This window comes from Urtica dioica, chromosome 4 (assembly GCF_054948205.1).
Source record: "Urtica dioica subsp. dioica isolate 48M chromosome 4, U.dioica_male_clone48M_v1_H2, whole genome shotgun sequence".
Lineage (NCBI taxonomy): Eukaryota > Viridiplantae > Streptophyta > Magnoliopsida > Rosales > Urticaceae > Urtica > Urtica dioica.
Genome location: NC_142759.1, coordinates 19,318,956 through 19,390,823, shown reverse-complemented (window position 1 = coordinate 19,390,823; position 71,868 = coordinate 19,318,956). Strand labels below are relative to the sequence as shown.

General features: G+C 38.8%; 6 protein-coding genes and 2 pseudogenes across 6 annotated transcripts in view; 3 read left to right on the top strand and 5 right to left on the bottom strand.

Annotated features, from left to right (window-relative positions):
• Positions 1-1,996, bottom strand: part of LOC149401031 (coiled-coil domain-containing protein SCD2-like) — a 4,443-nt gene extending 2,447 nt beyond the window's left edge. Inside the window, exons 1-10 of the mRNA XM_089611881.1 lie at positions 1,526-1,996; positions 1,280-1,446; positions 1,145-1,208; positions 1,025-1,066; positions 877-939; positions 751-800; positions 646-673; positions 496-570; positions 299-409; positions 148-208 (exon numbers count right to left, since the gene is read on the bottom strand). Coding sequence (XP_089468007.1) covers positions 148-208; positions 299-409; positions 496-570; positions 646-673; positions 751-800; positions 877-939; positions 1,025-1,066; positions 1,145-1,208; positions 1,280-1,446; positions 1,526-1,810 — 946 coding nt within the window. The 5' untranslated portion in view covers positions 1,811-1,996. The remainder of the gene's footprint in view (positions 1-147; positions 209-298; positions 410-495; positions 571-645; positions 674-750; positions 801-876; positions 940-1,024; positions 1,067-1,144; positions 1,209-1,279; positions 1,447-1,525) is intronic.
• A 9,491-nt stretch (positions 1,997-11,487) lies between these two features.
• Positions 11,488-13,058, top strand: LOC149401030 (serine/threonine-protein kinase WAG1-like). Its single transcript, XM_089612129.1, has one exon. The coding sequence runs from the start codon at positions 11,656-11,658 to the stop codon at positions 12,877-12,879; it is 1,224 nt and encodes a 407-aa protein (XP_089468255.1). The 5' UTR covers positions 11,488-11,655; the 3' UTR covers positions 12,880-13,058.
• LOC149401029 (kinesin-like protein KIN-14Q) lies at positions 13,004-16,367 on the bottom strand. The gene is made up of 8 exons (XM_089612127.1): positions 15,880-16,367; positions 15,181-15,619; positions 14,604-14,765; positions 14,306-14,521; positions 14,158-14,195; positions 13,904-14,067; positions 13,674-13,799; positions 13,004-13,609 (listed from the first exon to the last, which is right to left on the bottom strand). Exons 1-8 carry the CDS (start codon positions 16,295-16,297, stop codon positions 13,181-13,183), a joined length of 1,992 nt encoding a protein of 663 aa, XP_089468253.1. The 5' UTR covers positions 16,298-16,367; the 3' UTR covers positions 13,004-13,180.
• An 18,762-nt stretch (positions 16,368-35,129) lies between these two features.
• LOC149401028 (S-adenosyl-L-methionine-dependent methyltransferases superfamily protein) lies at positions 35,130-37,203 on the top strand. Its single transcript, XM_089610252.1, has 4 exons — positions 35,130-36,099; positions 36,194-36,359; positions 36,443-36,570; positions 36,649-37,203. The coding sequence occupies exons 1-4, from the start codon at positions 35,188-35,190 to the stop codon at positions 36,835-36,837; spliced, it is 1,395 nt and encodes a 464-aa protein (XP_089466378.1). The 5' UTR covers positions 35,130-35,187; the 3' UTR covers positions 36,838-37,203.
• An 868-nt stretch (positions 37,204-38,071) lies between these two features.
• LOC149401027 (uncharacterized) lies at positions 38,072-40,265 on the bottom strand. Its single transcript, XM_089613411.1, has 7 exons — positions 39,984-40,265; positions 39,783-39,912; positions 39,123-39,703; positions 38,933-39,025; positions 38,667-38,855; positions 38,512-38,583; positions 38,072-38,429 (listed from the first exon to the last, which is right to left on the bottom strand). Exons 1-7 carry the CDS (start codon positions 40,245-40,247, stop codon positions 38,169-38,171), a joined length of 1,590 nt encoding a protein of 529 aa, XP_089469537.1. The 5' UTR covers positions 40,248-40,265; the 3' UTR covers positions 38,072-38,168.
• A 3,972-nt stretch (positions 40,266-44,237) lies between these two features.
• On the top strand, positions 44,238-45,092 carry LOC149401026 (uncharacterized). The gene has a single exon (XM_089610584.1). It carries the CDS (start codon positions 44,238-44,240, stop codon positions 45,090-45,092), a length of 855 nt encoding a protein of 284 aa, XP_089466710.1.
• Positions 45,093-56,703: 11,611 nt separating this feature from the next.
• LOC149401025 (secreted RxLR effector protein 161 pseudogene) lies at positions 56,704-57,486 on the bottom strand (annotated as a pseudogene).
• Positions 57,487-63,250: 5,764 nt separating this feature from the next.
• On the bottom strand, positions 63,251-64,033 carry LOC149401024 (secreted RxLR effector protein 161 pseudogene; annotated as a pseudogene).
• Between the last annotated feature and the right edge of the window lie 7,835 nt (positions 64,034-71,868).

The following is a 71,868-nucleotide window of genomic DNA, read 5'->3' as shown; positions in this document are numbered from 1 at the left end:
CTCCTCGAAAAAACAGTTTCTATTCTAATAAGTCTAAAATATACCTTTTCTTTATGATACAGTACCTCAGATCTTCATTCATATTAACCAGTAAAAGCAGCTGAGTTTATGAATGAAGTTTCAAGAGAAAGTCAAACAATTAATTACCATGCTGGACAGCTAAACCCCAGTATCGAGCAAGCCAACATCTCTTAAGCACAACTTCCTCCTACAGAACAAATACAGTGCCAGACAGTTAAGACACGACACAAAAGAATATGTGCAGGCTCCAAATTCAGGTTGGTCCGAAAATAAAAACCATCTCTTCCTGCGTCAAAATCATCCTTTGGGTCATAGTGCGCAAAGCCTTTGCTTCAGATTCTGCGTCTCGAAGCTGTTCCAACGCTGTTGTAGCTCCACTTTTTAAGTTCTGAGTACCCCACCAAACAGTGAATGATATGGAGTAAAAAGCAGCTGAGTTGTTCGTGAAGGAGATGAGATTGACATATCACATACCTCGAGGTCTGAGCGGAGGGCAAAGATTTCGTCATCTCTCCCGTCCCTGGTTTGCTTTGCTGCATTAAGGGCAGCCTGCAAAACGAACACCAAGTTTAACATAATAGACAACACTATACACAGATAAATTTTAGTCTAGGCCAATTTTACCTCTCTTTGACGCAAAGCTGCTTCCTTCCTGGAGGCAAAGAAATTAAATTATGATAAGGAGAATGAGATGAATGAAGGGAAATATAATGAGTGAGGTGGTTGTACCTGCTTAATAGCTTGGCCTCCAAGGATACACCTTCCCCGAGAGAAGCAACCTGATATGAAAGCAAGGCAGAATTTTGGATGACCATTTCACATAATTGGGTATGAGAGAAGTGAGTGATAGTAGACCTGTTTCTCAAGCTGCCTCGCTCTGGCCTCGGCCTGTTCGCGCTTCTCTTCCGCGTGCCGAAGCTGCAACAACAACACAGTTATTCAAATGCAATCTCTTCTTTTTAACGATACATAAAAGAAAAAAAAAAAAAAAAAGCCAACCTACCTTGTCAAGGATAAGGTCATTCTCGTCGTGTAGCATATCCAGCTGCAACATATTAGAGTAATGTTAGTGCGTGTGTGTGTGCGTGTCTACAATGTATTCACTGTCATCGTCATCAATTACCTCGTCCCTGAGAGCGGAAGCTTCGCGATCCTCCGGAGGAGATTTTGCGATATCAGGAACGAATCTGAGAGACGCACAAAACAATCAATCAAATTCAATCCAGAAGAGCACAGCAATGTGAATGCGGTCAGTCACCTCTTGTTGCGTGAAGTGGAAGGAGGTTCGATTGGCGGAATGGCCACCGGAGTTCGGATGGACGATCTCGGGGGCGGGACCGCCGCCGTACGGACGGAGACGGAGGAAGGTCTGCCGGTGGAAGCGGAGCGGGCGGAGGGGGCGTTCTCTACAAAGTTCCGACCTAACTAATCAAAGGCAATCCAAATTCAGTTTTCTCGTCGACGAGACAAGAGAGAGCATGTGAATATAAGATGAGAATCTAACCGCAGGAGAGGGAGATCTGTTGGTTCTGGAGAAGGAGTTCGGGTACCGGAACGCGACATCGTCTTCTTCGTCGTCTTCGTCGTCGTCGGCGGAGGGAGATTGCGACGCCATCACCTGAGCGAGTCGCTGCGCGGCGGCTTTGGCGGCGGCGTTCTGGGAACGCTTGATGGAGGACATTCCTCCGGCGGCGCCGGGGTGGAGCCGCGCCGGAGAGGATGAACCGGTGCTGCTAGAGTCGCTCCACTGCCGGGAGTAGACGGGGCTCGCCGTTCTCCGGTGATCCATCGGTGGATCTTAATCTCAATCTGAATCTTCGTCTTCTTCTTTCTTCTTCTACTATTGACTTGCCAACCCACACAGCAGAGCAGAGAATGTGAAATTCACTCTTTTCTTACACGTCGTCGTTTTCATAAACTTCGTTCTTCCTTTTTTGTTTGTTTTTTACTAACTACCATATTCTTTTTAACTTTCAATTGCAGATGGTTCAAGATTACACCATTTTTCCCTTTAAAAAAAAAAAATTACGCAATTTTTATTTATTTTTATTATATTATATGATCAAATATGCAACTGATTATTCCAACTCTTTTAAATTTATTTTATTTAACAAGATGATTTAGAGATATTTAGAGCAGTAATCACATCGTCAGTAAAATGATTTTTTTTTTTTCAGCTAAATGATTTTACTTTTTTTTTTTGCCTAAAGTGTGCCACATCATTAATATTATTATTATTTTTATTTCTTAAGTTTAATGTTTTTTTTTTGTTACGTAATGTAGCAAGTTAGCAACATAGAATAAAGTAATAAAAACTCAAACAAAGTCAAATTCATTTCAAAATAAATGAACAGAATATTAAAAAAAAATTACACAAAAGCTACACTAAATTGGGATTAATTTGCTTCAAAACAATAAATTGGGATTAATCGATAACCATAAATAAATAAATAACTTCGCGGCATCACTGTTGACATTATTTCTCCAATACTATTAATGTCAAAGTTAGGTCAACCAATACTAGGGCGGCGAAAAAAACCGGTAAAACCGTAAATTGGATCGAACCGTTGGTTTTTAGATCATTGGTCCAGTTTTAAACGGTTTAAAATTTCACCGGCCCGGTCCAGTCCGGTTTGAACTTTTAAACGGTCCGGTCCGGTCTAAAAAGTCTAAATAGCGGTTTAGACCAAACCGGACCAGTTAATATTTAAATAAATAAATTAATAAAAAAAATATGTCTAAAACGGTCTGATCTAAAACGGTCTAAAAGAAAACCGGACCGGTTATTATTTAAGAAAAATATAAATAAAAAATAGGTTAAAATAAAACGGTCTAATGGTCCAAAACGGTCCGGTCTAAGACAGTTTAAACCAGACCGGACCGTTTTAACCGGTCCGGTTTTTTCTTCTTTGGTCCGGTCCGGTTTAACTTTTTTTAAACCATTTAAACCGGTTCGATTTGATTTTTTGACCGGTTTTAGATCGGACTGGACCGTGCACACCCCTAACCAATGCTATCCAATTTTTGAATAATAAGATATGTATGACGAGTTTTATGCAAACGAAAGAACGGAGGCGGCTTACATCGCATCATCAGTGATGGGTTGCGACAGACATCCTCTTTCGAAGCCTTGGCGTGACAAGGGTCAACGACAATGGGCAACTTCGAGTTCGATGGTACGACGGTGCTGGCATTCGACGTGTCATGTCGTCTTAGGCATTGTTGACAGTGTCATCTTAGATATCATATTTTTCGTGATCGGTGGGTTTTCATCTTTCACATTCTTCATTTTTTTTAGAAGTGACATTATTTGCCAAGATTACATGATATATTAGCAGTGTAAGCGCAAGTGACATTGTTGACCAAGATTACATGATTTAGTGTAGGGGCATTAGCCCTCCATCTGTAAAGGGTCATACATTTCTGTAGCCCATAGAACACGAACCAGTACCTCTCAATCGAGGTATGTGTGAGATTATCACTAGACCAAGCTAGCAACCACCACATTCTTTATTTTTATTTTTACAATTGTCAACATGTGATTTTATTTTTATTTTATTAAGTTTATTGTGTTTATCAACACTTTTATCGTTGTGTATTGTTTGTTTTATTTTAAAGGAATTATTTTTGTACGAACTAGGTATTTCAAACTTAGTGTTTAGCTAAATAGCCAAAGTTACTTAAGTTAGTAAATTTTAGCTACTTATAATGTAAAAGTACTAATATAATCCTTAATTATTTTCATAATAATTAATCTAAGTTTTCAAAATTTCAATCCACATCACTTTCTACATTAATCCACTGTTCAATAATCAGAAGTAGAAGATCTCAACAAATTTAATCATACTTTCAAAAAATTTAATTAACTCTTCCATAAACCAAAAGTAGAAGAAGAAGTCAAAATATTAATCATGCTTTCAAAATTTTTGATCTACTGTTCGATAACAAAAACACTCAAAATCGAAAATGGAAGAAGAAGAATAAGAAGAAAATGTGTGTCTAAATATTTAATCATACTTTCAAAAAATTTAATCCACTGTTCGATAACAAAAACCCTAAAAACCAAAAACGGAAGAAGGAGAAGAAGAAGAAGAAGAAGAAGAAGAAGAAGAAGAAGAAGAAGAAGAAGAAGAAGAAGAAGAAGAAGAAGAAGAAGAAGAGAGTGATGGTAGTGGTGATGATGATCGACGACGACATTGAGCGCGACTACGGCCTTGAGAGGAACAGCCTCCTTGAAGCTCGTCGTCGAGAAGCTCTATGATGGAGGTTTCCCGAGGAATGCCGAGAAGATGATGAAGAGCCTCGCCTCATCTTCTCCGACGTGCAGATCTGCTTCGTTCTCATCCGTAGTTGGTGCACCACCGGACAGTTAGACGAGGCCAAAAAGCGCACTAGAGAGATGCGCTGCAGCGGGTTCGAGATCCGTGCACCGATGTTCAACGCCATGCACGATTGCGTCTGCAAGCTCTGTATCGCCAAAGAGTCGTTACGCATCGATCGTGAGGCCAAATCGGCTCTCCTAGAGATGGACTGCAGAGGAGTCCCGAGAAACATCGAAGCGTTCCGAGATCGCGACAGAGAACGACATAGATAGTTATAGTGATGAAGACGGAGAATGACGTAGACGGAGAACGACATAGATGGAGATGAGAACGGCGAGGACGATGGCGAAATCGAACGGCAGAGATTGAGAGCTTTTTAGGGTTTTTTTTTTAGCTCGAATCGGTGTTTGGGGTTGCGGCTTAATTTTTGGGGTCCGGAGATATTTTTGTGATTCTCATAATTTTGGACTAGTTTACCTAAACTTTGCAAAATTTGGCTATTTTGCTAAACTCAAAGTTTATATAGCTAAATAGCTGCATCGCCGTATTTTAAATGGGAGATAAATTTGTGGTTTATTTTACTATCTCATCCGCAATGGGACTCAAAGTTTATAGACGCATACTAGATAAACGTCTTCTTCATGACAATTCTCCATAAGTAATGTAATATAAATGCTTGGATCTCTGTATTAATCAATACCGACAATATCTATATATGTATATTAACAAATATAGATGCTTTGAGAGAGTCATAAGTAGTTGAACAACTTTTGCGTACCTTTTTTTATTCTTCTTGAAGTATGATGTAGACACCTACAAGGTTACAAATATTTGAATTATAAAGCATGTTAAATCTTGGAACTGTAACATGCAAAACAATAATATTCCCTAAATACGTTCAGATTGTTGGGGAATCAAACGCGTATCAGACACGAACAATCGTTCTGATACCACTCGTTGAAGATGATTCTCCCATATAACCATATTAATGCGGAAAAATAATTAATTACGCTGATCATAAGCTAATTAAATTATGATTATAATTAACAAGATCTAGTTATGTTTAATTAATTTAATTCACGAGAGCATATTTATCAAGCAACCGATTTGAAGAAAAACGAATACTTACATTGATTTTCGGTTCAGCTACAGAACGCTCCTAAACCAATCGCGAACCCCTTACGTTGTCTTGATGAAGGACTCGAGGATGACACCTTAGTCTTCCGAAACGTAATCTCCGAGACGAATAAGAAAGATGATCGTGGGCACAGTCTTTATCTCACTGGATGAGAAACGTGGTGTTTCAAATCTCGCTCTTATTTTACCAAGAATGGAAACGAATTTCAGAGGGGGAGAGGCAGAAAATTTCGCACGGCCAAGAGGGAGAGCCACGAAATTATTAGGTCAAAATCCTTCTTCCTTTTTTTCTTTGTTTTTCTTTTTTATGCCTTCTCATGAGCCCTATTTATAGTAGTAAAATGAGATATTCATGGAACCTTCCAGAATATATTATTTCATTTTATTGTGTTCACACTAGAGGATTTAATCTAGGCCCTTGGATCTCAACAAGTGAAAAATACTTTTTCTCTCATCCATCAGATCAATATCTATGAGATATTATTCTCTGTTTAAATAGAGAATATTTTATTTAATGAGATAATAAATGAGAATATATTATTTCCCTTTAAATATATTCTCATATATTCTCATAAATACTTTCCTTTAAATAAGGAGAGAATAAAAGACAATATCTTATATTATTCTCTCTCCTTTATTTAAACAACTAAAGAGAAAATATTGGTAAATACCAATATCATAAAAGTCGGATTTTAGGCACACGGCCAAGGAAAATTTGCGCAACTCCCATGCCAAAATTCCCAAATCCGATTTTCATATTTTGTGTAACGCCCAATTGCTTAAAACCCAATTAATTATTTATTTACTTGGTCCAACAACAAACAAATAATTAATAATTGATTATTTACTTGATCCAACAATAAATAAACAATTCTACCATAAATATTTATTAAATTCTGTGAATACCCGTTTTCCAGAATTAATGTTGTCAATCACAATTACAGCAAGTGAGATTAATAATGATAAACATTATTATACAAATTTCTTATCCGCCTTTATCAGAGGCGAATCGAGGACTATGGACCTAGTAATAGAAGCTTAACAAATCCGATGAAAAAGACGAAATAGTCATTTCCCTTTTTCCATCGATTCGTCTAATCTTGGTCAAATACTCCACTTTGTAAGCCAAGAATGAACTCTCCTTTAATATTATAATTATATTTACTCATCGTGACGAGTGTCCACTGATATAGTCAGTTCGTGATCAAGATCCTCCAGGTTCAACCTGTGTCAAGAGAAGTCAATTTTTCCGTTATATTTCTCTTTATACATATCAGCCCTAAGCATTGTTGTTTCCCCAGCGAAAGATTCTTTCGAACGTTACTTACTTCGAAAGTGCTAGCAATCTATCGGTTCTGGAATCAACCCTTAGGTGAGTGAACATTAACCTTCTTTCAGGAAGGCTGGATTCCGTATCTGTAAATCACTTCCCACTCGAATCATGCTCTGAGAGACTCCCAAGACATAAGCTGTGATTAGCATAGATAACCTTTTAGCGAATGAGTCAAAGAGCTCAGTAACATGACCCAGTGTCCATGATCACTTCAGGATTCAGATCAAGTCTCACTATGACCATCATAGCGGTCTCGGTTAGTGTGTCGTAACGGTCCTTAAACGACACATCTACAACTAAGACATGTCCAAGTCGTACACTTACCACAAGTGTAGAATGCTTCCACATAGTGATCAGCCTTCACCTATGTGTTCCACATATATGACTTTAGATATAGCTTTCCAGGCGTATATCAGTCATCGACCTCGTTTTAGCTCACCGCCCGAACTCAGGTGCCCAGCACGTGACTCAGTTTAATACAGAGGCTATGGAAGATAGTTGTTATTGATTTTAATTGTTTAGAAATCAACCCACTAATCATATAATGCTAATAAAGTAATCTTGTTATCGAATTTAGTAATCATTATTCATTATCTTCAAGTGGGCAATATTCCCAACACGGATATGCTTAAATGATCTAAAAGTTGTTGATTTATTAGTAAATCGCAAATAAAGATATGCACACTATATACCTGCCTGAAGGACTTTTTCCGACCTATCTCTTTTATCACTGAGTAGGAGAACTGGTTTATATATATATATATATATATATATATATATATATATATATATATATATATATATATATATATTAACACACATCTCCTCTTATGGTCTTTATTTCTATCTATCTTCTATTATTATGATCATTGGCGCCTCTTCGAAATAGCTAGTATCCCTCTTTGCTCGATTAATTGATTCATCAATCCAAGATCTCGATTGATTATGAATATTGTAGGGGTAAAATTCGGCCTCCTCACTAGCTTTCAGTTGGGCCCAAGCCTACTCGAATACCAGGTGACCCTAAGCCCAGCTCATCCAGGCCCAATTCGTCCAAACAACTCCAGCCCCTTTTGACGAGACCAAGTCCTGGACTCCCACGTCGTCAGCCCGAAGGAAGCGGTCTCCATCTGGTCTTCTCGTCTCCACCAGCTCGAGTCAATACACAAAGGACTCCTTGTTGATCTCCAGACCAATCACGTGTCCTTCAAATCGACGGCAGGGATGCAACGATCTCAGCTATAAATAGACATGATTTAGTTGAGAATTATCTATTTGTTACATTTTATTATTGTCGTATCATACAATTTTTGTACTCACTTTATTTGTTGAGCCCGTCGACTGTTTGACCGAGCTCGATAGTTTGTTGTTCACATCCAGTATTTAATAAAGCAATTCGATTTTGTCTCTTTATATTCATGTTCGTTATTGTTTCTTCTTCTTAGTCATCAATTCGGTTTTATTCAGTTCTTATACGATGAATTCTTGAGATTCGCATCATATAAAAAAATCGATACACTAAATATTATATAGTTTTTGTGATTGTTGAGGGAGAAAATCGATACACTAAATATTATATAGTTTTTGTGATTGTTGAGAGACCGAATAAGACATCAAAAAGTATCTCACTCGTACCTCGCTCGATTGTCTGTATCTCGTACCTCGATTGTTTGGCCTATACTAATATAACCTTATTGATTGCCAAGTCAAATAATCTATAGTTCATTTAAACTCCCTACATTAAAATTTTAATATCTCGCCCTATATTATGAAGATGTATGTATGAATTAGACTAATTTTTTTAATATCTGAATAATTGAGTTATAATTTTAATTTCTTTATGCCTAGTTACCTAAAAAGAAAATGATCCTAATATATGCCTGATCACAAATGACAAGTTACAACAAAGTTTATAATTGGTTGAATAAAAACAACCACATATGACATTATACAAATTAGTACCCAGTGGGTCCAAGCATGTGACTGTGTTTAAAGAAGGTGACATGACATGGAAAGGACGTTAAACAAATATAAGGGACTAACCCTTCATTATTACTCTCGGCTTTAGTTTAAACAAATATGGACACAATAATACATTGCATTGTATTCTTATATATAATACTATTATATTGCATATTTATGCGTCCCGGTGTATATATATGCATGCACCTATATCTAAATAATGTGCGTTGAATTTGTAAGTCGTATTTATGAATCTAAGTTTTGAGCGTTCCTTATTATATACAAACAAACTCGTAGCTCATATTGATAAACTCAAGGCTTCAATGACTTAATTGACGTTATGTGCACCAGACGTCAAAATCAACAGATTTTATTGGACACCCCTTGTGCCCTGTCAGTCCCAAGGACAAAGCCCAGTCTTTGAAGGGCCTTCTCATCTGGGCCCAACTTTATTCTATTTGAGGGAGAAATTGCATCAATATTGGAAATTTTTAATCAAAATCAACCAAAAATATAATTAAAAAAATATAATGAAGACAATATTAGCCTATTTTTCTTTTGGTCCACCATTAATGGAATTTTATTTTCTCAAAATAAAAAATGTAATGATGACAAATGTATGTCAACAAATCATGGATTTGTTGACATGGATGTGTCATAAATAATAAATACGGTATTAACAATTCTGATTTTGTTGATATATATGAGGTCTACTGATACATGTGTCTTGACTCTTGATTATGTTTTCAGTGTATTTTGAAAAAAAAAATTAAATTTAACTAATATGCATATCCAAATCCATGTTTTCAATGCAATATTTTTATAACCTTGGCTGGTTTAAATAATTTTAAAATAATTTTTTGTAAACTGTTATTTGAGATTTTTTTTTATAAATGAAACTAGAAACATTAAACAAAGTTATTTAAAATCTAGAAAGTAAATAATCTTTTTTAAGAAAATATGTAAACATAAAAATAATTGTTTCCAATTAAAAAAAATGAATTTTCGTAATAAAGATTTTAGATAAGCTATTCTCCTGATTAGTTTAATAATATAAAACAATGCCATTTCCACATGTTATATATTTTAAAATAGAAAACAAACTATAATATGGAGATCCACTACTACTACTTGAATGCTGAGAAATTAGATTAACTAGTTGCATTACTATATAGTCTTAATGCACTCATAATTATCATGTGGACGACTGTGTAGATCGAATACTTGGTTTAAAATAATTGTTCAAGAGAAAGCATCAAATAATATTTAAACATTTGTTTTTCTAGTTTTGGATCTCAAGTTGTGTTTTATAATAATGTGATTTGTGGTACTTATTCTTCTTTTTGTTTCTTTTTCCTTGGGAAGTTGATCTATATATACATTAACGGCTCAATTTGAGAGAATATCCAAACATCTATAGCTGGCTTTTATAAGCACATAGTACCAACTTAATTCCGTTTATTCGGCTGTATATTATCATTAAATGAATAAATCATAAACACAGAATTTTGGCCTTCACTCTGATGTGGTCAAATAAAAGAGAATTCTCTATACAAAAAAAAAAAAAAAAAAAAAAACATAGCATGAGATGGTTGAGTGAAGAGAGTTGGTGTTGGCAAGGCAACAACCGAACCAAAGCTTGCAATCGCAAGTCCCACTTCATTACTACTAACTAACTTCATCTTCAACTTTGTTCGGTTCGGAAGCTGAAACTAATTATTATTGGGATCCCATTATTATTTCATGAATTATTATTATTTTTGTTGTTGTTGTCCCAATTGAGATAGAATATTAGTTAATTTGTTATCAGAGACGAATTTAAAAGGTCACCATCCTCTCTTCCTATAATCATCTTAATAATGTGATTTGCGAATGATGAATGTGGTGCAGGCGACAATCTTGATCACGTGGCAGACAACTGGTCCCTCAACTTATATTATTTTTTAATGATCAAATAAAACAAATTAGGTTCGTTAATCAACTCATCATTTAAGTTTTAGGCTTTTAGCTAGAATATTAACACTAGATTAATATTATTTTAGGTACCGGGCCCCCGCATTATTCGGTTAATTTGCAAAAAAAGTCAGTGGTTAATAAATGTAGGTAATCTGTAGCATTTAATTTTTTGCCTGACAGCTGAACAGTATTGGGAATAGTTGGGAATAGTTGCAATTTATGATATTCTATTATTATTATAGGAAATATCGTCAGATCGATTCGACGAATTAACGTTGCTTTAGTAGTAGTAGTATATATCTGCGACCAGTATCTGGAATGAAATGTAAAACGTTATTGTTTCTGGTAATATTGACCTGGGATATCAGAACGTAGTATATTTCTCGTATTTGCTTTAGTAATGTAATGACTAGGACCCGAACTAGTGTTGTGTTAACTACACATATTAGGTGCTCTTGTGCGTGATGATAATATATACAATAAAAAGAAAAAAAAACGGATGTGAATCTGATATTTCACCAGGTGACTTTTGCATGCAGGTTTGTCATGGACGATGGTAATTAACAAAAAGAAGAAAAGAAAAGTACGTGTGAAACTAAATAACAATGTTGACATGAAAACGGAAGGAAGGTGTGGTTATTAACTATTAAGGGGAAAAAGTCAATCATAAAAAACATGAAGATTATTACATATAAAATACAAGTGATTGGTGTAGTAGTTATTAGTCCGAGCAAAATATGATATTATAAGTAACGAAGGCAAGTAAAGAAGGAAGAGGAGAGGAGGTGGGGATGAAGTCAACGGCCAAAGAAAAAAAAAAAAAGAAATAAAAGGTCCCACGCAGTGTCTATAGTATATATAGAGGGAGAGACTGGAGTCATATGTTGATCTAGTAAAGGAATAATAAAACTAACTAACAATACGATGTCTGGAAACAAAGTGAAGCAAGAATCAGATGACGTGTGTCTGTGGGACGGCGGCGGCGCAGGCACGGATCTCGACTGGAGCTTCACAAGCAGCAGCGGCGGCGGCGGCACCAGCAGCGCTCGCACGAGCATCACCCGAAGCAGCTTCAGCTTCAACGACCGCCTCTCCTCCGCCTCCTCCGTCGGGCCCCGCAGCCACAGGGGATCCGACCCCCAGTGGTCCGCCATCCGCGCCGCCACCGCCGCCACCGCCGGCGGCGGCCTCCAGCTCCGCCACCTCAAGCTGGTCCGCCACCTCGGCACTGGCAACATGGGCCGCGTCTTCCTCTGCCGCCTCAGAGGCTGCTCCGACGACGACCCCTCGGGGCTCTTCGCGATGAAGGTCGTCGACAACGACATGCTGTCGTTAAAGAAAGCCGCGCAGGCGAGGACGGAGAGCGACATCCTCGCCTCGCTGGACCACCCTTTCCTTCCCACTCTCTACGCTCGAATCGACGCCTCTCACTACACGTGTCTTCTGATTGATTACTGCCCCGCCGGAGACCTCCACGCGCGGCTCCACGCCAGACCCGCCCTCTCTCGCCGCTCCGTCCGCTTCCTCGCCGCGGAGGTCCTCCTCGCGCTTCAGTACCTCCACTCCCTCGGGATCGTGTACCGCGACCTCAAGCCCGAGAACATCCTCCTCCGCGCCGACGGCCACGTCATGCTCTCCGACTTCGACCTCTGCTTCACCGGGCCCCCCGAGACCCCCCACCAGCACCACCGCGGCGACGTCGTGGCCGAGCCCACCTCCGCGTGGTCCCGCTCCTGCGTCGGGACCCACGAGTACCTGGCGCCCGAGGTGGTGGCCGGAGCCGGCCACGGCAGCGCCGTCGACTGGTGGGCCTTCGGCGTGCTCCTCCACGAGCTCCTCCACGGGGCCACCCCCTTCAAGGGCCCCACCAAGGAGGCCACGCTGCGCAACATCGCGTCCCTCAACGCCACTTTCCCTCGAAGAAGCCGCGGCGGCAGAGACGCGGACGACCTCGTGCGCCGCCTTCTCGTGAGGGACCCGGCTCGCCGCCTCGGGGCCGAGCTGGGCGCCGTCGAGATCATGCGCCATCCTTTCTTCCGAGGCGTCAAGTGGGCCCTCGTCAGGAACCGGGCCCCGCCTCGGAACCTCCTCAACGCCAAACCCAAACTGCGCCGCTGGTGGACCAACCCTTTCTCCTCCTCCTCCTAGACACTTTCTTCTTACTCTCCATACTGCTATACATACACATATCATATATATACACAACACACATACATACTTTTTTTTTTTACTGTTTACATACACACGCACATATTGTAATTGCAAGTGGAAGTGATATTGGAATGCCTGCAGTTTTTTTGGTTGTTTTGAGCGTAAAACATATGCAATCCAGCAAGCGTTGAATAAATAACACCGTTTGTTTCAATAGACAAGCGACTTGTCAAATATCGTTTCTGTACAAATAAACAAACAAACAAACAAACGAATGTATGGATTAATTAGGATGGGGCTATGATCTTCCAATGTTCCATCCGCGTTCCTTGTCCTTCTGTGTCGGTCCTTTGGGCTGTGGGCGTGACCGGTACGCAAGCCTCCCGATCGACACTCTCACTCTCTTCTGCAGCTTCGGGGATTTGGATTTGGGTTTCCTCTGCACGGCCGCACAGCGCTTCGCGGCCACCCTCGGGCTGTCGCAAATCGGGAACGGGATGAGAGATTCGCGCCTCGTCGCCGCTTTCCTTGCCGCCACAATGCAAGGCTGGTCTACGTTCTCGGGGATGTTCTCTTTATCGCCCGCTTCGTCTCTGACGATCTTCAGGGCTCCGAGAGGCGCTCGGCCGTTCTGTTCGTCTTTCATTTGCTGCTCCGCGATCTTTGTGTCCACGTGTTGTCGTGCCAGCTTTCTCTCCACCATAAGCTGCGATTCCAGCTCTTTCACCTGCGTTTCCCGTTTTAGCAATCGATTTGAAATCGATAAAATTTTCTTGAATGCACTGACATACCTTGTCCTGCAAGTTCTTGTTTTTGAGATCTCTCTCCCTTACTTTCAGTTCCAGTCCACGCACTGTTTCCTCCATCCTTTTTATTTGCAAATCCTTGGTTTTCGTCTCCAGTTTTGCCTTATCAACCTGGCAATTAGGCACTTCAGATCAGAATGTCTTGAAATTTTACGGTTGAGGAAAGATAGATAAAAATCGAAATCTTTTTTTTTTTTTTTTTTTTTTTTTTTTACCAGTTGTTTGCATCTAATATACTCAGAGGTGTCTAGTTGCTTCTTTGCAGGCCCCAACTCGACTCCTCTTACCCTACTCGCAAAGTTGAGCGAGCATATGGTCTCCCCCAAATCGCGTTCATTTGGACTTATCTGTACAAACATGAGCGTCTTCGAATCTCCTCCTGAAATAAATATATAAATCACGAGCTATTCAATTTCATACTCAACTTGGCCAGATACGACAACGAATCTCCGACAAAAATGAATCAAACCTAAGGAGTCCTGAAGCAAATGTGTGAGCTTGGAGTTCCTGCATAGTAGAAGTAAAAAAAGATTAGTGAAATCGAAATCTCTTTTGGGGGTCTATATTCTCTAAAAGGTATACAAGCAAAAATATAGTCGTATTAGTATTACTATTACCTGAAAGGGATGTGCGGGCTTTTGTTAGCGAGAGCAGAGATGACATCGCCGAGTGCGGAGAGAGACCGATTGATGTTTTGCGTCTCCTTCAATCTCTCGCCTTGCACTTCGGTCTTTGCAACTCGCTCACTTCCCGCCAGATCCACCAGCCACAGCTTGCTCATCGTGCATTCCCCGTTCACCAAATCCTCTCCCTTCACCGTCACCCGGTGAATGCTGCGCAATTCGTTATCACATATAGTGTTCTTCGGATAAAAATCATTCGAGTTCATAAAGAAACGAGAGCGCGATTCGGTACCAGTGAGATCTGCTGCTATGGTCATTGGCATTTGTCGAGCCAACGGCTCTGGCATTGCTTCCTGTTTGAAGAACTTCCCACACTTGAGCCATGTCGGTTACGTGTGTCTCGGTGAGGCCCGGGACGTCATGTACTCCCTCACTCACTTGCCTCACTTCAAGCCTACAGACAACACAAATATAAAAAAGGTCCATTAGAAAAATAGTCAACTTAAACGTCTGACATTGCTAAATAGTCAACGTTTAGTAAGTCTTAGGTAAATAGCCACTTTCAGACGTAAATCTTAGGTAAATAGCGACTTTCATATACCAAACATTGACTATTTACCTAAGATTTATGTCTGAAAGTGGCTATTTAACTAAGATTTACTAAACGTTAGCTATTTCGCAAAGTTAGCTATTTTTCTAATTTTCTGTATAAAAAAATCAGTACTACTCAGTAGGCGTTATGTATCAATCAATTAATGTCATGACATACGTGCAAAAAAGTTTGTTCGTTTACCAGTTGGTTTTGAGATGGAACTCTGTGATACTTCAAAAGGTGGATAACGGAATGAGATGAGACAAAAAGGGTGTACCTCTTGGAAGGGGGTGCGAGGGAGAGCAAGTCTCGGATCTGCTCGTTGTAGACTTCCAAGGCGCTGACGGAGACGCGGTAGCGGAACAAGGCGTCTCTGTGGCGGACGAGGCGGAAGAGCTCGCTGAGGATGCGGAAGTTGACGCCGCGGTCGGCGTGGGTGCCTTCCATCGTGAAGGTCTTGCCGGTGCCGGTCTGGCCGTACGCGAAGATGCACACGTTGTAGCCGTCCAGCACCGACGTCGCCAGCGGGGCCGTGTCTCTGAACACCTCGCCCTGCGCAGTCTCGGGGCAGAACACCGCGTCGAACTTGAAGCTCTTCTTCGAGTTCACCGTCAGAACCCCCTCCTTTGCCGATTCAAAGTCAACCACGGGCAACGCGCCGCCCGCGATCTCGTCCCTGTTCAGCGGCCTGCACCGACAAAACACCCTGATGTTGCCTGCACCAACACAACATCTCACATTGAGCACACACACATTTAACTTTTTTTTTTGTGCAAATCCAAAAAAATCCCCAGAGTAATCATGTTTTCCTATACGAACATTTCATCAGAGTGCAAACTATACAGTGAAACTATCTTCAAATATACGCACTCCATTGTCAAGCATTGGAGTTCATAAAGAAACTCAGGTTGATCCTAAACCAAAGTCATCCAAATTTCCGAATTCAGCAGATTTTGGTGTAGAGAGAAGTGAGTACCTTTGAGGTCCAAGAGGGTGTTGTAAAGGTGCTTCCTTTCCAGGGCGGCTGCCCTGAGCTGCGAATTGAGGAGAGATTGGCGATCGACGGCGGATTGGAGGGCGGCGAGATAGGGGAGAAGGGATTGGTGGGCGGAGGAAGCCTGGGCCGCCACGTGGAGGTGTTGGAGCTTGAGAGCCTCCAGATTTCGGGCGACGAGCGAGAGGCAGGAGAACCATCTGGTCTTTTCCTTGACTTGGCCCTCAATGGCGAAGGCGAGAGAGCCGACGTGCATGGACTTGCGCATCAGATCGGCCATGAGAGAGTGCTGGGCTTGACGCCACTCCGCGCATTTCCCCGAGTACTCCTTCTTCACTTCCTCCAAAGCTCTTCTCGTCTCGCTCAACTCCTTCTGAACACTCTCCATCTCCTCCTCCATCGCTCACAACGAATACTTTTTGTTTTGGTATTAAGGAAACGAATACTAAATAGTAATATTAACTCCTTGTTTTCTTTTGAATTTGAATTGTTTTACCGGCCTGCTTTTCTTCACTTTTTTTACACACCTTTCATCATTTACAGTCAAACTTCCTTTTTCTCCCCCCACTTACCATGGTGTGGGCCTGACGGTCTAAGCCCGACCCAACCCGGTTTACTTTTAAAAACAGGCAAGTCTGACCCAATCATAGTTATTAAGGGGAAATTTCAATTGGATTATTCCTTAAGTATGATCTCCCCATTAATTTTGGACCAAAATTCATTAAGTCCAAATTAATCCAAATCTATGACCCCAAAAATTAGGCAATTACATTTTTAACCATCTTTCTCTCTTTACCAAAAAAAAAAAAAAAAAAAAAAAATCAACGGAGGAATACCACTTCCAGGAAGAGCATCGTTCTGTGACTCATCGGCGTCAGATCCAAGCATCTCAATCCACGACCCAATCGTCTTCTCCACCGCTCTGAAGATCACCCGACGCTCGAGAATTTTGAAAACCACCTTCATTACTCGCCGGAGACTTCCCTCTCGGCCACGCTGCATCGCCGGAGTTCAGATGACGCTGAGAGTTCCGGCAGAAGACCTCAACGCCGAGGCCAATGTCAATAAATCTTCAAAGGAATTTTCCAGAATTATTGAAGATTTATTGACATTAATGTCAATAAAAATGCATATTTATTGACATCAATGTCAATAAATCTTCAACGAAAACCCATAAATTTTCAGAAACAGTTTCTTGATAAGTATCTAGGTTTTCGTTGAAAATTTATTGACATTGATGTCAATAAATATGCATTTTTATTGACATTAATGTCAATAAATCTTCAACGATTCTGGAAAATTCATTTGAAGATTTATTGACATTGGCCTCGGTGTTGAGGTCTTCCGCTGGAACTCTCAGCGTCGTCTGAACTCCGGCGATGCAGTGTGGCAGAGAGGGAAGTCTCCAGCGAGTAATGAAGGTGGTTTCAAAATTCTCTAGCGTCGGAGGATCTTCAGAGCGGCGGAGAGGACGATTGGGTCGTGGATTGAGATGCTTGGATCCGACACCGATGAGTCACAGAACGACGCTCTTCCTGGAGGTGGTATTCCTCTGTTGATTTGGGTAAAGAGAGAAAAAATGGTTGAAAATGTAATTGCCCAATTTATGGGGTCATAGATTTGGATTAATTTGGACTTAATGGATTTCGGTCCAAAATTAATGGGGAGATCATACTTTAGGAATAATCCCAATTTCAATTAAATATATGCACACAAATTCTCTTGCGATTATACGAATTTGCAACATCAACATAAGTACTGCTTCGATTTTGCCTAAGGATTCGAACACTGTTATCGATACCATATCGAGACTCAGTTTTTGTTGGATTATCGGGAGAAATCTTTGGTTTATTGAAACATCCAGTGAAGATAAGGGTAAACCGTCCCGGTGAACTTACCGTTATTGATGTAATTTATCGATAAATACTAAACATATAAAGAGAAAGGGTATTCAATGAACAAATAAATACAAACATATATAAATATATAATTAATAATACTAAAAACAATGAAATGGTTTAAGTGTAGAGTTGTATACCACATCACGGTGTTACTATATTATTGTACTGATTTGTAAAGTTTATTACTAATGTAAAATAAATAAATAAACAAATATATTAGATATGAAAAGAGACTAAGTATTACATTAATGATTCTTAAAAAAATAAAAATAAAAATACACTAATGTGTACACGGCAAATAAAATCGTGTAGGTATTAGTATTGTAGTTGTGTTCAAATCACATGTTGACCAATCAATTGTTGATGTATTAAATAGCTAGTGCACAAATTCAGAAAAACTCATTATTTTACATTTTCAAAAAGCTCTCTCTCTCTCTCTCTCTCTCTCTCTCTCTCTCTCTCTCTCTCTTAACCATCGTCTTCTTCCCTACTCCGCAAACAAAACCACAATTGATGATCTGTAATTTTTAAGCTTAATATATTGTGCAAAATTCGGCAAAAAATAGGAAAAATTAACGTGCGGACGTCTAAAAGTGATCGGAAGTCACGGGATTCGGAAATTGGTTCGCTTCCCAATCGATTCCCATCGGTTCCCAGGAAAAAAGGCGGTTTTGTACGGAAACGTGCCAGAGACCTTCCAAAATTCGGTTCTCGGAAGGGAACCAACCAATTCTCTCAAAATTTTAATCCTAGATTTTGCGACTATTATCTTCCAAACCTATCATCATTGACAAGTTTGAATAGAAACTACGAAAACGAAGACTTGAATTTAGAACATAATAGGAATTTTAAACATAAAATCAAATATTCTCGTTATAAGAATGAGAAATGAGGTATCATAAATTAAAGAGATAGACATATGATTACTTTAAATCATCTATATTAAATTATAGTCTAACAATATAATGGTTTTGTTTGGCATTACTGTGCTTCTAAAAAAAGTGCTTTTGGATTGTTTTATAGAAAAAAAAAACTGTTGTTTTCAAAAGCAACCAAGTATTTGGTAAACTGTTATTAAATAGCTTTGACTATTAGCATAAATTGATTTAGTGTTTGATAAAATTAGGATTAATTTATTTATAATGTCGACTATAACGAAATTTAGCTTATGTGGATGAGATTTTATGAAACAATACAAATAATTATGACCACGACAAATTTCTTATTTTGAGCTCTTTTAGTATATATTTTTTAGAGGTCTATTAACGGCTTGCTATTAGATATTAAACTACATATAGCAAGAATGAGAGTCCGTGAACATGGACGGCGTTCTCAGAAGGATCAGGTGGTGGCGTAGGTGGCTGGTGTGTGTCACGCCTTAGTTTGGAGAGCTCCAGAGAAGGAAATGATCAAGAAAAATGTCGATGCGGCTTCCAGAAACGGTGTGGCAGCTGTAGGCATCATCGCGAGAAATGAGAAGAGCGAAGCTCTTTGGTTTTGGAGGAGTCCGGTGGCTCTGGACTTGGCGCAAGAGGCAAAGTTAATCGGTGTTCACACAATGGTTATACTAGATAAGTAAATAAATCACTAGAATGTTATAATTGAATGTGATAACAAGCTTGTAATAGAGAGCCTAAGGTCGAAGAATCATTGCCTTTTTTGAATATTTTGGCTGTGTTTGAATCTACCATAGAAGATAGTAGTAATTTCGAGTATTGTTTGTTTATTTGGTGCCGTCGAGCGTGTAATACTATAGCTCATGAATTATGCCAGTGGGCAGCATGATACGAACCTCGGCCGACTAAGCTCCGAGACCCGATATCCCAATAGCACAGCGACGGATCGTCTACAATTTAGGAACGAAGGTGGATCGATTGATGCCACGGACGGATGCGAATGGTCGTCTGATGAGTCGGTCTCGAACTCTTACACGAACACGCTTTGTAAGAAACTCGTATAGTTCTAAACGAACCAAAGAGAGAATGAAAATCCTAACTCGAAATCAAATTGTGTGTCATTCAGCCTAAAGTCTTAATTTATAGAGTTTCACAACGACAAATTCGCAGCTCCATGGGCTCCATAACCTAATAAGCTCATTTTAGCCTTATTTAAGTACTAATAAACATAAAAACAAAGGCCCAACCCAATACAAACACATATGGGTTTTTAAGTAACATGTCTTGGCCCAAAAAATACAAACTGAAATAGCAACATGTGAGTAATCCATCTAATTCAATTCAGCCCAAATAACATTCTTCATTGGTGTTTCCTGGCTTCCTTGAATTCTCTCCTTTGCGAGCTTGTCCCCTTCTTCATCTTGGAGCTTGATGATCAGATTGTTAAGCTCCTCCTTGAATCTCCTCGCTCGAGCCCTCGTCACGGGTCCTACCAGAACTTGGTATCTTGCTTGTGGCTCCTTGTGGGATAGGTTCTCATCATTCCCCTCGTCTTGAAAAGGATTTGCCCTCAAATCATGATCTGCATCAAAAGGAGATAGGTCAATCACATTGAATGTAGCACCAACGTTGTACTCACCTGGAAGATCCCATTTGTAGGCATTATCGTTGATCCTCTGGATAACTTGGAATGGTCCATCGTCACGCGGCAGTAGTTTGGACTTGCGTTGCTCCGGAAAACGCTCCTTGCGCATATGTAGCCACACCCAATCACCGGGTTCGAAAATCACTCTCTTGCGGCCCTTGTTGACTTGCTGCGCATACTGCTCCGTCCTTCGCTCAATGTTGAGTCGTGCTCTCTCGTGAAGCTGCTTAACAAGCTTTGCTTTCTGTTCACCATCTAAATTCACATGCTCAGACATAGGTATAAGAGATATATCCAATGGCGTTAGTGGGTTAAAACCATAGCGCGATTATAAGCAAACTCAACATGTGGTAAACAATCTTCCCAAGGTTTTGATATTCCTCTTAATTATTGCCCTCAACAAAGTCGACAAGGTCCTATTAACTACTTCGGTCTGACCGGCAGTTTGGGGGTGACAAGTAGTCGAAAACAACAACCTAGTACCCAACTTACCCCACAAGGTCTTCCAAAAGTAACTTAAGAACTTGGTATCCCTATCCGAGACAATCGTCCTAGGCATGCCATGCAACCTAACAATCTCTCGAAAGAACAAATCAGCAACATTAGAAGCATCATCGGTTTTGTGACAAGGAATAAAATGTGCCATCTTTGAAAACCTATCAACCACTACAAAAACAGAATCGCGACCTCTCTTAGTCCTAGGCAAACCTAACACAAAATCCATAGACATATCTACCCAAGGTGAGCTAGGAATAGGCAAAGGTGTATACATACCGTGTGATTGAACTTTCGACTTAGCTTTCCTACATGCACTACTACAAATACAGTTTTTCGGTGCGGATGACTTTTGGGTGCGACTTTTCGCACCTAAAAGTCGTACCAAAATTACTTTCGGGTGCGACTTTTCGCACCCAAATATCACTGAAGTAACCTCAAAATTTCGCTGATTTTTTTTTTAATTTTGGTGCGAAAAGTCGCACCCAAAAGCTCATCATACCTTTGGGTGCGACAAAGTCGCACCCAAAAGTCCAAAACATTTCTAAAAATTTAGCGGGATTGATAAAGTCCCAAACATTCCAAAACATTTCAAAACATTTCTAAAAATTTCGCTGATTAGAAGAAGAAGGGAAAGGAAAGAGAAGAAGAGAAAAGAAAAGAAGAAGCGGCCGAGAGAGAGAGAGAGAGAGAGAGAGAGAGAGAGAGAGAGAGAGAGAGAGAGAGAGAGAGAGAGAACGAGAGATTGAGGGGGAGCGAGAGAGTGAGAGAGGGAGACTGAGAAGGAGAGCGACCGAGTGAGAGGACGCGCGGCCGACAGCAGCCATGGAGACCGAGCACCACCTCGCGCGCGCGACCGAGAAGAAGCGAGCGCCGCCGCGAGCACGCCGAGGACGCCGGCCGAGAAGGGATCGTCGAGGAAGGAGTAAGAGAGCGCCGAGGAGACGTAATTTCACAATCAAGGTGAGATAGGATTTCTCCCCCAAATTGGAATTCGATTTCTAGGGTTTAGAATTTGGATTTCCGAATTTGATAGTTCTTGGGTTTGATTTCGATGAGGATATCACTAGTTGCTTGATTTATGCTCGTGTTTGATGAGATTTATGCGCGCTTCGGCTGAGAAGGACGAGGACTGCCATGAGCGTGAAGACACCGGACCGAGGAGGGACGTCGGAAACAGAGGAAAAGGGCACCGGAGAGGAGAGATTTCGCAAAATTAAGGTGAGAAACAATTTTCCCCCAGATTTGATTTTGAAATTAGGCTTTTGATGTTAGTGAAGTGTTTCTGGCTAGTATTGTGCTCGGTTTGTGTTGCTTGTGTTCGGATTTGTGAATTTGAGTTGATTTTGAATTGTTTTAAGTTTATGAACTTGTCTGGACAGCCTGATAAAACGGACGTGGTCAGTCCGATCTGTCTGAGATAATTTTTGTTAATATTTTTCCTGGATTGTAGACTGAATGGGCTTTCTAAAACATCCAAGAACACGGAAATCCATTGAGTATTGAATGAGATACGAATTTTTGAAATCAGTGTTTTAAAGCTGGAAAAACTGGAACTCCGAACCTGTGAACTGATTTTGCGAGATGTTTTTGAGATAGTTTTCTCGATCCAAATTTGGCTTATAATATCTCATTAGAAAGGTAAGGAAGTTAGTTTTGTTATGAAACTAGAATCGTTGGATTTCAATTTGTGTGACTGAAGTTATGACATGTTCTTTAGCAGCTACTCGGATCTGAGATTTTTGAAATTTTGGTCTCGGGTTTGTACTTGTTTGATTCCGGTTTTGATTTGTGAAATGTTGGATTTATGGCTGAAATTTTGTTGTTTTGTTTGAATGTGTTGGCTTTTGATTTGTTAAGAGAGTCATCTGACAACTGGAGGAATTCATGCCAACTGGAGGAACAGATGTCAAGGTCATACAACTGGGGCAGCGGTGAGATCGGAGAGCGGAGGATTGGGGGTCGGTGCGGGAGGGAATATGACGGCGGTAATAATACTTCAAATTCAATAAAAAAAATTTGGATAATGATTATCTAACATATTTTTATGAGCTACATATACTTTCAAACAGTTATGAAAAAGATTTGGTGTAGTTTCAATAAAATGTTTTTCGCTAATTAATTGTTATTCCTATGCTGTAAAGCTATGTATGTAAGCTTGCGGTTTGATCTGAAATTCAAACTCTCTTTTTTTCAAAGTTTGAGGCTGAATGTATTTAATTGCTTTTTATTTTTATAAATAAATTAAGAATCGAAGTCACTTTTAAATCAGGTGACAACTAAAGCATTGATAATAATTACATTTTTCCAAAGATTTAAAGTCACTTTATAATCAGGTGACGTCTAAAGTACTATTTCTTGTCATGATGGGAAAGTATCGGGTGAACCTTTAAAGTATCGGGTGCGACTTTGTCGCACCCAATGCTCTTTTACCCGCCTTTTCCACGGATTTTGGTGACATTTTAGGTGCGACTTTAGGTGCGGAAAGTCGCACCTAAATGTCGCACCCGAAAGTCAAGACTTTTGGGTGCGACTTTTCGCACCCAAGCCTTTTAGGTGCGGACTTTCGGGTGCGGAAATGTCACACCCAAAGTCGCACCTAAAAGTATCTTTGGGTGCGAAAATTGACTTTTGGGTGCGAAAAAAGTCGCACCCAAAGGTCTTTTTTGTACTAGTGATGTGACACAATTACCACAGATCCTCTCAACATCACGTTTTATGCAAGGCCAATAAAAGTGCTCTTGGATCACTCCTAGAGTTTTAGCTATTCCAAAATGTCCCATAAGGCCTCCACCATGTGCTTCCCTAACTAACAACTCCCGAAGAGAACAACTAGGCACACAAAGTCTACCAAGCCTGAACACAAAACCATCATGCCTAAAGTAATCTCCCGACGCCATCTTCTCACACTTCGTGAATATCTCACTAAACTCTCGGTCTTCTGGATACAAATCTTTGATATGTTCAAAACCAAGCAGTTTAGCATCTAAAGTGGAAAGTAAAACATACCTTCGAGAAAGGGCGTCAGCTACCACATTCTCCTTACCTTGTTTGTATTTGATGACATATGGAAACGGCTCGATGAACTCCATCCATTGCGCATGCCGTTTGTTGAGCTTTTGTTGTCCCTTCAAGTACTTGAGTGACTCATGGTCGGTGTGGACCACGAACTCTCTTGGCAATAGGTAGTGTTGCCAAGTCTCTAAAGCTCAAATCAATGCATACATCTCCTTGTCATAAGTGGGGTAGTTAAGGGTGGCCCCACTCAACTTTTCGCTAAAATACGCAATCGGCCGTCGATCTTGCATGAGAACTGCTCCGATTCCCACGCCGGACGCATCACACTTAACCTCGAATGGTTTATCGAAGTTAGGTAATGCGAGACAAGGAGGGTTGATTAATTTTTCCTTGATTGCGGTGAACGCCTCCTCTTGTGCTTGCCCCCATGCGAACGCCACATGTTTCTTCATCACCTCCGTGAGCGGGGCAGCGATCGTGCTAAAATCTCTGACAAAGTGCCTATAAAAGCTCGCTAAGCCATGAAAACTCCGTACTTGTGCTGCATTTGTCGGTGTCGGCCACTCCTAGATAGCTTTCACCTTTTTCTCATCTACCTGCACTCCTTTTGAACTTACAACAAAACCCAAGAAAACAACATGATCGGTGCAAAAGGTGCACTTGTCAAGGTTAGCAAATACCTGACCGTGATGTTGTTGATGGCTCGACAATCCACGCACATCCTCTGGGACCCATCCTTCTTTGGAACCAATAGAACTGGTACGGCGCAAGGGCTCATGCTCTCTCTAATGTACCCCTTTGACAAAAGTTCATCGACTTGTCGTTGCAAATCCTTTATTTCCTCAGGGTTGGTTCGGTAGGCCGGTCTGTTTGGAAGCGAGGACCCGGGTACAAGGTCAATCTGGCGCTCAATCCCCCGAATTGGTGGTAGTCCTGTTGGCATGTCTCGAACAACAACGTCCCTGAACTCCTGCAAAAGAGAAGAAATGGCAGTAGGTAGGACCTCGCCATGTTGGTTAGTGAATAAGGAAGCCTCCTTATACACAAGTAAACTCATCGGCTGTTTGGCAAAGAAGGCTTTCCTCACATCACTCTTTCCCGCAAAGAAGTTGTTTTGTTTTCTCTCACCGATTTTTTTTATGACCCCGTCTTTTCTTTCATTCCCCACTTCTCTCTCGGGGTTTCTTTCTGGGTCTCTCTCTTTTTTTCTCTCTGTTTTACCTCATCCCTTGGTTCCTTTCCCTTCTCTAGTGCCCTAAACCTTTCTCTCTCTTGTTGCATCTTCAGTTAGTCTTCATGAACTTGCTTTGGAGTAAGGGGCGCGAGGGTGATGGTACGATTCTTGTGCCTGAGGAAGTACTTCTTGGTGTAGCCGTCATGATTCACCCTCCGATCGAATTGCCACGGCCGCTCAAAAAGTATATGGCCCGCGTCCATTGGTGCCACATCACACAACACCGAGTCCTCATAACTGCCAATCTGAAAACTGATAAGGACTTGTTTGTAGACACGTACCTCTTCACCATCATTAAACCACTGAAGCTTGTGAGGGCGAGGGTGATTTGTCGTTGGAAGTCCAAACTTCTTCACTATAGCAACGCTGGCGATATTCGTACAACTCCCTCCATCGACGATGACACTAAACACCTTCTCACCAATATGGCACCTGGTGTGAGAGGATGTTTTCACGCTGCTCCTCATCATCTCGTACAACCTGTGCGTTCATAGTTCGTCGAGAGACCAACACGAGCTCAGCAGGTGCCTCAATTTCCTCGTCTGATGCTTCGTCAGGCCACTCTTGATCTTTCTCTTCATCGTCGGTAACCATCTCTCCGGTCGGAAGAATCGTCGTGCTCCTCTTATTTGGGCATTGATTTGCGAAGTGACCAACTCCCTGGCACTTGAAGCACTTGATATCACGATTTCTCTGAGATGTCATCTCCGGTTTCTTTTGAGCACTGGGACCAGAACTAGATGCGGTTGGGGCCGTGGAAGTGCTTGGCTTGGCTATGTCTCCTCGTGGTTTGAAACTGCTCTTCTCGTCTCGGTTGAAGGTCTTCTTCCATGCAGGTTGCTCTGAGAATTGGCTTCCCCTCATGCTACCCCTCGTCTTGAGCTGCTTCTCAATCTTGATGGCCAGGTGAACCAAGTCCTCCATCTCGACATAATGCTGCAACTCCACCTTGTCCGCTATGTCAGGGTTCAGCCCGTTGATAAATCTGGCCATGGTTGACTCGCGATCTTCCTCTATGTTTGCTCGGATCATGGCAACCTCCATTTCCCGGTAGTACTCCTCAACACTACGAGTGCCTTGCCGTAGACGCTGAAGCTTCTGATAAAGCTCTCAGTAATAGTGACGAGGCGCAAATCTCTTTCTCATGATGACCATCATCTCATCCCAAGTCTCTATCGGCTCCTCTCCAGCCCATTGTCTACTCGTCACCAGGTGATCCAACCAAACAATAGCATAATCAGTGAATTCAACAGCGGCAAGTATTACCTTCTTGCGTTCGGTGTAGTTGTAGCAATTGAACACAAACTGGGCTTTCGTCTCCCATTCAAAGTAGGTGTCCGGGTCACTTTTCCCTTGGAATGTTGGAATCTTCTGCTTGATGCCACCAATTCCTCCGTCTTCTCTGTCCCTTCCCCCTTGCCTTCTTTCGAACATTCTTTCGTTTTACCTTCCTCTCCTATAATCCTCCTCTTCAAAATCATTATCCATTTCATCTTCTGTATCCTCCCTAGGCTGTCTTCGTCTTCCTCTGTTGGGAGCTTGTTGGCCTTCCTCCACTCTCTCGACACGTTCTCGGAGCGGCTCCAACTCTTCCCTCATCATCCTCCTCATCTCTCCTATCATTGCTTGCATAATCAGCCTCCGGTTTGGAATTCCCTCATTTTCGTCGTCGTTGTTAAACATGGTTGCTGCAAGATATTGTTAGTAACAAAAGAAAAACCTCACAAAATCTCTCCCTCACGTGTTTACTCTCAAAATTATCACTCTCCACTCGTGTTTGATAATGGCGATAGTTATTCTCTCTGCCTTTTACCACTCACTCAAACTCTCTATAGGCTCATACCGAACTACTCAGAGACCAGAAATGAGGTGATGAAAGAAAATTCGAAAACGATACACCAAAATGACACAAACGACACCCAAACGACACAAACAAGAAAACGACACCCAAACGACACAAACAAGAAATCGACACCACGAAAAGTTATGACCAGGGTCTTAAATGAGTCCCAAAAACAATCCTCCCAAGGTGCGACAATCTGCCCAAAATTCTGAAAACGGGCGACAAAAAAAAATCGATAGAATGTAGGGTATCTTAAAACGCTCCAAAACACACAAGGACTCTATTAGCGAAATAAAATTTCTTGAGGTAAAAAATACTCTTTTTTCGGATCCTCTTTTTTTTTTTTTATATCCTGGAGATAAATACTAACCGGAATTAAATGTGAATAAAAAAAATAAAAACGGTAAGAGATAAGGAAAGGATTCTGGAAATAAAGGAAATAAAAGCAATATGAAATTAAATGGACAACCGAAATTAGGGAAACCAGGAAATAAATTGACTTCCGAAATTAAGTGCTAAAATCTGGAAACTGAATAAAATTGACTTCCGAAAATAGACTCGGGTAAATAACAAGAAAAATTATGATCTCCACGGATTCTCTCTATTTTTTTTCTCTTTTTTTTTTGACACTCAAGAACTCGAAGATAACAAACACAGACCGAAACCACAAAAATTACGTACGGACAGACTCAATGAAATAATGGAGACAGAATGAATACAACACAAAGATGAACGGAGAAAAAAAAAAGAAAACGAAACAAAGGATAAGCAGACTAAAAGTAGAGACTAGCTCTGATACCACTTGATACGAACCTCGGCCGACTAAGCTCCGAGACCCGATATCCCAATAGCACAACGACGGATCGTCTATTATTTAGGAACGAAGGTGGATCGATTGACGCTACGGACGGATGCGAATGGCCGTCTGATGAGTCGGTCTCGAACTCTTACACGCACCGCTTTGTAAGAAACTCGAATAGTTCTAAACGAACCAAAGAGAGAATGAAAATCCTCACATAAAGTGTTTAACTCGAAATCAAATTGTGTGTCCTTCATTCAGCCTAAAGGCTTAATTTATAGAGTTTCACAAAGACGAATTCGCAGCTCCATGGGCTCCATAACCTAATAAGCTCATTTAGCCTTATTTTGTTGGAATTGATCTAGGGTTTAAGAAAAAGTTTAACGCTTCGGTAAGCGGCGGAATTTAAAAATTTTCTTTTTGACAAGTAAAACAATTTTACTACCTAGACAAAGAGCAAGCATATATAAATAAAAACTATTATGAGCATTATAAATTTAGTAACCTTTTAGAAGCTTGAACGTTGACAAGCTTTTGGAAAATTGCAACGTTCGTCTCCCCTCGCAGCACGTCTTTCTTCCTTCCTCGGCAACTCGAGCAACCACGAAAGTTTCTATCACTAAATCACTCGAGAGAAAAGGTATTAGTGAGTGGGCACTTTTAAACACGACGACTTAAGAACAAGTCTTAGAGTCGAAGAGCTAAAACACTAGGTCAAATGAGGACCTAGGTGCCAAAACAAAAACGAAAAATAACTAGAGAGAGAGGAGAAATCGGCCAAGTTCTAGAGAGAGAGTCTCTCTATCTCTTAAACTTTGGATGAATGAAATGAGAAGAATAAGACCCCTATTTATAGGAGAGGCTTTACCTTCAATAAGGTAGTTTCCTCTTCTATAGAATATCACATATTCATGAGCAAATATTCCTTATTTCCTTCTCTCATTTGGACGTGCAAGGTAAGTCTTCTAGAAACAAGATTGTTTCCTATTTTGCTTGCCTTGACCTTGCCTTGGCCGCCCATTACAATTTCCTTCTAGATGAAATTTGTTTCCTCTTTTTCTTTTGGCAAGTATCTTCATAGATTAATGCACAAAATAATCTCTCTTTCACACTAAGGGCTGCACGAAATTTGGTCTCCCATTCACTTGGGTTGGACGGCCAAAAGCCTTCTAGAAAGGCTTTCTAGGTTTTTCTTTAATTGTTCATGACAACATAAGAAAAACCCATTAAGAATTTTCAAGTAAAATTCTATGAAATGAAATTAATTCACAAGGCCCGATGAACACATCATGACCGAGTGATATAATGTCACATTCATTTCATGCCATGTCCAAAAAGATAAAATTACCCTTTTTGATAATTTTCGTAAAAATTGTCTCGTTCTTGTTTTGACTTAGCTTCTAGTTTAACTATTCATACTCGATGTGATTCGTGACAGTGACCTCATGGATCCAAATGAACAAAGCTTGAGCTAAATACTTGGACTCAAAAGTTCACAAACCTTTTCCAAGTTTAGCTTAATGTCAACTGACTCCACTAAAGAGTTGACACTGAAAATCTCTCGGTTCAAATGAATTTATTTTCTACTCAAGAATTCAACCTAATTGTAATGAATGGATCCACATAATATTATCAGTGTTTACCCTTCATGAATATAATCAGCTAGTCGGGATTTACAAAATTACCATTTTACCCTTCTAGCTGTTATTTCCTCAACTCCTTTGTAGCTTGTGAATAAGTTAGAAACAATGTATTGACGAGGAGCTTTCAAGTCACATTGTTTCATCCAAACGAGTCAAGACTCAATTTGGGCACTGGCCAGTTCATTTATTCACATTCCAAGGAACAAAGCATGAGGCGATATACATTGCATTTCAGCAATGTTGTACATGAATTCCATATTCATGAGAACTTCACAAAGTTACTCATGACATCTTCATAACTTAGTACTTCACCAATAGGTCCTGTTCGGAATCACATAGTGAGTCCGAACTCTGACTTTCTCAAATGAGAATACGTAAGCTATGAAATGACACGTCTCATTTCAGTATTAAGGTAAGCATGATGCAATTCATACGTAGTGACCTCGAGACATAAGAGGTTAAATGGTTTGTTCTTATTTTGTCTCTAGAAGTGCACTGGTCAATTCAGTACCTTCGGAAGATACCTAGAAGAACTATAGAGTCTCCAACTCTCAATGCCCCATAACCAGACATCATAGATTCTCCTAACAATCGTACTGAGGTCAGTAGTCCTTTGACCCTTAGATTGCGAATATATCGTTTTAAGCAAACTACGAAGAGTTTGTTCATGCAAATCTACATTTGTCTCTTCATAAGTTGTTAAGTTTGTTTATGGACTAAAGACTAAGGTTTTATCATAAAGCTTCAAACAGACAAGGAAGAATGAATGAACGTTTCAACTTTTTATTAATGAATAAGCAATTACAAGCAAGAGTCTTTGTAACGACCCGGTTTTTTTTTTAAGTTGTTATCCGATCATAAAAGCTTGAATTTCATTACATGTCAATAATTTTTTTTTTAAAACAACTAGAACTGAAACAATTATTTATTCTTAACTAAAAACTTTAACTCTAGAGTATAATAATATGAATAAGTACAAAAAATTATTTATTCGAAACTAAAATAATTATTTGTCTTCAAGATGTTATAAATAGAAAGGAACATGCATAACACAATTATCATAATAACTTGGCAGCGGAAAAACATTTTAATTAGCGTAGCGGTATCCATCCCCACCCTTTACTCTTGTCGCCACCACGATCCCAACTCAAAGTCATTTACCTTGCACGTGTCCTACAATGCGAACGAAGAAAAACATATACAAGCATGTGAGCTAAAGCTCAGTGAAATTCATGTAAAACTCACAAAACATAATTCTACGTAATAATAAATAAACATTACAAAGTTTTATTAAATCTTATTATCAACGTGATACATGTCTTGTTACTTGATTCATGATTTTCGGGGACCCCTAGTGATCGTATCATATCGTGCGCACTAAGGCTTATGGAAACCATGCGGCCAAACATCGATTCCGCCCTTCCTGAACATGTACGACTCACCTTATCGAGACATAAACGTCTACGAGGTGGGTCGCAAGAACCTACTCTGGCGTAGGCCGATACGTCACCTACTTAGTGTTTTCACTTGCATACTTATTAAATCATTTGCATGGTAAAGTTCATGAAATAAAATAAGTCTAAAGCATGCTTGGAAATTCTTAGATAAAAATACTTTAATACATATTAAACATAGTTCACAAATATGATAAGATAAACTTGGAAACATAATCATGTAATCTAACATGCATATAGAAATAAAATAATACACATCCATAAAATTAAATAATACTTGCACATAATATTATTTTGAACTAATTCGCATTGTAGTGAGATGAACTCACCTCTTGGTTTCAAGATACTTAGCACTCGAGCTAGGAATCCGACTCTTTCTCGAACCTATAGGAAAATAACTTATGAGCTTCTATAATCTATTCTTACAAAACCAAGCTTAAGGGATAAAAGACCTATAAGAATATTAAAGCTCTAAGAACGATCTAAGGCTCGGGAAAACATGATGCATATCGAAAATATAATTTGAAAGTTTGTAAAAACGTTGCTGGAAAAAAAATTATTTTCAGGATGACCTATAGTTACACTTTGTTAATTACGGATAGCTCGTGACTCGGAATTCGGTGATTCTTTTTGCAAAACAACAATAACATCCGTACCTTTAAAATGACATATTAAACATAACTTAATAATCTGTAAATCATTCCCAGAATTATTTTTGAGTTCATTAAACAAATCTGTCAGGATGAGAATCTAGTTTCGGCACACAAAATTGAAAGTACTAGTTCGAACTCTTTAAAACTTTATTTTCTGAAATTTCTTTTTGAAACAACTAAAACACATGATATATATATATATATATATATATTACAAAAAAATATTTTTAAAATAAAACTATTAAAACAACATGTTTAAAATATACTCAATAGCATGACATCACTTCTCGGGTCCTAAGGATATCTCCCTAGCAGTGTGTATTTAGAGGATTTTTATGAACGAAATAAAACACATAAAATACATATAAAGACATATTACAAAAGAAGACATATGTAGCTTCGTTTTGGTATATTCCATTAACAATTTGAGTATTTAGAAGTGATAAAAACTAATTACCAAAGTTACATAAATTAAAAGGCAGATTTGAAGAAAAATAAAACATTTCATGCATGCATTGTAAGGTTCTAGTTTCTAGGGTTGGATGGGAACATGGGAATAAAACTAGAACTAAAACATACTAAGGAACTATAATTATAAATAATTAAGACGAGAAAAATGCTAACCTCTTGGACTTGAAGAAAGGACAAGAATTAATCTTCACCTTGATCTCTAGAAGAAAATCTAATGAATTCTCTATTCTATGATTTGTCTCTCTCTCCACTCTAACTCACTTTTTTTTCTCTCTAAACTTTGAAAATTTGGGATGAAATGAGAGAATGTCTTGGGGTCTATTTATAGGAAAGAATTGGGTGCTATAAGGCTTGGACAAACCGTGCATGTCTACCCCTCTCACTCTTCTATTTTTTATTTTATTTCCTTATTGAAACACACCAAAAATCCTTACACATCCATACACTAAAAGGATGTCCTATTTTAGGTTCTATGCATGATCATGCATGAGATAAAGTTGTTTTTATCAAACTATTGGAAATGACAAACTTATCACCACCAAAAGGTTTCTTACATAACAACCAATTAGGGCAACTTTCAAGACAACAAATTTTATCCTACTAGAAACATCTTGCATGGCTACACCAAGAGGAATAAGTCAAACAATTTGGCTTTTGATGCCACAAGGTTGTTTGAAAAGTGTACCATTGCTAGAAGTTGTAATTGTGTCACAATATATATAAAAAAATGTGTCACATTCTTAAATAAATTCAATAATAAATAATCTAAAAGTGATTTAATGAAATTGATTCATGAAACATGAAATTAAATATCTCATGACATGAGATCGTATCAAAATTTAAATGTTGACTTTTTTTTTTATCTTGAGTCAACTTTCTTAAAATAGAAAGTTTGATTCGAAACGAGACCTTCCTAAATTAGAAATAATTTCCGAGAGTGTCTAAAATGATTTTTGAGTATGATGTTCCTCAAAATTTCTATTGATGTAGGAATATTTCAAATACAACATATGAATAAAGCTGGAAACGTAATAAGGAAAATTTGAAATGTCACAGTCTTCGTGAGACTATTACATCAAATGTACATAAATAGATACTACTACTCTTCTTGTGGGCATCATTGACAACATATTTAAGTACTAATAAACATAAAAACAAAGGCCCAACCCAATACAAACACATATGGGTTTTTAAGTAACATGTCTTGGCCCAAAAAATACAAACTGAAATAGCAACATGTGAGTAATCCATCTAATTCAATTCAGCCCAAATAACATTCTTCATTGGTGTTTCCTGACTTCTTTGAATTCTCTCCTTTGCGAGCTTGTCCTCTTCTTCATCTTGGAGCTTGATGATCAGATTGTTAAGCTCCTCCTTGAATCTCCTCGCTCGAGCCCTCGTCACGGGTCCTACCGGAACTTGGTATCTTGCTTGTGGCTCCTTGTGGGATAGGTCCTCATCACAGCAAGTCAATTTTTTTTTTTTGTTCTCTTAGGGAAGCTCCGCCCCTTATGCTGAGCAATCTCAAGACGAAAGTCGATGCTTAATGACAAGTCTAGGGGTGTTCTTTTCTCGCTCAGTTCCTCTCTCCTTGGGGGATCAGAGAGGTTTTACGAGACCCATTCTTAAAAAAAAAACTAAAGAAAAAAAAGGATTCGTGGATGGAGGAGTACCCATCAGGATTGTTGCCGAGCTAATATTACCTACATCGAGGCGAGGTCCAAGCTCTAAACCAATAATTTTTTAGTTAGACCGAGATAATTCAGATTTACTCTTCGTGCTAGTCCATATTTTGCATAAATATTCAATATGGTTTTCATATCCTTGATATTACCCACGAAAGTGCCGTTTGTTATTTTATTTGTTTATGATAATTTTCTTTTTATTAAAATAATAAGTCAATTCTTGTTCGATTATAGGAAATTCAATTTGTTTCCATATATGATATCAAACTATAACTACTGACGTGACAATTAACTAGAAATACTTTCAAACTTTATGATATAAAGTCCGCTTTATTTTGAAGAGAACCATTACATGAACATAGTCTTCATTAGAATTAACATTGAACGTTACATGAATATAGTCTTCATTAGAATTAACGTTGTATTTATCTTATTCATGTGACTATCCATATTTGCTATAGGTATATTTATTTCTTATGTATCTAATTAACTCTCATGTATCTATGAAGTGTATAAATAAGTTGTATTATTCTATCACAATATACAAGTAGAATATTCACCCTTACATGGTAATTAGAGCCCACAAAAGAAAAAAAATGATGAACACCTTCGAAAATCCCTTTGTCCTCACTTCTACCTCATCAAATTCATCATCCACATCCTCTCAGACAAATCTCGACCAACTCTCCGTTCATGTCACAAGTCACAAACTCAATGGTCACAACTACCTTCAGTGGTCACAATCCGTGTTCATGTTCATTTCGGGGCGTAACAAAGATGATTACCTCACTGGTGTTGCAAAGGCTCCAAAGAATGAAGATTTGACATACAAAGAGTGGAAGGCTGAGAACAACATGGTGATGTCCTGGCTTATTAACTCGATGAATCCCGAGATCGGGGAAACCTTCCTACACTGCTCCACCCCTGCAGAAATTTGGGAGGCAGCAAAAGAGATCTTTTCGAGCTCAAAAGACGCTTTAAAGCTATTCGAAACTGAAGGTACCCTCCAAGCTCGACCGTATTGTGATTATTGTAAACGACCATGCCACAATCGAGAGGCTGAAAGTTGGCTCGCTACACCAAGAACCGGAATTCAAACAAGAACTCGGCCTCAACATCGACTCTCCCTTCAAAGACCACTACAGCCTACACCTATGACCAGCTCACATTTCTCCAAAGGCTCATCAAGTAACTTTAATTCACTCTAATAGGATTACAAAGATTCCGTTAACGATTCATTGCAGTTAAGAAGAATTTTTTTTTTTTTGAAGAAAAATAACATTATTTAGAAAAACTTAGTTTTGAATTTTTGTTTGTTTTTGTTTATGTGATTATAAAATTAAAAAAAAAAAAAAAAACAAACAAACTATGTTAAAACAATCTAGTCTTTGTGATGTAGGTGGTTGATAACTAATTTGTGCAAAAAATATATATACCATATGGACACATATGGTACATAAACTACTATCATAGGAGTAGATTAGCAGCCTAGTAATAGTGTATTTATGTGTTTTTTTTTTTTTTTTTTTTTTTGGTGAAAAGAGTGTGGAGGCATGGGCGGGGGGTTTAGAAGGTGCGAAACGGCGGAGGAGACGGCGCGGTGGATCGAGGAAATCGCGGAGTTTCTGAAGCCGTTGGGTCAGCTGAGAAAGGCCCACCTCGTCAACTTCTTCAAGGACAGGCTATGGGAGTACCTGGACCCCGATTGGGTCCAATGCCTCCGACACGAACCCGCCGAGAATCTCGTCCAAATTCCATCCGGGTTCGTGGGCGAGCACTGGCCCGAATCTCTGGTGCGCTTCGTGACGGCGATGACGTCACTGGCGGTGGCGCGGAGGCCAAGTCCCGAGGAGAAAGAGGAAGAAGAGTGGGAAGTGGGTAAGGTGTTGGGTCAGGGGATGAACGAGAAGAAGAGGCACGAGGTCTGCGCGGCCTCACGGGTCGTGAGCTCCGTCGCGGACTCCGTCGGAGCTCGCACGATTCTGGACGTCGGAGCCGGGCAGGGCTACCTCTCCCAGGCGCTGAGCTTCCACTTCCGGCACCGCAACGTGGTCGCCATCGACGCGTGTCCCCACCACTCCGCCGTCACCCACAAGCGGGCCAGCCGCATCGGCCTTCACTCCGCCAAGACGCTCCGAGCACCGGTGCCGCCGCCAAAGACGGTGACTTGCCGCGTGGCCTCCGCCGAGATGCTGGGGAGCCTCGCGAGCCGAGAACGCTCTCCGGCGCTCCTCGCGGGGCTTCACGCTTGCGGAGACCTCTCCGTCAACATGCTCAGGGCGTTCTCGGAATCCCCACACGTCAACGCTGTCGTCAGCATTGGTTGCTGCTACAACTTGCTGTCCGAACCCAAGCCCGGCTCGAACTCGCCCGACGACAATCGCCAGTACGGATTCCCGCTCAGCCGCGGCGTCAAATCCACCGGGCTCTCGCTTGGGAAGAGCTTACGCGACCTCGCTTGCCAGGTAACCAAATAATTACTCCGCATTCCAGATCACAAGTCTCCATTTTGAACCCGAAACATGATCTATATTCTTTTTTTATTTTATATTGGAGCAGAGCGCAGAGAGGTGGAAGTGTCTGGACAGCGCTGAGGCCGTCAACAACTTTGAGCTGCATGCTTTTCGAGCCGCCTTTCAGATGCTTCTCCACAAATTCTATCCGCACCTCGCAACCTCTTCGATAGGCCGTCAGGGAAAAGCTTTACGCCGCTTGCAAAAAACAGGTCGGCTAGCTTTTTTTTTTCACCTTCTTTAATTTTTTTCCCTTGTGGTGGTGAAAATTGATGTAGTTCTGTGTATATCTCAGAGTCGTGCTCCGCTGATAAATTCTGGCTTTTCGCGTCGTATTGCAAGTCTGGACTAAGCCGGCTCGGGCTCAAGCCTCTGGAGGACGTAGAGTTCCACACGATCTGGAAGGAGGTTGAGCCTTACTTGGTAGGTGTTTGTTATTGTTGTAAGAGAGCGTTTGCGAGTTGTGATTGAATCGTTTGTTCTTGAATTGAATGGAAACAGGACCTGGTGGGACCTTACTGGTCCCTCCGAGCTGCCTTGGGGCCTCTCTTAGAAACCTTGATTTTGCTGGATAGACTGCTGTTCCTCAAGGAGCAAGGAGATTCGGTTGAAGCCGCTTTGTTCCCAATTTTCGATCCTGAATTGTCCCCGAGAAATGTTGCCATTATTGCCAAGAAGATTGTCAATTGAAAGACCTGCTTGAAGGCGGGCACACACAGACATACACACCAAACAAATTGTTTGGCCTCTGTATGAAATGAATAAACCCACAATTGCAAACCACAGCGTGTGATGGGTATTTTATTTATGTGCAAATTACAATAAAATTAGACACAGAAACTACACTCTTACAAACCGATCTACGGCGGCTGTAAGTACTGGTTCTTGAGCTTCCGTTTGGTTTATGTGGAAGAAGAGAAATGCCAGGGTTTTGATGGGATGAAATGAAACTAGTTCATTTTTCCCGGACCGGGTGTAGTCAATTAATTGTAATCTGGCCCTATGGTTAGCCTCCTGTTTAAAAATTTTGCGTTGGCAAATGTTGGTTCGGTTCTAGCCAAGTGCCTTTTAATTTTTGCTTATCTGGTCCTCGTCATCAAAGTTAACTTCTAAATTTGGCGGAATTAGATTACTGAATTTGAATATGAATGGGGCCTAAGCTGATAAACCTCAAGGGAAAATAATACATATGTATCTTGTCTTTTAGTGAAATTTGGAGTTTAACTTTTGGTTTTAAAAAATGTCGAATTCATATCTTCTGTTTAATTAAAACGACGAAATTATATTTTAAAATAGATAATAATGTCACAAATCTCTCTTTCATTGATATAAAAAAACTCTTATATAAGAAAAATCGAATCAAATCTAAATCAATACTCTAACTTTCAAATTCTCAATATGAAATAAAAATAATCTTAAATTAAAATTAAATAATAAAATTCACATATCTTAAAAAATGACTCATTCTGTGTTCGAATTACAACTCTGAATCTTTGATTCTCTATTCGAATCTATGATTTTGATTATTATCAACTGTCGATATTTACTCATTTGTTGTTTATTTTTTAGGTTTTAAATAAATTACATATATGACATGAATGAATAAAGATAATTGGTGTTTACATATAAATATTATGACTAACGTTAATGGAAAACCAATAAAAAAAAGATTCGTGACACTGTTGTCTATTTCAAGATATAATTTTATCATTTTATTTAAACAGGTATGAACTCAATATTTTTAAAAATTAAAAGTTATATTCTACATTTTACTAAAACATACGTGTTATTTCCCTATTTTATAATGGTGTAAAAGCACAACTAATAGTCTTGTTTTTTAGTACCGAGTACCGACATTCACTTTGATCCCCAAAAAAGGACAAAAGAAAATAAAAAGAAAATAAGATTCAAAGGACAAATGATGAGAAAGAGTAGGCTTTATTAACAAGAAATATATGTACAATGCTAGTTTAACATGGAATTCTAGGGGTTAAAACAACAACAATAACAAGATATGAAGGTCAGCAGGAAGTTCTTCGCCATTGCTTCTTGGTTTTGGAAAGCTGGTGGAGCTTGAATGGGCTCCAGCTCTTTCTGCGTTTCGAGGTCTCGCAGAAAAGGCCCGAAGCCAGGGCCTGCTGCAGCCACACCTCAAACTCTTCTTCCTCTTCGTCCATCATCTCCGCATCCAAATCCCACGGATATCGGCTCTCGCTCTTCTCCAACCCCACCATGTTCACATGGAAGCTCGGCCGGTGCGTGTTTGGTCTACACGCCATTCCCTGGAAACCCGAGCAGTCACATCACATGTGTACATATATATACACACACATAGCACCTATATAGTGTAGTCGCAAGGCTTACCTGACATATCGCCCATTCCGAAACATCGAATATTTTGCTCTCGGCACAGACAAAGGCCCGCGGTATTTCCACCTATACCACAACACAAGGAACATTTAAATACGCATACCCATGTGAATTGAATTCCGACGATATAGCCGACAATGAATGACTACCTTATGTGCCGTGTCGAAAACCAAGGAGCCTTTGTATTCGACCCATCCGTCTCCGTCCTTTGCGTGGTGATATTGGCAGCAGTCCTGACACCATCTAGCCTTCCCTTTACTCCGGCTCGTGCACACCCAAATGTGGGAGTTCCCGCACTTTGTGCATTGTATCCGCCTCGACTCTTCTGAGCAATAATCCTGCGCAGTCGATTGCGGGATAAGACCATCTCCACAGGGCATTTAAAGAGTGTTCTTATTTAGATTGAGATTCTCACCCGAGTTGATCTTTCGCACACCGTCTTCGTGATCGATTCTTTCTTCCTCAGCTGTTCGTCATAGTCCCGCTTCTTCGTCAAATCAGAGAGAACCTGAGAGAGAGAGAGAGAGAGAGAGAGAGAGAGAGAGAGAGTTGAATGGTGAGAGCGAAGGAGTGAAAAAAAAAGGAAAGGCGAGAATGAATAATACCTCGTAGGCACACTGGATTTTCTTGAAGGACTCGCTGGCAAGCGGAGACCCCATGTTCTTGTCGGGGTGGACGAGCATGGCCTTCTTTCGGTACTCCTTTTTGAGGAGCAAGAGATCGACAGTCTTGTGACGCGGGAGGCCGAGGGCTTCGTAGTGGTCCCCGCTCTCCAAGATTCTTTTCATCTCATCCGGCGAGGAAACCGCGTCGACAACTGGCGTAGGCCGCGGCGGCGGCGGCGGTGGCGGCGGAGGCGTGGCCGGCGGTGGTTTGGGCGGCGGAGGAGACGCAGAGGCTCGTTTGATCTCCGGTTGGTCAGCAGCGGCAGCGGCAGCGGCAGCGTGTGGCTGGCCATCTCCGGCGTTGGAGTAAGTACTAGTGTCGTGTTGTTGTTTGGTTTCCGGGGCTTCTCTGACATTGTCGCACCAGCGGAGGAGAGAGGCAAAAGCGTCGTTGGAGAAGAACGAGAGGTTTAGCGAGAGGAAGACGCCGACCCATCCCACCCGCGTTTGGACAGAGTACACCGCGTACGCTGTCGCCAACAGCACCAGAACCCGAGCGTGATTCAGCGAGAACAAGTACCCTGTGAAGGACACACACATTTCGAGCGAGACTGAGTGGAAAGTGAGTACATCGAGAGAGAGAGAGAGAGAGTTTCGTACCGGCGACGAGGAAGAGCGTGCCGGCGATCCAGAAGTTGGCGAACATCCACAGGATGAGAATGGCGAAGAGGCCGACGATGAAGAGGCCGGGGGTGAATCCCAGGTACACCACGGCGCCGAAAGCCGAGGCCTTCAGAGCAAGCAATAAAAAAAATCAAGCAATGCAGACAAGTGGAAGTGGGAGAGACGAGAGAGACGTACCATTGCTAAGAGGAGATAGCACAAGCAGGTGAGCGAGGTGAGAGCGAGGAAGGTGCTCCACAGTATGAGAAGCAGCGCGGCGGAGCCCAGCCGGAGAAGGGACTGAGAGCCTCTCGCGACGCTCCTCCGCCATTGCTCCGCCACAAACCCCACCGCCCGGAACGCTTCCATCACCGCAACCCTAACTCCCTCTTCCCTCTCTCTCCCCTTCCTTCCATCAACCCCTTTCCCTTTTCCAATCTCATTTTCCCCTTCACATCCCATTCCTTTTCTTTCACACTTCTTATTATTCTTATTATTATTAATTATATCCGCTCACGCTTTGGGCTCCTGTCTCCAAGCCCAATCCACTTACCTTGGAATTGGACACATGCCATTTTTAGCCATCTCAATTCCGATGCTGTTTGTATCCACTCCAGGAATGTTCCGACACTTTTTTTTTAATATTTTTTGCTTTTCGAAATCTAGTAGTCAGATTCCTAATATGACTGGGAAAAGACGTTAATAACCTTAACTCACTTCCTATCCCACTAATTTTTAGATAGACGGTATAAATTTGTAGCCAAAATTAAACTATAAAATTTGATGTAATCAACGTTTGCAAACTTTTAGAAAAATAATCAGTGATAATTATATTTGACTTAATATCCTCATATTAAACATGTTATAATAAACAAAAAAATGTAAATAATTTTTAAAAAAATCGACAATTAATGATAATTAATGTACTAATGGTGAACTCCAACGAAATTCTACAGTAGTAAACATGATTTTTCATCAAACACAATGAGTCTATTTTTGAAGCTCTCATTGCCACGAATCTGTAGGATTTAGAATCACTCAATTTCGAATTCATACGAGGAAGATATGGATTTTTGAAGTTTTGATGAGAAATAAAAATGTATGAGAGAGACAAAGTGACTAATTTTTTAAGGAAAAAAATAGCTTTTTTTTTTTTTTTTTTTTTTTTTAAATAAATGACAGAATAGAAAATTCAAATGGTTTATTCAAGTGCCACCTAATCAGTTTGACTATTTTTTTAAAAAGTTTTCAAAATTTGGTTATAAACGTGATGTTTGGAATGATATTAGTTACAAATTTCTTTTTAGTTTATTTCTCGTTTGTATTTTCGTAAGAATTCACAAACTAGAATGAGCTCTAATAGTGCATAGCGTGCGGTTTCTTTCTTTATCTTCTTTCTTTTTCTTCAATTCTTTTCTTTCAAATGTTAATGAAGTGTATAAACAAATTTCAAAGATTTGTATACAAGTCTCGACCCTGACCACCTAGCCAACATCTATGAATTTGAGCTATCTCGACATCAACCAACATCTATGAAATTGAGCTATCTCGACATCTTGTGGGTTGATCCTCCGTATCTCCGTGTATTCTTAAACCCATCAATTGTGAATAACCTACAACCCAATTCTTTTTGTTGGAATCTCCAGGTATCCAAAAACCACGGCCACGCTATTACTAGCAATTAACTCCTCAATAAAATTGATTATTTATTTTTAACATTGTCTTTAATGTTATTTATCTTAAACACTTATTTTTCTTGAAAAGGGTAATATTGTTATCTTTATTTTAATAAAAGGTATATATGTCTGATCAAGTGAGTTAACGTGATTTATTAGCTATTTCGCAAGATAAACTAAACATTAGTTATTTTGTTTCTGATCAACTATAAATAAGAAGAATTTCAGACGTCTATCTATGAAAATAATTATAATCAATAAAGAAATTTTAGTTTACAGTATTAGTTTAAATTCTCGTTTATTTTAAGTCCACACACCAAACATAAATGAGTATTTCTATTTCGTGGGAGTCTATGTAATGCAAGGGAATCAACTTTATTATATCCCTTTCAAACAAACTTTTACAATTTTAATACAAATTCTTCATCCTAAACTAATTTAAAAAAACAAGCTCTTAGATATAATTTATACTCTCTTTTCCATGGTTTAAAAAAAAAAAACTTCAAAATGTTTAAAAGGTGTGACAGTGATATAGTTAGCATAAAGCGTACATTATAAGCTAGTCCCATGTTTTTATGCATCTATTCACTACTAGAAATTAGGCTTGTAACATTTCCGCTGTAATAGACTTCGATACTCGTTGCAATACTTATCTTACAACGACATTTAGACGTTATAGCAATGACAACAGTTGTTGTTAGAAACCTGTAGCTAGAAGTCTATTACAACGACCAACGTCGTTATAATATCTACGTCATTGTTACATATCTATTACAACGAACTATGTCGTTGTTTTAAGAATTTACAAGCATTCAATATGCGCACTTTCTTGCAACGAAGGTGTCGTTGTAAAATACCTATTGCAACTATGCTGAATCGTTGTGATAGACAGATATTAGCGGTTATTTCTCGCACTATTCTTCTGGAAGATATGTTACATCTTTTTGTCATTTAGACTTGGCTCATAAAACGAATGTATGGTTTTACTTGGAGGAGAAAGTAATATATCGAAACATGGAGTATTACTTCTCAAGCAAAAAAATAATGCACAATTCTTGGTTGGGCCAAACAACTTATTCATATACTCGACTCGACATAAGCAATTAATAAGCTACAGAAGAATACAAATTCAAGAGAAAACTTTGCCAAGCTATGGGCCGGAGCATTACAAATACGAGTGATAAAAGAAACCGTACAGACTTCAAAACTATCACTAGAAGGTGCAAAATTTCGTCTGCGATCAGTCCCAACGCGGTTTTGGCTGCTTAATTTTGTAGGTCGGAGAGAATCGACGTTGCTTCTGCTTCACCGCTGACACAACGAGTCTCCCATCGTCCATCTCGGTGTCGATGGAGATAGCTAACAGTCCATACTATGGCGGTGGCCAAACTTTAGGACTGCTTCTGCCTCGAAAAAAATAAGCCGTCCATTAAACCGTTCTTTCAGCCGTCCATTTAACACTTATTTTCCCATCACCTCACCATAGAACCAACGCAATTAATTCCTTCCCAAGATCTCGGGACAGACTTGTCAAACCCCCTTATGACGTCTCGAAGTAGTCCCGCTAATTTCCATACTCGTTTCAACTCGCGTGGAAACATGTCTCCGGACTGCAGTTGCACCTCGATCAGCGGTCATCGGCGATGATTTCCCGTTTCCAAAGATTAACCCCAATTGATATCTAATTTTTGCACACCCACACAAACATCTTCACCTAGGGCGTGTGTGTTAATCTTCCATAGGTACGACAACCAATCAGCCTCGGATTTTGGATTCGATAAACTCGCATCTTCCTTTCGATCCTGAGCCACCAAGTATCCACTCTTCACACTATATATTTACCATTGTTGGTGATGCCACAAGAGCTGGTCCTCCAGGCTTAGACTAGAGCGCGATATCGAGATAATTTGGTCCTCGTCCGGTGGCCTGACACTGCTTGGATCAGCAGTGTGTCCCCTATCGTCATTTTTAAGATGTAGTTCGCCTCACGTAGACTATAAACAGCCACATTTAGGCATTGTAATATCGAGACAAGTTTTATATTAAGACCCATATTAAATTGAATGATTTCCCTCTTTATTGGGGTTTTCCTCTTCCGTGATGGTATCTTTTCGATCTCTTGTGTGAGTTGGGACGGTAAAATCATTGCATGCTTGGGGTTGGTAGCTCCAAATCATTCCCATTAGCAGCAATGGAATTTTTATTTTTTTCACCCTTGTCTATAATTACAATAATAAAGTTTAGCTAGCGCATATACGATACCTTTTTCATTAAACTAGCAATAGGAAATTAATAAAGACGATCTATTATTAAGAGCAGCGCATTAAAAAGAAATTATTCAAGAAAAAAAGACGCTAGCCATGTACATGAATGAATTTCATGTGACCACTAGAAAAAGTGGTGCTATTAAACCTTCATCGGAATATGTTGCATTTAATCAAGACTTGGTATGAGTTATTATGTTTGACTGATTATTATTGTTTGTGGGTAGTAAAAAACGTGGGGAGTGTTTATAGGATCGTGGACTTAGTGTTTAGTGGCTGAGTAATTTTAGGATCTAAGTTTGTTTTGTTGTGCTATATAATGCACACCATGCGTTTGTGTTATTGAAAAACTAAGAAAGAAAAAAGGAAATCTTCCCAGACTTGCACTTTATTCCATTATCTTTGTTAATTATTTCAGAGTCTATTCTCTTTTCTTTTTCCATGTTGTCTTTCTTTCTTGTTGTAATGTTTTAATAGGGACCATATCCAACAAGTGGTATCAGAGCGCCAGGATGCCGAAGCAAATGCCATCGCCGAGCCGGGTCATCACAGATGTCGCGATGCAAAAGGGCGGGAGAGAGCGAGTCATGACGCTTCAATATCCGTTGCTCACACGGAGCAACTACGGTGCATGGTCGATCAAGATGCGGGTCAACTTGCAAGCTCAAGGTGTGTGGAATGCTATCGAGCATGACGAAGTTGACGAACAAACGGATAGATTGGCTCTCGCCGCCATCTATCAAGGAGTCCTGGAAGATTTACTCCTAACGTTGGCGGAGAAGGACTCGGCCAAGGAAGCGTGGGAGATGCTCAAGACGATGCACATGGGCGCGGAGCGCGTCAAGGAGGCGAAGGTGCAAACCTTGAAGAGTGAATTCGAGGTGCTTCGCATGAGAGATGGCGAGTCGGTGGATGACTTTGCCATGAGGTTGACGACCATTGTCAACGGCATCCGAGCATTGGACGACAAAGCAGAAGAGGTCTACGTCGTCAAGAAACTTCTCCGGGCCGTCCCGCCAAAATTTTTGCAGATCGTGACGTCGATCGAGCAATTTGGCGATTTCGAGACCATGACCATGGAAGAGATGATAGGTCGTCTCAAGGTTCACGAAGAGAGACTTCGTGGCTACAACGAGAAGGAAGAAGGAAATTTGCTTCTCACACACTCGGAGTGGGTGTCGCGGATGAAGAGGAGTGGTGGAAATGGCGGTGATAGCCGTGGCCGAGGTCGCGATAAAAGCAAGATTAAGTGCTTTAATTGCGATGTGTACGGTCACTATGCGTCGGAGTGCCAAAAACCTCGCCGTGATCAAGAGGAGGTGGCCAACCTCATTTTGGATGCCGATGAAGAACCGGCACTTTTGTAGTCGATGTGCAAGAAGAAGACCCTCACCTCGGATCTAGATAAGGGTATCGTAGTCAAGTCTAGATTAGGGGGGAATTTGTTGCATTTAATCAAGACTTGGTATGAGTTATTATGTTTGACTGATTATTATTGTTTGTGGGTAGTAAAAAACGTGGGGAGTGTTTATAGGATCGTGGACTTAGTGTTTAGTGGCTGAGTAATTTTAGGATCTAAGTTTGTTTTGTTGTGCTATATAATGCACACCATGCGTTTGTGTTATTGAAAAACTAAGAAAGAAAAAAGGAAATCTTCCCAGACTTGCACTTTATTCCATTATCTTTGTTAATTATTTCAGAGTCTATTCTCTTTTCTTTTTCCATGTTGTCTTTCTTTCTTGTTGTAATGTTTTAATAGGGACCATATCCAACAGAATATACTTCTAGAAGGATCTCTCAGACTTGTAATAGTGGCCATATGTAGCTTCCAACACCATTTGATACAGAAGTCCATTAATTAACCCAAGTTTGCCCCAACTTCAGATTGACACACTGAAAAACAAGCCAACCATGAATCAATTAAAATCTGTAGTCAAGCTTTTAGTTTTCTCATGCAAAAAAGAAATCTCACCTTAATTTTCTTGTCTAGCATTCATTGCATACATTTGTCACCCGATATTACACACTTCTACGAAATTCACGTAAACGAACCAATCAAATATATTGCCCGCGTATTCCTTTACTGCAACTCCATTCTTTGTGACCCATTTATAAACATGAATAGCTCTATACTTACGACCTTTATCGTCGTATGCATACGATTTATCAATTTCCTCTACTTCATCTATTGTATCAGATTCTGTATCAGAACACTCAACTTCTGAATCAAATTCCTCAATTTTCTCTTCTGCATTTGTATCAGTACCCTCTACTCATGAATCAACTTCATCGTGATTGCTTGAATAAACTTCTTCATCGTCACTTGAATCAACTTCATCGTCATCACTTGAATCAATTTCATCCAGCACATCTGCTACTTCATTAATCTGCATAATCAAACGACAAAAATAAGCAATCCACCAATGACATCAATAAGTAGATAAATCACAGACAAGTCACAAATTGCTCTCTTTGTCCTCTAGTAAAATCATGAAGCGATTGCGTAGCTGCAAATCCGTTTCCTGAAAAAAATTACAAACAGAGACTTACACTTTACACAGCAATAATTTCACATCAACTATAACATAACATAATAACCGATTCCGAGAAGGAAAAAAACAAAGAAGAATTCGTACGGCCGGGAAACAAACAATGAAAATTGCAGGCACACAAAAATTCTAAATATTATTTATGAAGAATGAGAAATATTGAATCTGAGAACCAGGGAAGAAGAAGAAAAGAAAAGAGAAGCTTTTGATTGCCGTGAACAAGAGAAAAGAAAAGAATTTTTCTTATTGATTTGACAGAATAACAGACATTCAAACATTTAAATACAACCCAGAAATAAAAGAGATGAGTCAAGGAACGACATAATTTCCTTATACAAGCGTGGTGACTAAGCAACAACTCTAAGCTTCAAAACACCCCCCCTAAAGATGGACTGTAAGTGTTAAGCAAGTTCATCTTAGACATGAGGCTTGACAATGCTGGTGAAGCAAGCGGCTTATGTTAGGATTTTAAATCCCTAAATTAATCTTAATTCAATTCAAGAGAAACCAAACCATAGATCTTAATAGCGGAAGCGTATCTGAATCCATGGATTGAAAATACAAAAGAATGGTGGTCTTCTGATTGCAGTTTACCTGAGTCTAAAGAATTCTTGTTGATGGGGATACAAGAAAAAATCGTACTTTCTGCAATCAGGACCTACCCTGTTATTAATAACTGTCAGACAATTACTAATAACTATTGCTTATTTCTAATTTGGCCCCTCATCAAATTAGATTAGCACTTATGATAGTCACATAATAACTTCATGACAAATATGTCCTTGAGTCACAAACCTTATTCTAAATTAGACCACATCAATTTTGACTTAATTAATAATGACCCAACACATTTATTTAATGACATTAGTTGTCCCAAAATTATTCTAACAATCTCCCACTGGACTACGCATGTATAAAATAAATGTGTCAACCTTAGCGCGCATAAAATGTTTGTCATTATCATGATGTGACATATTACAATCTCGTCCATCAATTACATCAATATAGGATCAAAGTTGTTTTCGTTGTATCAATCACAACTAAACACGTTAGTGGTCACATACATCAATATAATCAAATGATATAGATCAATCATGAAGATGTGGTAGATAAAATTATATGCAAGGTGATCTATTCATATAAATTTTATCTGATCATACTTTAATGAGATCAAACTTTATCCTGAATATGCAAAAATGTAATAAACTAATACCATAAATCTGATCAGAAACAAGAAATATGCGTGTTTACAAATAACACAAACAAACATAAAGCACACAACATAAATAAAATAAACAAACAAACTCCTACTGAATCTAGATATCCTGAAGCTTTACAACACCCATATGAGAAGTGTGTTCGTGAAAGACCTTCGGTGGTAGACCCTTTGTAAGAGAGTCCGCTATCATGGAGTTTGTTCCTAAATGCTCTATGTAAATCTGTCAACTTTGCACTCTTTCCTTAACAACTAAGAACTTGATGTCGATATGTTTCGACTTCGTCGAGCTCCTGTTGTTGTTGGAATACATTACGACTGATTTACTATCACAATATAACTCAAGCGGCCTTTCAATTCCTTCAACAATACGCAGCCCCGTGACAAAATTCCTCAGCCATATACCATGGTTGGATGCCTCATAACATGCTACGAATTCTGCTGCCATGGTGGATGAAGTTATAAGAGTATGTTTTGCACTCTTCCATGATATAGCTCCACTACCCAACAAATAGACATAGCCTGATGTGGATCTCCTACTATCTTGCCATCCCGCAAAATCGGAGTCAGAATAACCAATGATCTCCAAATGGTCTGACCTCCTATATGTGAGCATGTGATCTTTTGTTCTTTTCAAGTACTGTCACGCCCCGGGAAAATGGGGTGTGATTATTGAATAAAATTAAACACTAATAAACTTTACATAACTATCCTACGGTGCATACTCGGTTATTTACTTTACAAGTCCAAAGATAAAGAAAGGAAACGAAAATAAAACAAACCTTCGACACTTGATAGACTATCCAGCGAAAACCTTCAAACTCTCGACCACACTTAACTCCGAGGTCTTCCTAACCCTTCTCCTTCTCACATCCTGATTATAAGAAAAAATTGAGGAAACTAGGGGTGAGCCTGAGGCTCAGTAGGTGCTATAGTAATGGTTTGATTTTCAAAAAGATTTTCGAAAATAATACTTACTTTATAATAATAATATTCTTGTCATGCGTAAATCACCATACACGTACAAGTATAATAATAGTCTTATACGTGTAAATCACCATACACGCACAAGTATAACTCGCATGAATGTAAATTGCATGAATGTAAATGACGAAATGCTGATGCTAGAAATGTAAATGCAAGAAATGCAATTGAATTTAAATGTGCATCTATGCCCATTTAAACATATACTATTTCCTGAGCCCCTGTCAACATAACCCGTGACAGTCCTCTGATCAGAATGGTGCACTCTCCACACCCTTATATATATACGATTGCACTATCCGCTTCATATATATATGTTCCCGGCTCTATCAGGATATACAAAATATTTTATTTCGCAAATACAGGATATATGTATAATATCGAAAATATTCTCAACTTCGTGATCAGATATCCTGAAATGAAGTTCCGCCACATTTTCTAAGAGCGGTTTAGATTTCGTGGCACGTTCACAACCATTTTCATTTCGAAAATAATATATAGTTGATGCCAAACCATAAAATCAGGAGAGAATGGTTATAATAACCTACCTCGAGAGTAAACGTCTATGTCGCTCGTCCACGAGACGTTCGTTCGTCCTGTGAACCCGAACGTTCACTAAAACCGAGATTCCAGACGTTCACTTACTCCGTGAACCCTTTAAACGACTTTCAGCCTTGAGTCCTATCACGATAATCAAACCGACTTTGAATCAGAACTCTACGAGTAATTCACGATACTCAAACTCAAACGTACGATTTAATAATCGTAGGACCTAAATACATATCTAACTATAAGGAATCCAAGTTCTCGGAATAAAATCCAAACGATACGAGGACATGTAAACTCGAACGGAAAAATACAATCAATCTCAAAACCCGAGAAGTAATCCTAACCAGCAAGCCTCGTTCTTCTCTTTTCCGAATTCCAAAGGAAAGTATCCAAACTTATTATTATTAAGCTCGCGTAACCAACAAATCGAACACTAAAACAAGATCGAGTCTTAACTCTCAAAATCCATAAACGAGCTTAATAATAATAACGAATAATCTATATTTTTTTCCTTTTCAACTTACATCGAAACCGACTTAAAAAAAATAAAATAAAACGTATTAACGTACTAACTCGAACCGATTCGTACAAAAATAACTTTAAACTTCATAATTACAAAACAATAATAAAATAACTCGCTAATTTCTAAACGGACGATTCGCGAGTCTTCGAGCCAAAATCGAAACGCCGTTATCCACCCGACGTTCTCTCGGTCTCGTTCGGCCTCGCCTCGTCGATGTTCGCGCGATAGCTCTGTCATGTCTCGGGCCACGTCCTCGTCGTCCCGAACCAGCTGTTTTGGGCTCTGCGTAGCCTGTCCTAAACCGAGCCTAGACCCTCGATAATAAAACTCACACAAACGAGGTCAAACAATCCGTCAAATTACAATTTCCAAACAAAACTAGAATCCAACTCAATCAGCCAAAACAAAACCATAGTGAATCATTCTCAAGACACTAATCACCAAAAGCCAGAATTCATAACAACATCATACGGCCAAGCACAACTCACGGCCAACATAACAAAATTCAAACCAACCTCATCCAAAAATCCAAAACAAACACAAACCCAACCTCAAATCAAACCAATAATCATGAAAATTACCTCAAAATCTCCATACCACGTTCAAAATAAAAAACCCCCAATTTCAAACATTCATAAACCCTAATTTCCATAATTTTGGCCAAAAAAATTCAAGAGAAAATCCAAACAATAATCTTAATCCATGAATCCGAGTAACAACATCACAAACAAGTTCAAATAACCTCTCAAGCCAATCAATTTCCCGGAACAAGCAAGACAAACAAGAATCCCAAATTTTGAATCTCAACCTAGCTTTTCAAAATTCATTCCGGGTAAGAGAGATTCTCACCTAATTCTTGTGAGATTCGGCTTCCTTGGTGCTTTCTCTCTCTCTTTCCCAGTGTCTTTTCCTCGGCGGCGGTCCTTGGTGGCTCGCGGCGGCCGTTTTCCCTCAGCCACGGCGCACGCTCGAGATGAGTTTCGGGTCTCGGTGACTTGCTGTCGGCCGAGCTTCTTCTTCCTCCGCGAGCTCAACTCCGTCTCACCCTCTCTCTCTCTCTCACACTCGGTCCCTCTCTCGCTCTCTCCCCAGAGTTCTCTTTCTTCTTCTTCTTTCTTTCTTTCTTCTCTTTCTTTCTTCTCTTTCTTTCTTTTTTTTTCCTGGTTTGCGTTTTGCCTTAGTCGGCCAAGTGATATACATCACTTACAAAAAGTTTCCAAACTCTTGATGACGTGGCAATGCTATACTTATCCTTTTATTTACAATGCAACCCCTTTTTCCTTGTTTTCTTTCAAATGAGCCCGGAAAACATGACAACCACGTCCTTGTCACAAAATTTTGTGACTGAAACCATAACCGTTCGAACTTTTAATTAAATGACTCGAACCGAGAATTTTCTCGTTCGTTCTCAATTAATTCAAATATATTCAAGGTTTCTCAGAATTAATTCTCGTCCTTGAGAATTTACTTTCTTAAATTAGATTTCGGAATATCTCATTGGAAAATAATTTATTATACGAAACGAACTCGATAAATCCTTCATTCATTCCGAGATTTCTCCTTACCTTAATATATTTAAACTAATTCAATAAACGTGTTATTCCAACCCAAAAATGTGGAAATGATTCTTAGAAAATTAATCACATAATTTTCTCGTCCTTTTGATGAACTTAATTTACAACATTAAGCTTAAATTTCGAGTCGTTACAGTTCTCCCATCCTTAGAAAAATTTTGTCCCAAAATTTAAGATCTAACTGGGTACATGGAATAAGTACGGATATTTTTCCATCATATTGCTTTCCAGTTCCCAAGTCGCTTCTTTCTTTCCATGACGTGTCCACAAAACCTTCACCAACGGAATCTCACGGTTACGAAGACTTCATTTTTCTATCAACTACCTGGGTTTACACTTCATCATAAGTGATATCCTCTTGGATTGGTACATCTTCGAGTTGAACGATAGCTGTAGGATCGGGTTCGCTCTTCCGAAGCATTGACACGTGAAAAACATCGTGCACAAATGATAACTCTGGCAGTAAAGCAAGTCGATAAGCCACAAGACATACTCGTGCAGTAATTTGAAAAGGTCCTACGTATCGAGGAGACAATTTCCCTTTCTTTCCAAAACGGGAAATACCTTTACGTGGAGATACTTTCAAAAGTACGTAGTCTCCTACTTCAAATTCGAGTGGCCTTCGTCTCTTATCAGTATAGCTCTTTTATCGACTCTGAGCTGTCTTCAATCGATGCTGAATGATCGCGATCTTCTCATTAGTTTTTATTCGATAATTGTAGCGCCTGTTTGAACGTGACCTTCTGGTTCAATCCAACACACACGAGATCTACACGGTCTTCCATATAAAGCTTCAAAAGGGGCCATGCCTATGCTGGACTGAAAACTGTTGTCATAGGCAAATTCAGCAAACGAGAGTTTCTCTTTCCATTTGTTACCAAAATCCAAAGCACACGCTCTCAACATGTCTTCCGAGATTTGAATAACTCTCTCAGATTGCCTATATGTTTGAGGATGAAAAGCAGTACTGAAATTCAGTATTGTTCCCATGGCTTCTTGGAAACTTCTCCAATAATGAGCAGTGAATCGCGTATCTCGATATGAAGTAATGCTCAAAGGAACACCGTGATATTTCACCACGTTTTCTAGATACACCCCAACTAGTTTCCTCTTGGAGTACGTTACCTTGATGGGAATGAAATGGGCAGACTTTGTAAGTCGATCCACGATTACCCAAATTGTATCAAAGCCTTCCTGCGACTTTGGTAGATTTGTGAGAAAATCAATGGTTATATCTTCCTATTTCCATTCAGGTATGGGCAACGCTTGCAACATCCCTCCTGGCTTTTATCGTACAGCTTTCACTTTAAGACAATTCTGGCAACTCCTGACATAGCCGAGGACGTCTCTTTTCATATTGCGCCACCAGAATTATTTCTTCAGATTCTGGTACATTTTATTGGCTCCAGGATGAATGGCGTAGCGAGACTTATGAGTTTCTTCCATAATCGCTTTCTTAATCTCGTTTACTAGCGGAACAGCTAAGCGATTCTTAAAATACAAGCTTCTATCCCCTCGAACATTCCAATGTTCTAGCGTCTCACCGTTCTTCAATCTTGTCAAAACTCTCAGAAGATGCTTATCTTGCTGCTGATTCTCTTTAACTTGTTGGACCAGGTACGGTGGATCTACCAGATTATAGATCACCGCTGAATCACGAATCTCGAAGAGCTTGAGATCGTAATCCCCAATTACCATTTCTCTCTTCCAATTCAGCAATGCTAGCGTTGCTAAAACACCTACACATTTCCTACTCAGTGCATCAGCTACAACGTTAGCCTTACTAGGATGATACTTGAGAGTAAAATTGTAATCCTCCATGTATTCAATCCATCGTCGTCGACTCAAGTTCAGATCTCGCTGAGTAAAGAGATATTTCAAACTCTTATGATCAGAAAAGATTTGAAATCTTACCCCGTAAAGATAGCATATCCATATCTTCAACGCAAAGATGATGGCTGTTAATTCCAGATCATGAGTTGGATAGTTCTTCTCGTGAGACTTTAATTGACGAGAACCATAAGCGACTATGCGTCCATTTTGCATCAAAACGCATCTCAGACCTTCTTTAGAAGCATCTGAGTAAACCTCATATGGCTCGCCCATCTTCGGGATAGTGAGAATTGGTGCACTGGTTAAAAAAACCTTCAACCTTTGGAAAGCATTCTCACACTGATGATCACACTCAAACCGAACATTCTTCTTTGTGAGTCGGGTCATTGGTGCTGCTATCCGTGATAAGTCTTTAACGAACTTCCTGTAGTATCCAGCCAAACCAAGGAAACTTCGAATCTCTCCAACGTTCTTTGGTGGCTCCCATCTTAAGATTGATTCTATCTTAGGAGGGTCTACAGATATTCCATCTTCAGTTATCACATGCCTAAGAAACTTAACCAAAAATCACACTTCTCCTTCTTGGCATATAATCGATTCTCTCGACAAGTTTAAAATGATTCTTAAACGTTGCTCATGCTCTTTCGCCTTCTTTGAGCAAATTAAGATGTCATCAATGAAAACAATGACAAACTGATCCAAGAATATCCAAAAACTCGATTCATCATGTCCATAAAAGCTGCATGAGCATTCATCAATCCAAAAGGCATTACCAGGAACTTAAAATGACCATAACGAGTCCTGAAAGTTGTCTTGGGAATATCTTCCTCACGAACCTTCAGCTGGTGATACCCAGATCTCAGATCTATCTTAGAAAAGAATCGAGATCCTCCCAGTTGATCAAACAATTCGTCAATCCTAGGCAATGGGTACTTATGTCTTGATTGTCACTGCATTCAGCTTCCTATAGTCGATATACGACCTTAAACTTCCATCGTGTTTCTTAACGAACAACACAGACGCTCCCCATGGGGACGTGCTATATGGAATGTATCCCTTGCTTGTCAACTCATCAAGCTATTTGCATAACTCTTGAAATTCCGCAGGGCCATCCTGTACGGCGGAATAGAGATTGGCAAGGTACCGGGGATAAGATCAATACATAACTATATCTCCCGATCAAGCAGTAGACTAGTCAACTCTTCTGGAAAACGTTGGGAAATTCAAACACAACATAAATAGCTAATCAGGTATTAGCATCTTCTACGTCGACTTCTGATGCCGAAGAAGTGCATAACATGAAAAGTTTCTTCGTCCTCCAACGTAAGACTTCATGATACAAGTCTGCATCCCCTGGCCTTGGCCTTTCTGATAAGGAACTATCTCCCTAGATTCCATACGTAGCTTAAATCTTTGCCAATGGAGATCTAGTTGAACTCTATACGTTGACAACCAATCTATGTCAGAACATTACCTTTCACATACATAGGTTGTCCACGTATATTTTTCCCGATTCAACCAACATTTCTAGGCCATATCCTAGAACACTTTCCATATCCAGCTCATCCTTGTTCATGTCGGGGATGATTCCCCCATATAACCATATTAATGCGGAAAAGTAATTAATTACGCTAATCATGAGCTAATTAATTCAATGATTATATGACAAGATCTAGATTTACGTTAATTAAAAAATTATACGAGAGCATATATGTCAAGCAACCGAAATAAGAGTAAACGAGTACTTACATTGATTTTCGGTTCACGAACTGAAAGCTTTCACAATCCGTCTTCGTTCTTGAACGTACAAGCCTTAACACGATCAAATAAGGGACTCTACTTCAAGGACTCGATGTGATGACACCTTAGTCTTCCGAAACGTAATCTCCGAGACGAATAAGAAAGATGAGTGGGCACAGTCTTTATCTCACTAGATCACGAAACTAGGTGTTTCGAGATCTCTCTCTTATTTTACTAAGAATGGAAACAAATTTCCAAGGGAAGGAAGAGGCAGATGCACGGCCAAGGAGAGGCTAGGATGCACGAAATTTTCACCAAAAAATTGCTTATTTTTGCCTTCTCATAAACCCCTATTTATAGTAGTAAAATGAGATATTCATGGAATCTTCCAGAATATTTTATTTCCTTTTATTGTGTTCACACTAGTGGATTAAATCTAGGCCATTGGATCTCAACAATTGAATCCTACTTTTTCTCTCATCCATCAGATCAATATCTATGGGATATTATTCTCTATTTAAATAGAGAATATTTTATTTAGTGAGAATAAAGGGGAATATATTATTTCCCTTTAAATATATTATCATATATTCTCCTAAATACTTTCCTTTAAATAAGGAGAAAATATAGGACAATATCTTATATTATTCTCTCTCATTTATTTAAACAACTAAAGAGAAAATATTGGTAAATACCAATATTGAAAAAATCGAATTTTAGGCACACGGCCAAGGGGGATTTACGCAACTCCTATGCCGAAATTCCCAAATCCGATTTTCATATTTTGTGCAAGGCCCAATTGCTTAAAACTCAATTAATCATTTATTTACTTGGTCCAACAATAAACAAATAATTAATAATTGTTTATTTACTTGATCAAACAATAAATAAACAATTCTACCATAAATATTTATTTAATTATGCGAATACCCGTTTTCCAGAATTAATGCTATCAATCACAATTACAGCAAGTGAGATTAATAATGATAAACATTATTATACGAAAGTTTTTATCCGCCTTTATCAGAGCCGAATCGGGGACTATGGACCTAGTAATAGAAGCTTAACAAATCCGATGAAAAAGACGAATGTCTTTTCTCTTTTTCCATCGATTCGTTTAATCTTGGTCAAATACTCCACCTTGTAAGCCAAGACTGAACTCTCCTTTATACTAGAATTATATTTACTCATCGTGAGGAGTGTCCACTGATATAGTCAGTTCGTGATCAAGATCCTCCAGGTTCAACTCGTGTCAAGAGAAGTCAATTTTTCCGTTATACTTCTCTTGATACATATCAGCCCTAACCATTGTTGCTTCCCCAGCGAAAGATTCTTTCGAACGTTACTTACTTCGAAAGTGCGCGCAATCTATCGGTTCTGGAATCAACCCTTAGGTGAGAGAACATTAACCTTCTTTCAGGAATAGCCTTATGCTGGATTCCGTATCTGTAAATCATTTTCCACTCGAATTATGCTCTGAGAAAACTCCCAAGACATAAGCTATGATTAGCATGAATAGCCTTTTAGCGAATGAGTCAAAGAGCTCAGTAATATAACCCAGTGTCCATGATCACTTCAGGATTTAGATCAAGTCTCACTGTGACCATCATAGTGGCCTCGGTTAGTGTGTCGTAACGGTCCTTAAACGACACATCTACACCAAGACCTGTCCGGGTCGTACACTTACCACAAGTGTAGAATGCTCCCACATAGTGATCAGCCTTCACCCATGTGTTCCACATATATGACTTTAGATATAGTTTTCCAGGCATATATCAGTCATCGACCATGTTTTAGCACACCGCCCTAACTCAGGTGCCCAGCACGTGACTCAGTTAGATACGGAGGCTATGGAATAATGAATGTTTAATAAATCTCATTAAATAAGAAATAACGCTTTCAATTCAAATAGATAATAAATGTCAAACTTTATTTTATTAACAATTTCAACGAGAATTTACATAAGTATCTTCTCGTGGGCAAGAATTCCTAACAATCTCCCACTTTGACCTAGAGAAGATATGGCATGTATCTAAGGCCCATTCCTTCCACGTGTTTCACGAACACATGTTCGGATAGTCCCTTTGTCATTGGATCCGCAATGTTGTCCAACGTCGAGATCTTCATGACTGCCACGTCTCCTCTTCGAACTATTTCTCTTATAAGGTATTTTCGTTGTATATGCTTTCCTCTCTTATGGCTGCGAGGTTCCTTCGAGTTTGCGATGGCTCCAGTGTTATCACAGTGGAGTTGCACAGGCTCGTTCATTTTAGGAACTACCTACAGTTCGGCTAAGAAATTCTTAAGCCAAACAACCTCTTTGGCTGCCTCGGAAGCTGCAATATATTCAGCTTCCATAGTAGAGTCTGCGATACTCTATTGCTTAATGCTTCTCCAGATAATTGCTCCTCCATTGAGAGTGAACATTGATCCAGACGTTGACTTCAACATGTCACGGTCTGCCATAAAATCAGAGTCAGTGTATCCTTGTATCACCAAGTCATTACTTGTGTATACAAGCATCATGTCTCTAGTTCTCTTAAGATATTTTAGGATATGCTTAACAACTATCCAATGTTCTTTACCAGGGTTTGACTGGTATCTACTAACAACTCCCACTGCATAGCATATGTCGGGTCTAGTACACAACATGGCATACATCAGACTCCCAACTGCTGAGGCATATGGAACTCGACTCATATCCTCCACTTCTTGCGGTGTCTTAGGACATTGCTCTTTCGACAGGAACTTTCCTGAACGAATTGGCAATAACACCCCATGGGCATTTTGCATCGAGAAGCGAGAAAATACCTTATCTATATAAGTACCTTGAGACAGAGCTAGTAGTTTGTTCTTCCTATCACGAATGATTTGGATTCCTAGAACAAAAGCAACATTCCCCAAATCCTTCATTTGGAATTGCTTTGCCAGCCACTCCTTTATGTCAGACATTACTTTAATATCACTTCCTATAAGGAGGATATCGTCTACATAAAGGACTAAGAAAACAACTACTTTCTTCGAGTACTTGTAAACACAAGGCTCAAAAAGGTTTTGTTCGAAACCATAGGTCTTGATCACATCATCAAACCTTTGGTTCCAGGATCTAGACGCTTGCTTGAGTCCATAAATGGACTTCAATAATTTGCAAACCTTGTCCTCTTGACCCTTTTCTATGAATCCGTCTGGTTGAGCCATATAGATTTCTTCTTCCAGATAGCCATTCAAGAATGTCGTCTTTACGTCCATTTGCCAAATCTCATAATCGTAATGAGCGGCAATGGCCAGAAGAATTCAAGAATTCTGATGGATTTAAACATGGCTACAGGAGAGAAGGTTTCGTTGTAATCGATTCCTTCTCTTTGGGTAAAACTCTTAGCCACAAGTCTAGCCTTAAAGGTTTCGACTTGTCCATCAGCTCCTTTCTTCCTCTTATAGATCCACTTGCACCCAATCGGTCTAATTTGTTCGGGTGCATCTACAAGAGTCCAGACTGAGTTCGAGTGCATAGACTCTATCTCTAGATTCATGGCTTCTAGCCATTTTTCCTTGTCCAAGTCGACCATGGCGTCATTAAATGACACGGGGTCGTCGTCGTTCGCATCCAAGGCAACAACGTTTGCCTCAAAACCAAGATATCGGTCGGGCTCTCTAGAGACCCTCCCACTACGACGAGACAGTGTTTCTACCATGTCTCATTCCTCAGCGGAGGCTGAGTATCGTGTTCTCGCGGCGGCAACAAGCGAGGTGCTCTACTGTGACAACCAGACTGCCATTCACATTTCCTTAAACCTATCTTTTCACGAACGAACGAAGCACATCGAAATCAATTGTCACTTCGTCTGTGACAAGCTGAAATCAGGGGTAGTCAAGCTTCTTCCGATTTGGACTCATAATAAGCTTGCCGGTATTTTCACGAAGCCACTATCGAGATCGACATTCCGACCTCTTTTGTCTCAGATGGTCGTTTCTGTTACTTTGTGTATCTGATCTTTTAGCTGTAAAAGTAAAGATGGAAATTCGGTTAAATAGATATTTCTTATTTATTTTTAACGGAATTTAATCGCGTAAAATTAATTGAACAATTAATTTTAACCGAATTTTTGGTGAAAATTAACCGTTCGGTTAATTTTAATAGAGTAAATTACCAATTAATTGATGTTAACCGAAATCTTTCAATAACTTTAAAAAAGTGATATAATTAATGTTGTTATTACTGACATATATAACACTACCGATATTTGCAATGTGAATATGCACTGATAATTGAATGTTAATGAACTGCATTTATTTTGCACAATATCTTATGAAGTTTAATAGTATTAATATTTTTATATTATATTTTTTTCCTTAAATACGGATAGAATAATTAAAATGCATTAATTTTAAATGGTAATAGTTGATATGTCATTAACAACATTTATTAAATGGGGAAGTTTTTATAATAACGTGGAATGAAATGGGCAAGCTTTCATTAAATGTAATGGGTGAGTTTTTTTTTTTTTATTTTTTTTTTATTTTTTATATTAACGTGCAATTCAAAACTAATTAATTGCCTGAATGTGTATTACCGAAAAAAAGCAAAAAAAAAAAAAAAAAAAAATACACATCTTAAATGTACACGGTTATTTCGGTTAATTGAAGTTAATTGGGCAAACTTTTTTTTTTAGGTTAAAAGTTAACCTATGACCGCTCACTTCGGTTAACAATTATTTGAAGTTAACCGAATTTCCACATTTAAAAGATATTTTTTGTCCACCTTGAATTTGCATTTTATGACATTGACTTATCTCACACAGAGTAGTGTCGTTTAGTTTTATACGATGTGTATAGTTGGCAGACTCGCTTGTCCACGCTAGCTGCCAACTGATTATTTTTACTTGATTCTCGTTCATTATTTTTCCAAGTTCTCGATTCTCTCTCCCTTCCATTGTCTCTCGATCCTCAATACTTATAACTATATACTCTTTCTCAATAATCAATACGATTTTAAATATATTTAAATTTTTATGTTTCAATGATTTTTTTTTATACATTACGTTTCAACTAGCGAAACTTCTTTATTAATTTTTTTTAGATGGGCACTATTGATCAATATGACATTATATATTATCAGTGCAAGTGCATGTGACATGGTTGACCAAAATTACATGATAAACGTTTTTTTTTTAATTATTGTTATCCTAGCTTAAATTTTTATATGCTTAGAGCATCTCCACCCGGACTGCATTTGGTGGTAATAGCGTATGTATTGACTCCAGCCGTACTCTTTATTTAACGCCATTATGGCGTGAGATGCTTTTTCAATTTGGTGTCACGCCAAATATGGCGTGACACTATTCACTACTCCAAAATATTTTTTTAGTCCCTATAAAGTTTATAATTTATATATTTGTATTGATTTGTAAAATTATATCATATTTATCCTTAAATTATTCATTAAATTTATTTTCAAATACAACATTAATATTTGGAGTTTGAAAAAAACTAAAATGACATTAATATTAAAAGAGAAATAAAATAACATTACAACGACATCGAAATGTAAAAAAAAAAACATTAAAATAAATAAAAAAAAACAAAATACAACAAAATAAAATTAAACATAAATTTACAATACATAAACTAGTAGTCAGGAAGATTAGCGCCGGATCCTCCAAGACCAGTGAAATATTGTGAATATGAATCATAATTGGGAAATGGTGTTCGAGATTGTTGTTGTTCGGCTCTCTTTTGTAAAACTTTGGCTTGTTCAGCTTCCCAAAATGCACGAACCTGAGGATCTGATATTTTATTTAAATTCATTTTCATTATTTTATTTTCTTCTCTGATTGTTTTCAAATTATTATGCATAACATGTATCCCTTGCTTGTCAACTCATCAAGCTATTTGCATAACTCTTGAAATTCCGCAGGGCCATCCTGTACGGCGGAATAGAGATTGGCAAGGTACCGGGGATAAGATCAATACATAACTATATCTCCCGATCAAGCAGTAGACTAGTCAACTCTTCTGGAAAACGTTGGGAAATTCAAACACAACATAAATAGCTAATCAGGTATTAGCGTCTTCTACGTCGACTTCTGATGCCGAAGAAGTGCATAACATGAAAAGTTTCTTCGTCCTCCAACGTAAGACTTCATGATACAAGTCTGCATCCCCTGGCCTTGGCCTTTCTGATAAGGAACTATCTCCCTAGATTCCATACGTAGCTTAAATCTTTGCCAATGGAGATCTAGTTGAACTCTATACGTTGACAACCAATCTATGTCAGAACATTACCTTTCACATACATAGGTTGTCCACGTATATTTTTCCCGATTCAACCAACATTTCTAGGCCATATCCTAGAACACTTTCCATATCCAGCTCATCCTTGTTCATGTCGGGGATGATTCCCCCATATAACCATATTAATGCGGAAAAGTAATTAATTACGCTAATCATGAGCTAATTAATTCAATGATTATATGACAAGATCTAGATTTACGTTAATTAAAAAATTATACGAGAGCATATATGTCAAGCAACCGAAATAAGAGTAAACGAGTACTTACATTGATTTTCGGTTCACGAACTGAAAGCTTTCACAATCCGTCTTCGTCTTGAACGTACAAGCCTTAACACGATCAAATAAGGGACTCTACTTCAAGGACTCGATGTGATGACACCTTAGTCTTCCGAAACGTAATCTCCGAGACGAATAAGAAAGATGAGTGGGCACAGTCTTTATCTCACTAGATCACGAAACTAGGTGTTTCGAGATCTCTCTCTTATTTTACTAAGAATGGAAACAAATTTCCAAGGGGAGGAAGAGGCAGATGCACGGCCAAGGAGAGGCTAGGATGCACGAAATTTTCACCAAAAAATTGCTTATTTTTGCCTTCTCATAAACCCCTATTTATAGTAGTAAAATGAGATATTCATGGAATCTTCCAGAATATTTTATTTCCTTTTATTGTGTTCACACTAGTGGATTAAATCTAGGCCATTGGATCTCAACAATTGAATCCTACTTTTTCTCTCATCCATCAGATCAATATCTATGGGATATTATTCTCTATTTAAATAGAGAATATTTTATTTAGTGAGAATAAAGGGGAATATATTATTTCCCTTTAAATATATTATCATATATTCTCCTAAATACTTTCCTTTAAATAAGGAGAAAATATAGGACAATATCTTATATTATTCTCTCTCATTTATTTAAACAACTAAAGAGAAAATATTGGTAAATACCAATATTGAAAAAATCGAATTTTAGGCACACGGCCAAGGGGGATTTACGCAACTCCTATGCCGAAATTCCCAAATCCGATTTTCATATTTTGTGCAAGGCCCAATTGCTTAAAACTCAATTAATCATTTATTTACTTGGTCCAACAATAAACAAATAATTAATAATTGTTTATTTACTTGATCAAACAATAAATAAACAATTCTACCATAAATATTTATTTAATTATGCGAATACCCGTTTTCCAGAATTAATGCTATCAATCACAATTACAGCAAGTGAGATTAATAATGATAAACATTATTATACGAAAGTTTTTATCCGCCTTTATCAGAGCCGAATCGGGGACTATGGACCTAGTAATAGAAGCTTAACAAATCCGATGAAAAAGACGAATGTCTTTTCTCTTTTTCCATCGATTCGTTTAATCTTGGTCAAATACTCCACCTTGTAAGCCAAGACTGAACTCTCCTTTATACTAGAATTATATTTACTCATCGTGAGGAGTGTCCACTGATATAGTCAGTTCGTGATCAAGATCCTCCAGGTTCAACTCGTGTCAAGAGAAGTCAATTTTTCCGTTATACTTCTCTTGATACATATCAGCCCTAACCATTGTTGCTTCCCCAGCGAAAGATTCTTTCGAACGTTACTTACTTCGAAAGTGCGCGCAATCTATCGGTTCTGGAATCAACCCTTAGGTGAGAGAACATTAACCTTCTTTCAGGAATAGCCTTATGCTGGATTCCGTATCTGTAAATCATTTTCCACTCGAATTATGCTCTGAGAAAACTCCCAAGACATAAGCTATGATTAGCATGAATAGCCTTTTAGCGAATGAGTCAAAGAGCTCAGTAATATAACCCAGTGTCCATGATCACTTCAGGATTTAGATCAAGTCTCACTGTGACCATCATAGTGGCCTCGGTTAGTGTGTCGTAACGGTCCTTAAACGACACATCTACACCAAGACCTGTCCGGGTCGTACACTTACCACAAGTGTAGAATGCTCCCACATAGTGATCAGCCTTCACCCATGTGTTCCACATATATGACTTTAGATATAGTTTTCCAGGCATATATCAGTCATCGACCATGTTTTAGCACACCGCCCTAACTCAGGTGCCCAGCACGTGACTCAGTTAGATACGGAGGCTATGGAATAATGAATGTTTAATAAATCTCATTAAATAAGAAATAACGCTTTCAATTCAAATAGATAATAAATGTCAAACTTTATTTTATTAACAATTTCAACGAGAATTTACATAAGTATCTTCTCGTGGGCAAGAATTCCTAACAATCTCCCACTTTGACCTAGAGAAGATATGGCATGTATCTAAGGCCCATTCCTTCCACGTGTTTCACGAACACATGTTCGGATAGTCCCTTTGTCATTGGATCCGCAATGTTGTCCAACGTCGAGATCTTCATGACTGCCACGTCTCCTCTTCGAACTATTTCTCTTATAAGGTATTTTCGTTGTATATGCTTTCCTCTCTTATGGCTGCGAGGTTCCTTCGAGTTTGCGATGGCTCCAGTGTTATCACAGTGGAGTTGCACAGGCTCGTTCATTTTAGGAACTACCTACAGTTCGGCTAAGAAATTCTTAAGCCAAACAACCTCTTTGGCTGCCTCGGAAGCTGCAATATATTCAGCTTCCATAGTAGAGTCTGCGATACTCTATTGCTTAATGCTTCTCCAGATAATTGCTCCTCCATTGAGAGTGAACATTGATCCAGACGTTGACTTCAACATGTCACGGTCTGCCATAAAATCAGAGTCAGTGTATCCTTGTATCACCAAGTCATTACTTGTGTATACAAGCATCATGTCTCTAGTTCTCTTAAGATATTTTAGGATATGCTTAACAACTATCCAATGTTCTTTACCAGGGTTTGACTGGTATCTACTAACAACTCCCACTGCATAGCATATGTCGGGTCTAGTACACAACATGGCATACATCAGACTCCCAACTGCTGAGGCATATGGAACTCGACTCATATCCTCCACTTCTTGCGGTGTCTTAGGACATTGCTCTTTCGACAGGAACTTTCCTGAACGAATTGGCAATAACACCCCATGGGCATTTTGCATCGAGAAGCGAGAAAATACCTTATCTATATAAGTACCTTGAGACAGAGCTAGTAGATTGTTCTTCCTATCACGAATGATTTGGATTCCTAGAACAAAAGCAGCATTCCCCAAATCCTTCATTTGGAATTGCTTTGCCAGCCACTCCTTTATGTCAGACATTACTTTAATATCACTTCCTATAAGGAGGATATCGTCTACATAAAGGACTAAGAAAACAACTACTTTCTTCGAGTACTTGTAAACACAAGGCTCAAAAAGGTTTTGTTCGAAACCATAGGTCTTGATCACATCATCAAACCTTTGGTTCCAGGATCTAGACGCTTGCTTGAGTCCATAAATGGACTTCAATAATTTGCAAACCTTGTCCTCTTGACCCTTTTCTATGAATCCGTCTGGTTGAGCCATATAGATTTCTTCTTCCAGATAGCCATTCAAGAATGTCGTCTTTACGTCCATTTGCCAAATCTCATAATCGTAATGAGCGGCAATGGCCAGAAGAATTCAAGAATTCTGATGGATTTACACATGGCTACAGGAGAGAAGGTTTCGTTGTAATCGATTCCTTCTCTTTGGGTAAAACTCTTAGCCACAAGTCTAGCCTTAAAGGTTTCGACTTGTCCATCAGCTCCTTTCTTCCTCTTATAGATCCACTTGCACCCAATCGGTCTAATTTGTTCGGGTGCATCTACAAGAGTCCAGACTGAGTTCGAGTGCATAGACTCTATCTCTAGATTCATGGCTTCTAGCCATTTTTCCTTGTCCAAGTCGACCATGGCGTCATTAAATGACACGGGGTCGTCGTCGTTCGCATCCAAGGCAACAACGTTTGCCTCAAAACCAAGATATCGGTCGGGCTCTCTAGAGACCCTCCCACTACGACGAGACAGTGTTTCTACCATGTCTCATTCCTCAGCGGAGGCTGAGTATCGTGTTCTCGCGGCGGCAACAAGCGAGGTGCTCTACTGTGACAACCAGACTGCCATTCACATTTCCTTAAACCTATCTTTTCACGAACGAACGAAGCACATCGAAATCAATTGTCACTTCGTCTGTGACAAGCTGAAATCAGGGGTAGTCAAGCTTCTTCCGATTTGGACTCATAATAAGCTTGCCGGTATTTTCACGAAGCCACTATCGAGATCGACATTCCGACCTCTTTTGTCTCAGATGGTCGTTTCTGTTACTTTGTGTATCTGATCTTTTAGCTGTAAAAGTAAAGATGGAAATTCGGTTAAATAGATATTTCTTATTTATTTTTAACGGAATTTAATCGCGTAAAATTAATTGAACAATTAATTTTAACCGAATTTTTGGTGAAAATTAACCGTTCGGTTAATTTTAATAGAGTAAATTACCAATTAATTGATGTTAACCGAAATCTTTCAATAACTTTAAAAAAGTGATATAATTAATGTTGTTATTACTGACATATATAACACTACCGATATTTGCAATGTGAATATGCACTGATAATTGAATGTTAATGAACTGCATTTATTTTGCACAATATCTTATGAAGTTTAATAGTATTAATATTTTTATATTATATTTTTTCCTTAAATACGGATAGAATAATTAAAATGCATTAATTTTAAATGGTAATAGTTGATATGTCATTAACAACATTTATTAAATGGGGAAGTTTTTATAATAACGTGGAATGAAATGGGCAAGCTTTCATTAAATGTAATGGGTGAGTTTTTTTTTTTTTTTTTTTATTTTATTTTTTATATTAACGTGCAATTCAAAACTAATTAATTGCCTGAATGTGTATTACCGAAAAAAAGCAAAAAAAAAAAAAAAAAAAATACACATCTTAAATGTACACGGTTATTTCGGTTAATTGAAGTTAATTGGGCAAACTTTTTTTTTTAGGTTAAAAGTTAACCTATGACCGCTCACTCCGGTTAACAATTATTTGAAGTTAACCGAATTTCCACATTTAAAAGATATTTTTTGTCCACCTTGAATTTGCATTTTATGACATTGACTTATCTCACACAGAGTAGTGTCGTTTAGTTTTATACGATGTGTATAGTTGGCAGACTCGCTTGTCCACGCTAGCTGCCAACTGATTATTTTTACTTGATTCTCGTTCATTATTTTTCCAAGTTCTCAATTCTCTCTCCCTTCCATTGTCTCTCGATCCTCAATACTTATAACTATATACTCTTTCTCAATAATCAATACGATTTTAAATATATTTAAATTTTTATGTTTCAATGATTTTTTTTTTATACATTATGTTTCAACTAGCGAAACTTCTTTATTAATTTTTTTTAGATGGGCACTATTGATCAATATGACATTATATATTATCAGTGCAAGTGCATGTGACATGGTTGACTAAAATTACATGATAAACGTTTTTTTTTTTTAATTATTGTTATCCTAGCTTAAATTTTTATATGCTTAGAGCATCTCCACCCGGACTGCATTTGGTGGTAATAGCGTATGTATTGACTCCAGACGTACTCTTTATTTAACGCCATTATGGCGTGAGATGCTTTTTCAATTTGGTGTCACGCCAAATATGGCGTGACACTATTCACTACTCCAAAATATTTTTTTAGTCCCTATAAAGTTTATAATTTATATATTTGTATTGATTTGTAAAATTATATCATATTTATCCTTAAATTATTCATTAAATTTATTTTCAAATACAACATTAATATTTGGAGTTTGAAAAAAACTAAAATGACATTAATATTAAAAGAGAAATAAAATAACATTACAACGACATCGAAATGTAAAAAAAAAAAAACATTAAAATAAATAAAAAAAAAACAAAATACAACAAAATAAAATTAAACATAAATTTACAATACATAAACTAGTAGTCAGGAAGATTAGCGCCGGATCCTCTAAGACCAGTGAAATATTGTGAATATGAATCAGAATTGGGAAATGGTGTTCGAGATTGTTGTTGTTCGGCTCTCTTTTGTAAAACTTTGGCTTGTTCAGCTTCCCAAAATGCACGAACCTGAGGATCTGATATTTTATTTAAATTCATTTTCATTATTTTATTTTCTTCTCTGATTGTTTTCAAATTATTATGCATAACATGATAATAGAAGATGAGCGTGATCTCAACGTGCCCATTGAAGTTAACATAGAAACGTCACCATTGAGGGTTGAATTAGCGGAGAATGATGATATACGATTTCAAGAGTTTTTCAGTCGCTACAGACAAATAAGAGACAAAGATGCACATATCACGCTCCGAAATGCATTGATCGACCATTTGTGGGAGAGATATTCTAATTCAGATGTGTAATTGTACTTTTTTATTTTATTTTATGTTATTTGTTACGTATTGTATTTTGTGTTTAATAAATATTAAGTTTACTTCGTGTTAATTTGTATTTTGAATAATTTTATGGAGTAATACTTCATTATTAAATAATGAATAAGTAGTATAATTAAAAGATATTAAATAAATATAAGGGTATAGAAATAAATAAGAGAAAGTTGAATATAAAATTAATATTTCAATTTGGTGTAAAAAATAGAGTTCGGTTGGAGATGAGGTAGTGTTTGATGTGACATGTACTGTGAAATAGAGTAGAAAATGGTGTTATTGGGTGGAGTTGGTCTTAGTGGTTGGGAAATCAAATTTCTACACTTGCTGGCCATTTAATACAGGGAATCGAGTAATTTTGAACGGTTCTCAACATAATCCATTGACAATCAATATTGGAAACTGCGAATCGCATCACATGGGATGAATTGATTGTTTCCTGATTACAATTTGTTTTTGGAACGAACGCGAGGAGGGATATAATATAATTTAAAAATTTGCTATTTTAGAAAGATTCCTTAGGTGTCATAGCAGTATCTATCATGGCTTATTATGTACGATCACACTACCAAAAATGTGGGATATAACTATAGCTTTTTTTTTTTTTTTTTTAGCCTTTAATGGAGTCTTCGAATACAGACTATGGTCACCTTTTTCTAAGCCTATATTAGACTCTAGTCGAATATAAAGCTGTAGCTAATAGTTTTTTTTTTTTTTTTTTTTTCCCTACAGTCAATATAAAGAAGTAGTGGTAATACCCAACAATTTAAAAATTATCAAAATTTCACTACTTTTGAATGGAGGGAAATTTCCCTCTAAAATTTAGCACATTTCACTACAGCTAAAGCTAAAAAAGTAGTGGTAGCACTAAAAAAAAATAAAAAATTTCTAACATTTCATTATTTTGATGTTGGAGGGAAATTTCCCACTAAATTTTTTATTTTAACCGGTACATCAAAATCTCAAGTCTAAAATTGACTAAGTAAAAAAAATAAACCCTCTCTCTCTCATCTTCGTATATCTCACATTCTCAGTCTCTCTCTCTCTCTCTCTCTCTCTCTCTCTCTCTCTCTCTCTTCGTAAACCTCAGATACTCTCTCTCTCATCTCGTATTTTCACCCATCGCCGTCAATCTTCTTCGTCTTCTCCGGTCTTCTTCTTCCACGTTTCTTTTCCCCTCCGCGAACTCGTGACTGAGCTCATGGTTCCTTGATTTCAGCGAGATTAAGCGTTGATTGGGAGGAAGTGAAAGAGTCCCTGAGTGCTCTGAAATTCGTTCAAGCAAGGTAAAACTTAAAACCCCTATCAGCCTTGAATATGAGATTAGGTACTTAGTTTTGGATATTTGGGGCTTTTCGTTGTGTTTATCTCTCGTGGGTCTTAGTTGTTAATTTCCGTGGCTGAGATTGTTGTCTTGATGGCTGGAGTTCTCGTTTTAGATTTATGGGTTTTAATTTAGGGCTGAGAAGTGTTTCGTGCTTTGGTTTGGTTTTATTGTCTCTCGTTCACTTATGGCCGTGTGGGTGTTTTTTTTCTCTCTCTCTCTCTCTCTCTCATCTTACTTATGACCTTTGGAATTCTAAGACTTTGGATTCGAGTTTCAGTTTGGTTTGATTACTTGAATCTAAGCCTCGCTCTGGATATTTGTTCTTTATGCGTTTGTTTTTTCAGACTGGATTAGTTGGTATTGCAAAGATGCCACAAAAACGCCATAGTCTGTCTAATTGAGTAAATTAAGACTACTTGTTAAAACTGGAGTCATAGGCAAAGAAATAAGACTCCAGTGCAATAGATGCCACAAAAACGCCGTAGTCTATCTAATTGAGTAAATTAAGACTACTTGTTAAAATTATAGTGTTTTTTTTCTTATGTAATTGAGTTATATATAACTATAGCATAACGATGTAGTATTTATAGATGAGACTAGTACTACCATAACGGTTTGTTTATTAGTCTTACTTTTCTATGGAATTCATGAATCTACTACTTACCTTACAAGCGTGGTAGTCGTTCTCGTAACTACCATACCGGTTTGTTTATTAGTCTTACTTTTCTATGGAATTCATGAATCTACTACTTACCTTACAAGCGTGGTGGTCAAAGGAGTTTTGTCTCTTCTTCGTGTGTGCGCCACGTGGCAAAATTGACGTACGTCATATTTCTATGTATTTATCTTTTCTTAATAATATATCTCTTTTTCATGATACTTATCCACTGAAAAAACTTATTTGACTTTTGGTTTTCGTTTTAGTTTTTTTATGTTACACGTACTGAATATATATATATATATATATTTATATATATTAACCTGAAAAATTGGTTACACTTATCTTACGAAATAATCTGAGTTCCGAGTACACAGCTTCGAAGAGTCTCAGGACCTAGGCAATACTTTATCTAAATAAAGACGAATCTGTTACAAGAGAGCGAAAATGAAATAAAGTAAACGTTAAAATTAAATCTAGTTCTCCCTTCCTTCAGCCATGCCCCCTTGGTCTTGTCGATTTCCCTATTTATAGAAGCTTGAGGACCTTGGCATTTGTTAGTTGATGTCGTGGGAGAATGCTCTGAATCGTGGGGTGATCAGCCTCACGTCCTATGGCAGTTATTTGATCATCACTCTTTTATATGAAGAGTGGGTGGTTATCTGTGTTATCCTCGGTGTTAACCGTTGAGGTGAGCGTTTTGATTATTTATTATACGTGTTTTATTGTCCGACTAGTCTTTTAAACCTACTGTATTCTCTTCTCTTTGAAGTTCTGAGTAATAGGGTCCGTTCTTTGTTAGTATGAACGTGTTGGAAGGAAGTTTGGGTTGGTGGAGAAAGTGTTTAGATATTTTTGGGTGTTTAGGGAAGAGGTTTAGAAATTTGGAGGTTTGGGTAAAAACTAGAGAGGTAGGAAATTTCTTTGTAGAAAGGAGAACTTTTTATTTGGCTTGATACAAAAGTGTAGGATTACATCCCTATTTATACTAGTCTATGGAATTCTCTAGATACAACATTTTCTAGAGAATTCTCCTAATTAATGACTATCCTAGATATTTCAAGATTATTCTAGAATTTGTTCTCTCTAAGCTCTCTAGACATATCAAGAATATTCTAGATAATAAGACTACTTAACTAGGCCCAAAATACTAAAGGCCCAAATTACAATTAGAAATAATTAGGCCCAAATACTATAACCCAAAATCAAGTTTAATTATTCAACACCCCCTCTTAAACTTGATTTTGCTACTCCAAGTAAAGTTCTTAACTTGACAAAGTCTTCGCGCTTGAGAGGCTTGGTGAAGATATCGGCTACTTGGTCATGGGTCTTCACGTACTCCAATTGCACCTCCTTTTGGGTAACACACTCTCTAATGTAGTGATAACGTGTGTCAATGTGCTTACTCCGATCATGGAAGACTGGGTTCTTCGCCAAGGCTATTGCTGACTTGTTGTCCACGAAGATCTTAGTCGGCTCCTCTTGTGGCAAACTCAACTCCTTCAATAAGTTTCGTAGCCAAATTGCGTGACAGACACATGAAGTGGCAGCTACGTACTCCGCCTCGCAAGTAGAAAGAGTGACAATCGGTTGTTTCTTCGACATCCACGTGAAGGCTGTGTCTCCAATGTAGAACACGAAGCCACTTGTGCTTTTTCGATCGTCTATGTCTCCACCCCAGTCGCTATCGCTATATCCAAGAAGCTTGTAATCATTAGAAACAGTGTAGTACAAGCCAAAGTTTGTCGTACCTTTGATATAGCGAAGAATCCTCTTTGCCGCCTTCAAATGAGTGGTAGTTGGATGCTCCATGTGTCGACCGATGACTCCGACTGCATACAAGATGTCAGGCCTTATACACGTCAAGTATCGCAGGCTTCCAACCAAACTCTTGAAGAGTGTTGGATCCACTTTTTCTCCTTCCTCGTGGTTTGACAACTTGATTCCACATTCCATTGGTGTGCTGACTGGGTTTGAGTCATCCATCTTGAACTTCTTGAGCACTTCTTTGGCATAGCCTTCTTGACTGATTAGGATTCCGTGGTCTTCTTGTTTTACTTCAATGCCGAGGTAGTAAGACATGAATCCAATGTCAGTCATCTCAAACTCCTTCGTCATCTCTTTCTTGAACTCCTCGAACATGCTTGGATTGCTCCCTGTGAAGATCAAGTCGTCTACATACAAGCATACAATCAATATATCATTGTTTTGAATTTTGATATAAAGTGCATGCTCGTATGGACACTTGATGAAGCCTCTTCCTCTGAAGTACTTATCGATTCGAGCATTCCAAGCTCTTGGGGCTTGCTTCAGCCCATAGAGCGCCTTCTTCAGCCTCAAGACTTTGTCTTCTTCTCCTTTAACTTCATAGCCTTGTGGTTGCTCAATGTAGACTTCTTCTTCAAGAACTCCATTTAAGAATGCCGATTTGACATCCATCTGATGTATCCTCCATTTGTTTTGAGCTGCTAGAGATATGATTAGTCTAACAGTCTCTAATCGAGCAACAGGAGCAAATACCTCGTCATAGTCGATGCCGACTCTTT

Coding starts and splice junctions, on each gene's coding strand:
- LOC149401026 (XM_089610584.1), top strand. CDS start 44,238: ATGCCGAAGCAAATGCCATCGCCGAGCCGGGTCATCACAGATGTCGCG.
- LOC149401030 (XM_089612129.1), top strand. CDS start 11,656: ATGTCTGGAAACAAAGTGAAGCAAGAATCAGATGACGTGTGTCTGTGG.
- LOC149401028 (XM_089610252.1), top strand. CDS start 35,188: ATGGGCGGGGGGTTTAGAAGGTGCGAAACGGCGGAGGAGACGGCGCGG. Junction 36,360..36,442: donor ACGCCGCTTGCAAAAAACAG/GTCGGCTAGCTT, acceptor TGTATATCTCAG/AGTCGTGCTCCGCTGATAAA. Junction 36,571..36,648: donor AGGAGGTTGAGCCTTACTTG/GTAGGTGTTTGT, acceptor GAATGGAAACAG/GACCTGGTGGGACCTTACTG.
- LOC149401027 (XM_089613411.1), bottom strand. CDS start 40,247: ATGGGATGTGAAGGGGAAAATGAGATTGGAAAAGGGAAAGGGGTTGAT. Junction 38,856..38,932: donor TGTGCGAAAGATCAACTCGG/GTGAGAATCTCA, acceptor TCGACTGCGCAG/GATTATTGCTCAGAAGAGTC. Junction 38,430..38,511: donor CGGAATGGGCGATATGTCAG/GTAAGCCTTGCG, acceptor TCGGGTTTCCAG/GGAATGGCGTGTAGACCAAA.
- LOC149401029 (XM_089612127.1), bottom strand. CDS start 16,297: ATGGAGGAGGAGATGGAGAGTGTTCAGAAGGAGTTGAGCGAGACGAGA. Junction 15,620..15,879: donor CACCCTCTTGGACCTCAAAG/GTACTCACTTCT, acceptor GTGTTGGTGCAG/GCAACATCAGGGTGTTTTGT. Junction 14,766..15,180: donor CTCGCACCCCCTTCCAAGAG/GTACACCCTTTT, acceptor TGTTGTCTGTAG/GCTTGAAGTGAGGCAAGTGA.